This window comes from Arachis duranensis, chromosome 6, assembly GCF_000817695.3.
Source record: "Arachis duranensis cultivar V14167 chromosome 6, aradu.V14167.gnm2.J7QH, whole genome shotgun sequence".
Classification (NCBI taxonomy): domain Eukaryota; kingdom Viridiplantae; phylum Streptophyta; class Magnoliopsida; order Fabales; family Fabaceae; genus Arachis; species Arachis duranensis.
Genome location: NC_029777.3, coordinates 95,748,480 through 95,820,568, shown reverse-complemented (window position 1 = coordinate 95,820,568; position 72,089 = coordinate 95,748,480). Strand labels below are relative to the sequence as shown.

The 72,089-nt window shown below is 33.0% G+C and overlaps 4 protein-coding genes across 7 annotated transcripts; 1 reads left to right on the top strand and 3 right to left on the bottom strand.

Annotated features, from left to right (window-relative positions):
- Positions 1-11,272: 11,272 nt before the first annotated feature.
- Positions 11,273-11,846, bottom strand: LOC107494744 (uncharacterized). The gene is made up of 2 exons (XM_016115781.3): positions 11,740-11,846; positions 11,273-11,579 (listed from the first exon to the last, which is right to left on the bottom strand). The coding sequence occupies exon 2, from the start codon at positions 11,559-11,561 to the stop codon at positions 11,355-11,357; it is 207 nt and encodes a 68-aa protein (XP_015971267.1). The 5' UTR covers positions 11,562-11,579; positions 11,740-11,846; the 3' UTR covers positions 11,273-11,354.
- Positions 11,847-45,279: 33,433 nt separating this feature from the next.
- LOC107494746 (uncharacterized) lies at positions 45,280-45,727 on the bottom strand. The gene has a single exon (XM_016115783.3). It carries the CDS (start codon positions 45,525-45,527, stop codon positions 45,315-45,317), a length of 213 nt encoding a protein of 70 aa, XP_015971269.1. The 5' UTR covers positions 45,528-45,727; the 3' UTR covers positions 45,280-45,314.
- Positions 45,728-50,218: 4,491 nt separating this feature from the next.
- LOC107494764 (uncharacterized) lies at positions 50,219-50,459 on the top strand. The gene has a single exon (XM_016115798.3). The coding sequence runs from the start codon at positions 50,236-50,238 to the stop codon at positions 50,443-50,445; it is 210 nt and encodes a 69-aa protein (XP_015971284.1). The 5' UTR covers positions 50,219-50,235; the 3' UTR covers positions 50,446-50,459.
- Positions 50,460-51,275: 816 nt separating this feature from the next.
- LOC107494756 (uncharacterized) lies at positions 51,276-53,087 on the bottom strand. 4 transcript variants are annotated; one of them, XR_001593361.3, is made up of 3 exons: positions 52,580-53,087; positions 51,927-51,991; positions 51,276-51,423 (listed from the first exon to the last, which is right to left on the bottom strand). XR_001593361.3 is itself a non-coding variant. In XM_016115791.3 (3 exons), the coding sequence occupies exons 1-3, from the start codon at positions 52,989-52,991 to the stop codon at positions 51,411-51,413; spliced, it is 486 nt and encodes a 161-aa protein (XP_015971277.1). In that variant the 5' UTR covers positions 52,992-53,087; the 3' UTR covers positions 51,276-51,410. The 4 variants fall into 4 exon arrangements, 3 of the variants coding, with proteins under 3 accessions (XP_015971277.1, XP_015971276.2, XP_020980787.1); XM_016115791.3 differs by having other exon boundaries at positions 51,927-51,987; XM_016115790.3 differs by having other exon boundaries at positions 51,358-51,446; positions 51,927-51,987.
- Between the last annotated feature and the right edge of the window lie 19,002 nt (positions 53,088-72,089).

Sequence of the window (72,089 nt, the reverse complement as noted above, 5' to 3'; positions counted from 1 at the left end):
TGAGTTTAGAATTTTCTTTATTTTAACCTAATAAGAGATTATAAATATATCATAAACTATTGTAGTCATCATAGAGCAATTAGAGGTGTGAAAATTCCATTTTTGGTTTTGTGATAAAACCATAGTGTGGATTGTAACACCCTACCACATAGAGCTTTACGCTTAAGCCGTAAAACAGAGGTGGGATGGTATTACGGCCTCTAAAATAAAATATATACATATAGTAGCAGAAGGAGTATAATAACTAGGAGCCTTAAAAAAACAGGTGAAGCAAAATTCGCAAAATGAAAAGCTCAACGCTCAGAAAATAAGATTACTTGCGTGCTAAGAAACTTAAAGCTTATAAGTATAAATAATCAGAAAGTAAGATTAGAGAGTCAAGGATACAGAATAACTAGCCCCTAACTCATATATATATATATATATATATATAGAATCCCAAACCCAAAGTACATAGCCAACACCCTAACTCTCCATAAACCTCTAAGAGGATAAAAATAAACAAGTCATTCGGAGAGAAAGCTAAGTATATATACAAGGAACTATACAGCAAAAAGGAACCCATAAACCACTCCGCTTCAGAAGTCCAGACACCTAGCGAGGTGCCTCTCGACCTGCATCTAAAAAACAACAACACAGTATGGAGTGAGAACCAGAGGTTCTCAGCATGGTAAAGGTGTCACGCACATAATATATAAGGTTGCATTTGTTTATAGGGACATGACACTGAGACAATGATACAGAGATACAGAGACATGGACATAGGCAATGTGTTCAGAGGACACTAGATTAGTGTGTTTTGTGTCCATCATGATAGGAAGGACACATAGAGACTAACAAGGGACACAACTTATTTTTTATTTTTTCTTTCATTATTTTTGTTAATTTTTTATAATTATATTTTTTTAGTATTATATTTTTTGTCTCAATTTTTTTGAATAAAAAAAGAATAAATTAGATTTTTATAATTTGTTCTAGTTTATCACCAAACAGGATACAAGAACACAAAATTTTGTGTCTCTGCCTTTTATGTCTTATTCTCAATGTCTTGTCTTGTCCTGTTCTCAGAAACAAATGCAGCCTAAAGTCCTGGGAATGTCAGAGGCAATCTTAGAATGACGACACTCAGATTATAAAGCTTAAAAGTATTAAATGGAAGCCATAAAGGTGGTCTTCTAAGGATATCTAAGTCTAACTAAACTTGACCTTAACTCTAAGTCTTTCTGCATTTCCTCCATTCTTCCATCTCCAATAGCACATCACAGACAGTCAAGCAGATAAAGACAAACACAAGTAGAGTGCAAGTATTGCAGATAACAATTATACAATTAGCATAGCAAGTATATTTAGGCACACTAAGTTAATGCACAAACAAATAACTCAAGCAATATGTACATGATGAATGCATGTCCTATGGCTGATGAGGCTCATCTGTCGGTTATCAAGCCAACCTGATAAGTCCGGTTTACTAAATCCTTGGACTATCTCCCGACGCGTATCCCCAAGAGTTTATGCATAGCTTTTTCTCATATTTATATATGAAATTGCTCAATGGGGTTCAACATTCCCAAAAATTTATAAGTGCCCGATCACACTTACGTCGTAGGGTCAACAGAATATCGAGCCTCAACCTGGTACACGTGGTGACAAGTCACGATATTTTATCCAGGAAAACTCTTATCTTAGATAACATTGAATGCATAAGCCACATAAGTATTTATAATTATTCATATTCATTCCATAACCTTTCATCATAGCCATGTCATCATCAACTCCTTATACATTCACATCATTCTCATATGATTCATCATATTTACCTTTCATTCCCAAGTTACCTTAATTTCCTAACTCCATCTCATTACTAAGCTTTCTAACCAAGTTTAGAACTAACAATATGAAAATAGAGGTTTAGGAGGTCAAACTGGCTTTAAAAACACAAAATAATAATTTGTTGAAAACAGGGGTATGTGTACACATAGGCCTCTTTTTGGCCAAGACGCGTACGCATGCATCTGTCCGCGTACGCATGTACGCTAGACAGAATTGAACGCATGCGTATAGCTCCTGTATGCATACGCGAAACATCCTTTTTTAGGTGCTATGCGTACACATGCACATGTATGCGTATGTATAGGTACCAAACAGAATGTAATCAATGCGTATGAAAGGGTATGCGTATGCATGCATTGGTTTTTGGTTAAAATTTTAGTTAAGTAAAAAAGCTGCAGAATTTACATTTTGAACCCCGAACTTTCGACGTGCATAACTTCTTCGTTTTAAATTATTTTTCATCCGTTCTTCGAACGATGTAAACTTCACGGACCCAATTTTTATACAAAATAAGTTTGAAATCATTTGTGGGTCTGGAAGTCAAGTTATGGCTCACCGAAGTTTGGCCAAAAACCAATTTCACACCAAGTTCAAAAACCTCAATTTTCTTAAAGAATCCAATTCAAACCTAATATACCATACACCAAAATCAACACAACATAACCTTTCCATCTTCACAATAATCCTTCCATGACTATCATATCTTAGTTCAATAATATCATGCATCAATCTCTTAAATACATCAACAAATTTGTCATCCACCTATCCTAGACATTTATATATCCTTGACAACAAGTTCATAATCATAAATTCATCAATTCACATCCTATTATTATCATCCATAGCAATTACCCAATCCAATACATAACTCATAGCACAATTCAACAATAAGGATACTAAGCATTAAACATTCCTTTACTTCCAACCTATCCTAGGGTCGTCTAGCCTAAGTTTTCATAGAACATTATATATTAAGTACGAGAAACATAAACCATACCTTTGTCGATATCCACGTATCTACTAAGACACCCCTAAGGCACCAAAAACAATCCTCAAAGCTCAAAGTCTCCAAGGTAAAGTCTTCCAAACTCCGCCAAGATCCCAATGTTCACAACTCAAGCTCCAATTACATATGCACAAGCCTAATTCATATATATAACATATATACACCCAAATTCAATATCTAACATACTAAATCAAGAAATTGACTAGGGTTAGTGATCCTTACTGCACCCATGGACAAAACAACCCAAACTCGATAAGCTCCCCAAACTAAATCGAACCTAGAATACCAAATTCAACAAAAACTCAACATAGATGCTCACAATTTTGAAAATCAAAGAGGCTAGAGAAACTGGGGGTGATAGAGAAGCTTACCAATGAAATTATTCCGATAGGTTTGTAGAGCTCAACATGTTGGACGCATGGCTGCAAACGGTGCAGCGATCGAAGTTCGGAGTAGGAAGTTGTAGTAGTTTGAATATGGTGTAAGGGTTTGTGAGCTTTCTTCCCTCCTTCTCTAAGGTTTTCTGCGTGAATGAAGAGAATGGAGGAAGGAGAAGGCTGGGTTCATTAAGGTTAATGGGCTGAGTTGGGCCTTGGGCCCATTTTGGATCCGGTTCGTCCGGTTCGTTTCGATTTTGGCCAAATTCTTTGAAATTAGTGTCAAAATTCTTGTTTTAATTAGCTCTATTCTATTTTAATATAAAATTTACATGTTTAATTTATTCTATTAAAATTTAATTTATTAATTAATTATTTGCTAATTTTTTTAGATTTATATGGATAAATGAGATTAAGTAAGTCCCTCTCTTATTATATAGGGAATTAGGTTAAAAATTGAGTGATTTCTTTTAATTTAATTTTTAAACTATGATGTAGACAAATTATATTGAGTGAGTTTCTTTCTTATTACATTAACAAATTGAATAAAATGTACAATAATTCTCTATATTTAATTTTAACCTATTTTTTTATTTCTATTTTAATTTTAATATATCATTTTTATTCAATTCTAATCCTCTGTTCTTGTTATCCCTTTTTTCGTATCATTAATTTATGATTGTCTTTTCAAAGACCAATTTAAGATATTTAACCTTTCAAAAGTTAAATTGACACTCATATGATTTTTCAAAAATCATTTAACTTTGAACCTTTTGACTAACAACTATATATAACCGATCCCAACTAGCCAACAAACTACGTTGTGACTATCACTGACTAACCAACCAACCTATGATGTACGGATATTGATAAGAACACAGGACATGACACGACACAGGACACGCCGACACGCGAATTTTAAAATCTTACATGACATGAGGACACGCATACATATAAAATATAAAATATTTTTTAGATAAATTGTAATGATATTTTGATATTTTATTGATATTAAAATATAAATTAAAATTTTTAATTATTTTTAATATTTTATTTTAATTATATCAAGTATTTAAAATATTTTTTTGTTTTAATAAATAATAATATATACTATATCTAAATTTATTTTAAGAATATATGTTAAGAATAAAACTGGACACATGGTATTTAGGTGTGTTCAAGTGTGTCTGAAGAAGAATTTTTTATTTTTTAGTAAGACACGGTTGGACACAACAGATATGTGTGTCAGTAAGTGTTGTGTCCGAAATGTATCTGACACGCGGACACGGCAACTTAAAAAAATGTTCATGCTTCATAGCAACCAACAGATCGACTCCTTGTCCGCTAATTCACCTTATTGGTTGATCTCAACTGATTGACTGACTAACTTACCGTCTGTCAACTTATCTTGTCTGACCATCTACCAACCTACTCTAACGAACCGACTACTTAGGGTTATACATTTAAAATAAAAGATGTCATTAATTGGATAAAAAATCATAACTAGGCTTTTGAGTAACTAATTTAATAAAACAACTTTAAAAATTGTATTTATTTTATAAATTGGTTAACCAAAATCAAATTTTATAAAATCCTAATTTCAAATTGGTTTAGCACAATATTTAGCAGTCCTTCCTATTTTTATTCCTATTTTCATTTTTATATCTCGTTACTTGTTATATATTATAACTATTTGGTCTTTATTGAAAAATTAAAATCTTATTTTATGGAGTATATTTTCTGATGGTAATAAAAATTGTCTCGATAATAATTAATCTTTAAACTTTTGAGAAATAAATATTACCAAAGATAAAATTAAATTTTTAAAGTGATAAAAATTAATTTATAAGTTAAAATCGAATTTATATAGTTTTTTAAAAAATTAATTTTTAGATTAAAAGTTCAATTTTTTTAAAAATTAATTTTTGTATAAAAAATTAGCTTTTTTTTTCAAAAACCAGATTTTTCTATGCAAAAAATCGGTTTTTCTTTATAAAACGGATTTTTTTTTGCAAAAACCAATTTTTTATGTAAAAATCAATTATTATTTTAAAATCAATATTTATTTTTATAATTCATTAGAAACTAATTTTTTAACCTATTAATAATTAATTTTATCATGTAAAATCTATGATGCATGGACACAGACACGAGACACGCGGACACGCGAATTTAAAATTTTTGTAAGACACGGAGATATATATGTATATAAAATATAAAGTATTTTTTAGATAAATTGTAATGATATTTTAGTATTTTATTGATATTAAAATATAAATTAGTTTTTTAATTATTTTTAATATATTTTTTTAATTATATAAAATATTTAAAATACATTTTGTTTTAATAATTAATAATATATACTATTTAAACTCATTTCAAGAATATATGTTAAGAATAAAACTAGACACGCTGACACGTGATGGTATTTAGGTGTGTCCAAGCGTTTCCGGAGGAGAATTTTTTATTTTTTATTAAGACACAATTGGACACAGAAGACACGCATGTCGGACGAGTGTCGATGTGTGTCGTGTCCGAAATGTGTCCGACATAGGGACACAACAAATCAAGGAAGTGCTCATGCTCCATAGTGTAAAACGAATTTGACTAATTAACTTAAACTAAATTTTTGGTTAATCAAAACAATAAAACTCTACATCCAAACAAAACACTTAACCAAGTCTAACCAAGTTGTTGTAACAACTTTTTAAATCACGTGGTTCTCCAATGTTGCATCTTCTTCTCTTTTTCTTTTTCGTTATCGTTATCACCAATAACCAAGGTTACGAAAACCGGACCGGTCAATAAACCGGTGAAGTCACTGGTTTAGTGGTTCACTGGTTCGACCAAAATACAACCGGAATTCAACCGGTTTAATTAAATATTAAATAAAATTATTAAAAAATCTATTTATAATTTTGAATATATAAATTTAATAATTTCTAACTTAATAAAATTTAAAATTTCACAATTTTACATCATAAATTATTCATAATTTAATATTAAAGTTCACAAACAATTTCAATCAAGAAATTGCTTCCATTTACACAACAACATGCAACGATCACATCAATCAAAATCAAAATCAAAGTTTTATTACTCAACGAGAAGCATAGATCACTTGAGCCAGGGACGAATCCAAAAAATTTTAATAGTGGGGGCAAAACATATATAATATAATAATAATTTTTGTAATAAAAAATTATGTATACATAAAAATTAATTATCAAATTATTTATTAATTATTATATATTTATATATAAATATATGTATTGTTTAATTTATTTTTAATTTGTATTTTTTATTTTAATATGTATACAAGTGATTATTTTCTATTTACATATAATATGATTAATTTTTAAAATATCTAATTTACAAATTAAAATATTAAAATAATAATTTAAATAATAACATATAATTTAGAATTTTATTATTTAGGTTTCATATTTAAAAAAATTGAATAATCTTTTTCTTAACAATACAATCGAAATATCTATTTTTTTATATAGAATAATGCTACACATTCAAATATTTTTGTTAAATATAAGTAAATACTTATTTAAAAATTTACTTTTCATATAATTAGAAGCCAATTCTTATTGAGATTCATAGTTGAGAAAGTTCTTTCAATTAATACAGTTGTTACGGAAAAAAAATTAAAACTAATATAAAAAAATGATAAATAATACTCTTTCTAGTCAATTTTTAAGAAAAAACACAAATTTTATTTAAATTAAGAATTGATCATTCTACTGACATCTAATATGAAATTCTTAAATTGACTATGAAGTATCAAAAATTAAATAAAATATTTTTATAGGGTCAAATTTAATAATTTAGTGAAGGCAAATAAATATTATTATTATATACTACTCAAAAAAATTTCAAATTGTAGTGGGGGCGCTTGCCCCACAATGAAACACATACATCCGTCCCTGACTTGAGCTGCAACTATTCATAACTAAATATGCATTAACAAACATGTTGAATAATGTGAAGTGCATGTGAAGGATCATCAGGAACAATAATAATAATAAACATAAGGAAGTGAAGAGGATCAAGAAAGGGTTAGAGAGAACAAGGTCAACTACTATTAGAATTAGACCAATTATTAATGTTCCGGTTTGGACCCAGGTCAAAGGCAGTGCCTTGCCACCTCTTTTTCCACTCAAGAAAGGAAGATTAGAGAGGTAAAAAAAAAAGATTTTGAAGTATTCATAAGTTTGTTTAGTTTGATCCTCCTTATTAGTCCTCAGAGTACTTCTTAAATAAATTTTCTTATTTGTTTTTATGATCAAACTATGCTTTCATGCTTATTAGGCTAGTTGTTAATTTGGGTGGATCTGAGAGACTTAGAATGTAAATTCTGACTTTTGTATAATCATATGAAATGTGCATTTTCTTGTGATGTCACTAGAGGCCAGAAATATTTGATGTTCTGCATGTGGATAGCTAATTAAAAAAGAAGTGGGGGTCATCTCACATGATGGATACAGAATTTCTCAAATAAGTGAGTCCCACATGGCTGCTTGATCCATCAACCTCAAAGATCTTATCAATTGATACAATATTAATGAGTGAGTGGTGCAACAATTCAGTTTCAGAAAAAAAAAAAGCATAGTTGAATAAAATTTAGCTCAGACTTACAGCAACACCCAAGTTCCATCGAGAAGCGCAGGTTCCTCAACAAACAATAACCTCAGGAAAAAATCATGAACATAAAATCAGATTCCAATATAAACAATACCAAAATCATGAATCCAAAATAACCTCATAAAATCATGAACAGATACCAAAATTATGAAGTCCAGCAAATCAGAAAATCATGAACAGAAAATCAGAAGGCGGCGAGGAGGAATAACAGAGTATTACTTACCGGCGACGAGCAACGGTGTCGACAGAGGAGGCGAGGTCGGCGATGACAAAGACGCGGTGGAGACTGTGGTGGTCAAATCCGTCGCTGCTGTGGCTACGGGACACGATGGCAGTGGGCTGCTCGATTGGTGGTGGTGGTTGCAATGGTTCAAAGAAGAGAGGAGAGATGAGTGTGAATTGGTGATTAGGATTTAGTCGTTCAGATTTTAGCACTTCAGCGTTTAGCCTTTCTTCTTTCTTTTTTTTTATTTTTATAGGCTAAACAACAACATTTCAGAGGGTGTATTTCCGAACCGGAAACTCTCTAAAAAATCGAATGGTTCTACCGGTTTACCGTCGATTCGACCGATTTTTTTATCGATTTTTTTTCAAGCGGTTTATAGACTTATCCAGACCGGTTAGGTGACTGGTTTTCGGTTAATCCGATTGAATTGACCAGTTCGGTTCGATTTTTAGAATTATGCCAATAACATTAATATTTTCTAAACATCTTTATTAATTCTGATTTTCTCTACTGCCATCATTAAATAATTTTGATTTATTTCTTAATTTATTTTAGTTATAAGTATTGACCCAAATTTTTATTCTTTAAGTAACATTTTATTTCTTAGATTAATTGAGATTTATTTTTTAAAGAGGAGGAGAAGGAAGAGAAGACGAAGACAAAGAAAAATATATTTTACGTTATTAAAATATGCGTGTATACATATAAATATGATGAAAGTGGTTTTAATTGAATTTACACTAACTTAATTATCAAAAATACTTAGGTATGTAGTTAGACTATAATTAAAAACAGATTTAGTTGTTTGGTTAACCTTAATTATCCAGCACTTTAGACAAGTTATCGGTCTCTCATGACCAACTTACAATCAACGGTATGTCAGAGCATCCAGTCAAATACTGGCCTAGTTTTGTCAACTATCAATTGACCTCGTCATTCCCATTGGCCATGTATCAGATTATTACTCCCAAACCATGCAGGTGGACCTCTATCAGCCATCCCTATACATCCACCGACCAACCTTGGCCTACCCCTTTTGATCCCATTGCACATGCCAGCTTTGTCCATTTTTTTTTCCTAATTTAATTTAATAAACAAACTATCAAAATCATTTATATAATCATAAAATTGCTATCAACACGATGTGAAAGTAATTAACCATAAATAAGTAAATAATTTTGTAATATTATTGTGGATATAAATATTTAAGAGAATTTTTTTAATGAAGAATAAAATTTTTGTAAAGAATGAAATTTTTTGTCTAAATATATAAAAAAGATATGCATTACACAGGATAATCTTCACTCTTTGTCAATTTTTTTCTCCTTACCATGGCATTCCCTAATACATACTAATACTAATACTTACTAATGCTAATAGTAGTGTATGATAGTTTTATAGTTTTGTCTTTTAATCATCCAAGTTTATTTGATTATTTCATTAATGTTATTTTGGGCTAGAATTTTTAAAAAGTTTTCATCTATAATAATACAAGTATAATTATTGTTGATCTTTATTTGAGAATTGGCCTTATGAAAGTTGTATAAATAATTATATATTAATTAGTTTTGAATTTATCTATCTCGTATGTTGAGAATACATATTAAATTTATAAATTAATTTTTTTAAAATATAAAAATTTAAATTTTTAATGTATTTATTTTATATTTATTAAATAAAAATATTTAAAATTTTTAGTTAATGATAAACTTAAGAGTAAATATTGGTTAACCCATTAGTTTTTCATATAGTAACATTTGTAAAAAGGATTCCGTTAGAGAGACAATGGACTATTTGTACAATGTGTATAATGGCTATTAAGTTATGAAATGAACATCTCCTATACTATTTAGAATAACCATTCGAGTACAAGGGATAATAAACATCTTCTCGAAAAATTAGTTTAATTTTTGAGTTCACTAAGGATCGAGTTTACTAAGGATCAAACTCTTGACCTTTTAGATCTAGCGCTTTAATACCATGTCATGATACTACTCATCCCAAAAGATTCAGCTGATGAAAAAATATAACACTAATAATTATATCTTTAATTGTTATGCTTTATTGCTTTATGATTTGGATGGACCTTATCCCTTGTAATAAATAATAATGCGCAAAACCTTATCTGATCCTTGAAACCGTGTCAAGATTTTTGACACAGGGTGTAACTTGGTGGTCAACACTCAACAGTCACATGAATGATATTGGTAGGGAACATTATTTAAATACATCATTTATTAACGAGCTCTGTTTTCATTTGCAATACCAAAAAAACCCTTTCACCCGTGAATTCATTTTTGTGCTCTGAAGAGATCATTTGTTTTTTTATTCTGCAAATATTCAATTTTTGATCTAAAACATACATGTTGCTGAAAAATGTATTGACGCTTTCAAAAAATACATATTTTTAATAGTTATTTTTATAAAAATATTTTTATATAAAAATAATATTAAAAATCATTAAATATTTTCGTCAAATATCTTTAATCAAATATATTAAATTATTTAACGATTCACAATATTATTTTTTAATAAATAGTTTTAATTAAAATAAACCACCTATATTTTTTATTATAAAAAAGGTCACATATATTTTTTATACGCAATATATTTAGAATCTTTTAACTACATTAGATCGAATATATTTTCAGAAAAAAATGTAAGAATTCTCGGTATAAATTATAATTTTTGTATTGATTTATTAGTCCAATGACAGGTATAGAAATGTAGTACTTATGGTTAAGTTGCCGTGAGCTGGATTCATATTCTTACATTCTCATTTTGCCATGAATAATGGAACTTAAAAACAAAAAACAAAAAATCTTGTTGAAAACATAGGAAGAAACCTTATTAAATAACACATGGTGAGTCGTATTGTAAAGGTTCTGTTGTAAATCTTAACCCTATAACCACATGATGAGTCCTATTATAAAGGTCCTTATTACGAGATTAAAGTTCCTGGTTTGAAAGAAAAGAAAATTATTGACTTGATAGTTATGTATTATAGTAGTGTTTGCTTTTAACAATCAAAATTTGTACTTACATGATTATATTTTGTTTGAATATTTAGTTCATCATAAATTGTAACACTTTGCAAAAACTAACAACATAAATCATCATTAGGGAAAACAGAAATTAACATGAATTGAATATCACTAAATGAAATGAACCACAAGGAACTGGTAAAAAGAGAAATAATATATATGAAATTAATTAAAAATGTCCTTAACAGTAAATAAAGTAAAAAAGTTGTGGATGGCTGCTAGATATAAAGACGAACATTAAGAACAATGAAGAACAAAATGAGAAACAGACCATAAATTACAGTGTGCACAAAAATGGATGCCACAGTTGTCTTCATGTTCATGAATTCGAAAGGCGAGTTCTTTCCCGGCAACTGAAAGATCATTCCCGGCGACAACAACCAAAATAGAGCTGCAGCTATGAATGGAGGAGCCCAATTGTTCATTTTATTTCTTAGGTCCCTCTAAGAAAGAAACAAGAGTTAGAAAAGACTTGGAAGAGGCAGTGATAGAGAAGAAAATAAAAAACATAATAAATAACAAATTAATATAAGTTCAATTCCTAAAGTAAAGGGGGGGGCGAATATTGGAATCCGAAAAAGTTGAACATAAAATTAATCATACTTTAATTTCTCTTTAAATCTTTTGTCCTCCTTTTTATCCGGAGCCAGCTAGTGGAATTTTCTAGATAAGAAAGGCATGGTTTTTTATGGTCAATGGTAGAGAATATCGCAAGGCTGGTTGTGATGAAGGGATTGGACACTATTATTAATAAGTTGCAATAAACAATAGTGTAGAACTAACTTAGATTAATCAAATGATTAATTCACTCATTTATTTAAATAATTATTAAAAATTTAAATTTTATTTTATACGTATAATAACATATTTTGTAATAAGATTAAGATTAATTTAATTTATTTAGAGTGTATTTGGCAAGCATTTGTTACTGGTCATTATTAATTTTAATGATTTTTTTCATAAAATTTTTAGATTTATTTCAAATAATTTCAAATATTTTAATTTTTTTATCAATTTTAATATTTTGTTTTATATTTTGATTTTTTGTTTTTTTATTAAACTTTTTATTATAATTTTGTTATAATATGAATTATTGATCTTATTAAAAAGAATAAAATAAATAAAAAATTGATTATACATAACAATAGTCATAAATAATAAAATTTTATTGTCCAAAATAATACTAAATAAAAGAATACTAAAAGTAATAAAACAATTATAGAATATTTTGTTTGTTTGACATTGTAAAATTTATCATTGTAATTTTTGTGCAGAATTTATTATTCTAATTTTTTGTAATATGTATTATTCTTCCTATTAAAAATGATAAATTGGTAAGATTATAATTTAATATTATATCTTTTTAGTAATTAACTAATTATTCATCTAAAAGTAATTTTAACTAATATTATCTAAATTATATTTATTTTATCAAAATCAATTTTAGTATAAAATTATTAAACATAAATTATGTTGGTATAAACTCACTTCTATTTAAAATTAATTCTACAAAATTACTTTCATTTAAATTTTAATTTGATAAATTTCAATTTAAATACACACTTAAATATTTTACTTATAAAAGGACAAAGTTAAATAGAGGATACATGTGGTTGATGAAGTTCATCATTGTTCATTTAGTGGATGATCACAAATTAGATTTCTTTGTTGTTCTCTTTTTAGGTATGATTTCTTTATTGTCCTCGCTTTATGATTTATAATGCAGAGTAGGAGATAGACAAAACAAAAAGATAATAAATGAAAGAAAAAGATGGAAAAAGACGCTACAAAAAGCTTTATAAGAAAATCAATAATTCATAGGAGACACAAAGGCATATGCACGCTGAATGTCTTTTACATAGTCTAGTTAATCATGAGAAGATTATTAGAGTTATTTTTAGGTAAAGATATAAGTCTAAGACTGATACATGTCATATTGCGGTTTGACTAAAAAATCAATTTTTGTTAAAGACTAAACTTAGTTACAATATGAAAGAAAAATCAATTAGTCTGAACAGAGGTTACAAAATTTGGATATGGATATTTGTTTGGTATTATTTTCAAATATAGAGACGTATGGTATTGTATTTTAGAGCAGTGAATTATACCTTTTCTTAGTGGGTGAAATACATTTTTTTTAACCAAATGAAAAAGCTTCGGGCTATATGGAAGAAGTATTGTTAGAAGGTGACTCTCGTGATAACATCTTCACATGAAGATAACATTATGAACTATTAGATGAGTTAATAAAATTGATTAAATATTTTTTATTAATCATTTAAGGATTTACAATGTCATTTTCATATAAAAATGTTATCATCATGTAAATATTTTCCTTGTTAAAAAATTTAAAAAATAAAATTGAATCTTTTATCTCGCAATGTGGGAGTTTATTTTTTTTTTAAATAACAAAACTACTTATGTAGGTTTGTATATTTTATTTAACAATATATTTTGCATAAATATATTAGCGCAAATACATTTTATTAAGGTTTAATTACTCTTTTTGGTTTTTATAATTTTGCAAAATTTTTAATTAGGTCTCTATTTTTTTTAATTGAGTCTTTGCATTAATTTTTTTTAATTGGGTCTCTGTACCAATTTTTTTTAGTTAGGTTCCTATACAATTAAACTAATTACTGTCAAGAGAGACTTAATTGAAAAAAAATTTGGTACAGGGACTAAATTAAAAGAAAAAAAGTATGGAGACCTAATTGAAAATTTTGCGAAACTATAGGAACCAATAGAGTAATTAAACATTTTATTAACATGAATATATAAAAGAGGAATAATAGACGGTCATTAGAATTTATTATTTTTGGTTATCAGTTAGTCATCAACGTTTAAAAATATGAGATAAAGTATGTAATTAGATTATTAAACTAAAAAAACTAGTCTAAAGAAATTGAATTCATGATTAAATAATGATAAAAAATAATAAATTCTGATGGCTCCTTAACATTTTTTATATAAAATACTTTAATACTAATACATATAATAACTTTCATATTCGATAATAATTTACTATAATTTGAAACATAAATATTAATATATAATTTTCAAATTATTAAACATGAAAATGTCATACTTTTAAAGTTAATAATAATATATAATTTTAAGATTATTATGCATGGTAAGATAACAATTAACAAGGAAAAAAAATTAACAAACCCTAGTTAGATACGTGAAAAAAGAAAAGAAAATTTTTTTAATTATGTATTTTATCATTTAATATTAATATTTTTTACAGTAACATATAAATCTAATAAGTGTTAACAATTTTTGCTTAATAATTACCATATTGTTGAAAAACACACACATATATTCAATTATTAACACCACAAGAAAAACATTATAAAAAAAATATTAAATACTGTCAGATTTAAGGTGCTGAATACTATCAAATTTAGTGGCGATTTTATCGACATATTTTATATTGAATTCGTCGAGCAAAAGATTTATCGTAAAAAATTAGAATCCAGTGGTAATAGTTAGAGGAAAAAGCAAAATAATTGGTGCCACAATTACTGTTGGATTTATAACGGTAATCTTAATTATTAATGAAACATTGTGTTTTGATCAACCACGAAGCTTTACTGGCGGATTTATCCAATCTGATGATAAGTGTGCCCTAAATTCGAATTGCGAATCCTCTTTCCCCTAATTTCGAATTACTCCTTTCTCCAACCCTATTCCCCATTCCCTCAACGTTCCCTCCGGTAGCCTTTTTCAACGGTCCCATCTCATCGTTCGAACTGAACAGCCGCTTCTGATGCCGCTGTTGTTGCCGTCGCCTTTGCCGCTGCTGTTTGCCGCATCTGTCGTTGCTGTTGTCACCGTCTCTACTGTCGTTGCTCCTTTCAAGTAGCACCCCTTTCTCCCAATTCTTAATTTTGGTTTTAGCTTGGTATTGGATGACCATTGACGAGAATAGATTCTAATTGATTTTAAATTGAAAGTTGAGAATAAATTCTAAATTATGTTGTTTGTTGTGTTGTGGTCTATTGTATTGTTCTAAATTTTAACTAATTAAGTACTTAAATAATTTGTTAACAATATAAATCATATAATACCTAATATAACTTAAATTTAGAGACAAATACATATTTAAAATATTAGCTTGAATAAGGTCTTGAAATTTATAGGGTTAAGTACTATTTTGGTCTCTAAAATATAGAGAAAAAAATTTTTTGACCCAAACTTTTTTTGCACAAAAAACGTCCTTCGGACCAAAATAGCCTTTTCTTTCTTCACCAAAATACTCAGTTTCTATTCTTATTTTTCTTCTTCTCCATCACATCATCGTCTCTTCTTCTTCATCACTGCATCAGTAGTAACAACAATAAAATCAAAAGCAGAAATAATGTAATAAACATAAAAATAGAAACAAAAATAGAAGCAAAAAAGTAGAAGAATAAACAACAATAATGAAATCAGAAGTAGAAGAATGGAATCAGAATTAGAATCAAAAGCAGAAAAATAATAGAATCAGAATCAACAACAACAATGAAATCAGAATAAGAAATAATGTCATTAACAAAATCAATAAATCAACAAATCAACAATGTAATTAACAAAAAAAATATAAGCAGAAGAATCAACACTAAACAAAACAAAAGCAGAATTGGAACCCTAAGGAGGAACAGCGGTGAGAGACAAGGAGCAGTGGGGAATGGCGAGCGAGCAAAAAAGAGGAGCAGAAATGGCGACGCGGCGGACGTCCTTCCTCGCGAATCTACTGGCATCAATGTCGAACACTAGCGCAGGAGCAGAAACGGCGATCTCTCTCTCTCTCTCTCTCTCTCTCTCTCTCTCTATTCTCTTTCTCTTTTTTTTCTTTTTTTTTTATAATTTTTATGTTAGGGGTAATTTGGTCCAAAATTTTAGGATTTAAGTAAAAATGACGATTTTAAAACCAAGTCAAAACTTAGGGACGATTTTGTATTCAAAAAAGGTTAGGGACGAAAATTTTTTTTGGCCTATACTTTAGGAATCAAAATCGTACTTAACCCTAATTTATACAAACTAGAATTTAAAGTTTTGATTTGAATTTGTAAAAGTATGTGAGGTAATAGGTTTTATATAATATTTAATCTCATCAATCTAAGAATCAAGTTAGAAAGAGAACATCATTAATATTTAACAATGCTTGATGATATGCATGTTTAGTATGTAGTGTTAAAGTTTGAGAATAGATTCTCTAATGAATTAGTTAGGTTTAGATTCAAGGGTTCTAACTTTGTAAAGTTTCATATTTGAATATGTTTTGATTGTTGTGCGGTTTATCACCATGATAGTTAGCACATTTTTAGGGGAAGTTATGTCAAAATTTCTTTAAAATAATATAATTGTGGGAAGATTTGTCTTAATTGATATGCTCTTTGCAGATGTGATGACAGGTAGAGATGTCACGGATTGGTCTCATGGCCATGGTCGTGGTAGATGGAGGGTTTCTACTAGTACTCCTCGAACTTCTCAGTCGTCCCCCTCTATTCCAACTATCCCGGTGACGTTACAGGCAATGGGTGCATCGGACTAGGCGTTCATGGTCCCTAACCCCAACTACAGGGCTCCTTCTACCTCGATGACGGCGCCTCCATTTGCTTAGCAGCCCACTATCTCAATGACGCTGCCTCCATCCCCTCAGTAGCCCACTATCTCGACAATGCCACCTTCAGCGACAGACACCGTGGTCTTGGAATCCTCTCACGGATCCCATCTAGATGCCTCTCTACCACCTCCCATCATACAGATGACGATTTGGCTTGATGGGACGACGGCGTGAGTATTATTTTCAGTCTTTTATATGCAAACTATTTTAGTTGTTCAGTTTAATTTAATTACACTCAATTTTCTAGTTTTAGTGGATTTATGTTATTAAGATAGGTTCGATTTAGGTAACTAGGTTTGAGCTGCTGAAAGTGTTTGAGAATTCTTAACTGTTAATGGATGTTGCTGCTTAAGTCATATAATGTCATATAGATGAAACTACTAATCTTAATTAATTGAACTGCTTATTGTTGATTGATGGATGTTGATGCTTGATTCTTGATTCTTGTTTGTTGATTGTTGATAGATGTTGTTATTTAAGTGAATTGTTAATGGATAGAATATTTGGCTCATTCTAGTTATAGATGAGACTCTATCGAAATTTCTAATAAAATCTAAATATAATTGAAGTTTATAGATTACTTTAAATAACTTTTTAGTAAACTACTAATCTTAAGCATGGTTGATATTTATTTTAACATATTTGGTTTCTATTATTTAGAAATTGACTACTAATTATGCAAAAAATAAATTTGAATAAAAAAATTTAGAATTTGACCACTAATTGCTTCAAAAAAAATTTAACCAAAAAAAAATTTGGACTAACCGTCAGATATACCAAAAAAAATACGACGGTAAATTTGATGGAACAAAATAGTTTGGCGTAAAGGTACCATCGGAAAAAACCTGCCGGTAATTTACATAAGATATTCGTATCTTAAAAATAAAATTCCGCCACTAAATCTGCCGCTAGTTATCAGCGGACATCAAAATCTGACGTTAAACAATTACCGGCAACGTTTATACCATTGGATTTAATCCGACGGAAAATTCGACAGTAATCTTATTTCCGGCGTTTTATTTTCATTTTTCCGACGATATTCAATATTTTTCTTATAGTATAATATCATATTTTACATTATCCATCAATATAATATTTCTATAATATATTAACATAACAATACAATATAACTCTATTAATACGCAAAACTAATCATAAAATATAAACTTACCTAACACAAATAAATATTAAAATTTGTATATACATGCATTCTCATCAACGTCGCAGGACATAGGTGCAGTGTAACTAGGCATGACAATTTTCTCTAACGGGGCAGGTATCCGCGGGAATTTACCCGCCGGAGAATGAATTTGGGGAGGGATTTTACCCCGCGGGGACGGAGGGCGGGGACCCGTTAAATAAATGGGGCGGGGGCAGGGATCGAAGTCCCCGTCCCATGGGTACCCGTGTAATACCCGTTTGTACAAATGACAAAAATACCCTTATATATATATATTAGTTTCACATGAATGTGTGAAACCCTAAATCTCTATTTCATTCACTCAGTGCCGTCACTTTCTCTAAGCCTCTCTTCTCAAATTCGCAAATCCTCTCCAGTCTCCACCTCTCCTCTCACCGTGGTCCGCCACTCTCGTCCCCCTCACCGCCGTGTTCCCCTTTCTCACCGCTTCTCTCCTCTCACTCTCAAAGTCACCGCAGAACCATCGTGTCGCATCTGAGAAATCTGTCCATGGAGAACATCGCTGTCGCTCCCTGTTACGTGCCTAACCCAGCCCGAGGAGAATTGTCAAAAGCAGAAGCGTTGCCGCCTTCCTTGCGTGAGAAGCAGAATTGTCGCCGTTTTCATCGCGTTGGAAGAGGGTTATCTTTGTCACCATTCTGAAAGATCGTTGGAGGCAAAATCATGTTTGTTGTAGTCCAGTCTTCATCGCTGCCGTTGGTCACTGTGGCCGCCATTCCTTCCACTAACTCAGCCTCTTTGGTTTCTGTAATTTTTATTTACCTTAAACATTTGTTAATTACTATGGCATTGTTGAGATTTCCTGTGATTTGCTAAGTTAGCCTCTGTGATTTTACATTAGTTGCTACCTCTGTGTTAATGATGGAATTTTTTGCCTGTGATTTTGACTCATATGAGTTTGTTTAATTGAACGTATAGTATTTTTTAGTCAATCAATTTTGCAGTGGCTAAAGAAAATTCGATTAATTTGATTGAGGATATGCGACAATAGATAACTGAAGGTTTGAATTATTCATTGATGATTGTCTTTTTTCTTCAAGGTTTCCCTATTTTTTCCTTATTTTTTTGAATTTCTTTTAAATATCCATGGATATCCATGAGGACCTAAGTCCCCGGCGGATACGGGGTCTCCGTTACCCACTGCAGAGACGGGGCGGGGACGGGGACAGATTGTGGAGGCAGGGGGCGGGGGGCATATCCCCGCCCCATGGGGACCTGTTGCCATCCCTAAGTGTAACACCCTACCACACACAATCTTATGCTTAAGTTATAAGACAGAGGTGGTAAGGTATTACGACATCTAAAAATAAATTTATAAAATATAATATAGGTTAAAATTTTTTTATAGCTAAGAGCCTTTGTAGGAAAGTTAAAAACAAAAGCATTAAACTGAAAAGCGCACCCTCACGTCAACGTTAGCATAACCGAATCAAAATAAGAGTAAGCTAAACATGGATAATTACTAAAGAGTTCCAAGATACAAATAACAAAGCTTCTGACTCGGTTCGCGAAGGTAAACCGGCCAGAGCACATAAGCATATATACACATATACGTGAGAGTTCCTAAATATATATAAGTAGTGAAGAAAATAAGTATCTACATATATACATTATAACCAAAAGTAAAGTCCCAAAGGCAAGAAGGTCTTTGCTGTAAGAAGCTCCTAGAATGTCTCAACGAGGTGCCTGATGTCCTGCATTTGAAAACTATAGAATATGTATGGAGTGAGAATCAGAGATTCTCAGCATGGTAACAATGCCCACATCTTTAACATATAATATCCTGGGAAAGCCAAAGGCAATCCTAGAACATTGACACTCAAATTATAAAACTTAAAGGTAATAAATTGTAAACCATAAATAGGGTAGGTCATCTAAGGTCTTAAATCTTAGCTAAACTCTAACTAAAATCCTCCGTCGTCTACTTTTCTCCAAAACCTCCAACTCTGGTGGAACCACATAGACAAGTAAATAGACAATGGCAAACATAAGTAGAATATAATTACAGCAGGTAACAAATATAGCAAGTAAGCATATATTATCAATTAAGCAATCCCAAGAAATGCAAACTCAAGCAAAACAGACAAATGCATATGATGAATGCATGTCCTATGGCTGATGATATCATCTGTAAGTTATATAGCTAACCCGACACGTCCTGGTAGCTAACTATGGACTGAAACATCCATTGCAGAGCAAGTGGGTTTGAGCTACAACTCCCTTGCTACAACCCGCTAAACCCAGAGCTAGTGGAACCACTATTGCGGCTGCTATCCAAGCGGGTGTTTAAAAGCTCAAACTGGAGTAACTGGAATCACCACTACTGCTGCTACTACCCAAGCGTCACAATCACTGACTTGGAGCAAGCGGGACGAACCATCATCCTTGCTACTGCCCACGGTCTCGAACGTACATTCATTCAGTTTAAATCAAGCATCATCATTATCAAATCTCAAACATGAACTTGGAGCAAGCGCGACGAACTACCATCCTTGCTACTACCCAGGCATCACAAACCTACATTCATTTAAAACTCCATAAATAAATTCATTTTTCATAATTCTTCTTCCCTATCTCATACTCGGAGCAAGTGGACATCACCACATCCTACTACTCGAGGCCACAATCACATTTATTTACAAACCAGCATCCCTGTTAAACTTTTCAATTTACATCACCCCTTTACAATCTTTCTTCACTTGCAAGTTATTATCCTCTCAATGTTCAACTCCCTTTCCATAATTAAAGTTAAGTTTAGGACATCGGGGGGTAAAAATAAAGGTTTAAAAGTTTGAAATTAAGCTCTAAATCACAAAGTTCATGTTTGCTGAAACAAGGGTCACACGTATGCGTGGGAGTGTAATTTGCTCATCACGCGTACGCATTACCTCATCCGCGTACGCATGCATTGTAGATTAGTCAAAAATGGTTAAGTCTATAGAATTTAAACCTTACATACCGAACTTTTGACGCGACTAACTTTTTCGTTTTAAAACATTTTCCATCCGTTCTTCGAACGTTGTAAACATCACAAACAGAATTTTCATATGAAAAAAGTTTGAAACAATTTGGGGGTCTGAAAACCGAGTTGTGGCTCGTTGAAGTTCTGCCAAAAACCAAATTTTCTCAACAAACCTCAAACCTTTATTTTCACCAAAATCACAATTTTCAATCAACATTCCAAGGTTCTACACAACATTAAAAACAACCCAAACTGTCATCTTCACATCCTCATTCATTCCATAGCATACAACACCCTATTCAACAACTCCAACCCAACAATCCATATCCAAACAACATTATTCATCATTGAAACAACAATAATAATTCAGGTTCATGAATCTCACTACAACATCAATCATCAATGTATCATTATAGTTCATTAAAACCATCACCTCATTAACCATACCCCACATTCATACCTTCACTAACATACTAAATATCCACATCAATCTAACACATACTACATTAACTAAAATCACTAAATAGGCATCAAAACCAAAACTTACCAATTAACAAAGTCATCATTCTTATACTCAATAGCATCATCATCCTTCACACATTCTCATTAACATCATTATCCAACATAAATTATCATCAATCATTCATCATATATTTGAATCACTCACTCAACAATTCTAACCATAAGTTTTTAATCCTCGATCATACGTATCATACAACTTAACCTATGGTCATCTAGCCTAAGTTTTCACAAGATGTTATATTTTAGTTACGAGAAACCGAAATCATACATTGGCCGATTCCCCGATAAACTCGGAACGCCTCAAGCATTCCCGCACCAGAGGTTTCCAAGATTCCAAAGCCTCACCAACGAAACCCAACCTCTGAAACTTGACCTCAAGCTTCCAAATCCTCAAATTAGCTCCATCCAACACTCAATTTCAATCTATTATCATAATTACGACTATAATGAAAATAGAGCTCACTAATTTAACATATATACCAAGGGTTTGAGGGTGTTTACCTGACCCACAGCTCAAACGAGCTAAACCCGACAATACTTGCAAGCTAATTCGAACCTAAACACCGAAATTAAACAATTTTTAACATAATTGTTCATTAAATTCAAAACTTAGGGAAGAGAAAACTAGAACACATAAGTGGTTTCCACACCTTATAATGTACTGGGCTTTGTAGAGTTCGACGCTGCGGTCGCGTGGCTATAAACGGTGCGACGATCGGAGCTCCGGATCAAAGGTTATCTTGGTTTAAAGATCAAGTGAGGGTTTTGTGGTTGGAATGGTGTTCTTCCCCAATTTCACAAGTACAGCATGTGTTCCCCATCCAAGGGGGTAAGTGGCTGAAGCCATGCCCCTTATTAAGTGTTTGGGTTGGGCCTTGGGCCCAGTACGGGACCGGTTCGTCCTGTTCGGCCCGTATTTGGGCCAAATTTTTTAAAATGCGTGTCAAAATTCTTATTTTATTAGCTCTACCTCATTAAACTATAAAATTTTATTTTCTAATTTTGTGGATTAACAATTGATTTATTGGCTAATTATTCATTAATTTTGCGGGTTTTACATCCTACACACCTAATTTGGAATTTTGTCCATAAAATTCAATTACTTGCGAATAAGCGTGGTTAGTCGGTCCTCATTCCCAATTCAAGTTCTCCGGTGTGCTTTTCCATCTCGACTTGATTTCCAAGTCACTTTCTCTAATAAGCCTCTTTTTCCTCGGAGTTCCTTAATGTTCACATTATCAATCCTAATTGGGGTCACTTGAAACTTCATATCCTTCCTTAATTTAACTGGTTCAAGTTCTAGTACATGATTTGTATTAGGAATGTATTCTCGGAGCTGAGAGACATGGAATACATCATGCAAGTTTCTAGAGACACGGGTGTAAGAACACTTGATATACCACTGGTTCAATTTGTTCTAATACCTAAGACGGCCTAACATACCTCGAAATAAACTCCTTTAGGTCAATCGCTCATCTGTTACCAGTCGCCGAAGTAGTCTCCAAGAATACATAGTTTTCTCTTTTAAACTCTTTAGGCTCACTCCGTTGGTCTGCATAACTTTTATGTCGGCATGCGCTGTTAGAACCTTAACTCGATTTTTGCTTAATCTTTCCTCATTGTTTTCGGCTATCAATTCAGAACCTAAGACGCTTGACTCCCTTGTTCGACAGGCTTCATCATTATTAGTAGTTCTTTATCCTCTTATTGCACTTCCCGAACTCTCGGCCTTACAATTCCTTGAAACTCGCAATCAATTCAGTCGGATACCTCTAGCTACTACCTCAATGCCCAGCTTTAGGCTACAACCTTAACAGTTCCTTCTCCTTAATCGTCCTCCAACAACACTCAAGGTCTCCTTACTGAGGGCACTTGTCATCACTTTACGATGTTGCTTCCACGTGCATCCTAAACCCTTCGATAGTGCATCACAGTAATGTCATATGGTTTATTAGATTCAAGTATCACGAGTATTGGTACCGAGGTTAATCTTCCTCTCAAGATTCAAAAGTTTTCTTCGCATTCAAGCATTAACACACGGTTCATCCTAGCATACCAATGTAATTTCAGGAAATACGGTCGGCAAGAAATAAGGCCCCAACAATCTTCTTAGTGTCGCATACTTATACGGTTCATCTTCTGAATCCAGAGGTCCTGCTATAAGAAACTAACGTCCTAATGGTCATATCCAGGAATTGTATCAAATACTAAACTAAACTCAAGTTGATTTCCGAAAAGGTATTAGGCTCAAGAGGTGATTAAATGACATAAATGGTGCTCGTTAGAAATAGAAAGATGTCTTGCATGGTGTTCTAGCTAATTCTTAGAGAATAACAAAATGCACAAGAAAAGAACTAAGGTACATCTTAAGAAAGGAAGCCAGACCAAAAACATTTGATAGCAAAGATAAGACATATTGAATCAAGTAAGTTTCAGTTGGCCTTGAAAGATACAAAGTTGTGAAAAGAGCACCCAACCTTCATCAAATTTCCAAGGCTCAAGAATCATTGGTCTATACCAAAACAAGCTCAGGCTCACCCCTGGATGGACAGATTCAAATATAAGTATATGCACGTAAAGGAATCCGAAACAAACCATTCGTTGTTTGAGGACAAACCATTCGTTGTTTGAGGAAAAAGGAATCTGAAACAAAATTCCATTACAGGTACAAAAGGAAAGCTAAATCGAGTCGCGAAGATTCACCGGTACTCTCCCTCTCGCATACAGTCTACTACTTTGGTCTTCTCTTTCTACTGACAAAATGGTGTTCTCCACAAGGTAGCACTCGATCTAACAGATTTTTCTTTCATTATTCCCTTCAACTAAAACCGAAGCTCAACACTAAGCTTGACACTTTCAGTCTTACATCCTCATCCCTAACGCAGGCTATGAATGAATGCAGTGTTTCAAGATCACAGACTACAATTTAATTTTGGTTATCAATTTTGTAATTACCTCAACCCTGCTGATTCAATCGTCCCACATCTTGAGTCCTTTTCTGCGGACAATTTATGGATACATGCCCTGGTAACCCGCACTTGTAACATACTCTTAATTCGAAATGGCACAGCCTATCCGAATGGTAGCGCCCACACCTCTGACAAGTCAGATCCTCCGTAGTAGATCTTGTTTGTTTTCCTCTACTGTCTCCTTGGTAATCGCCATTCGTTCCAACCTGGTTCCGACCATGAGGAAATGGTTGAGCATATCCTCCTTGCTTGAATTCTCGGCCTCTTGGTGTCAAATTCTAATTGTGGTCTCTTCGGTGGAATACCCGGTTATCGTTCTTTGCCACAGTGGCATTTCTCACACATTCTTTAGCAATCCGACTCTTGTTCACAAGTTTGGAAAATACCCTAATCTCCATCGGCCCAACAGAGCTCAGAATGTCACTCCGAAGTCCTTCCTCGTACTTAATACACTTTCACTCAGCAAAATCTTCTGGAGCACCTTGACAGATTCAGGAAAATTGGCATAGTTCTTCAAATTTGTTCGTATACTCAGCAATCGACATTTGCCCTTGTTTTAACTGCAGTAGTTCAAGCTCCTTAGCATTCCTAACTAAATTAGGGAAGTATCCCTGATAGAACTCAGTCGAAACACCTCCCATAATATCGTAGTGCCGTCAGGTTGTAGAATATGTCGTGTTCCCTACCACCAGTATTGAGCATCACCTTGTAACTGGTAGGTCGCAAACTCCACCCACTGTTCCTCGAGAACTTGCTGAGCTTGCAGAGCCCGCTCCATTGCTTGGAGTCAGTTGTCAGTCTCTGTAGGGTTCGTTGTTCCCTCAAAGGTCAGAAGATACATCTTTAGAAAAGCAGCAAGTGTCATCGGCCCGTCATCCTCATTATTACCATTTTCATGGTTCGCCTGATTTTCTAGCGCTTCGAATGTCGCCTGCATAGCCGCAACCATGTTCTCCAAGGCAGCCATAAAGTCCATAGGGTTGTTCCCTGCCGTTTCAGGATTTTCATTGCCTAATCTACCCCTACCTCGCCGGCAACCATCTTCGCGAGTCGACATCTGGTTCCTTTTCACACCAAACAAGTGATATCAAGTTAATCAGTCTCAATATCACAAGTATAGTGGTTCAAAGTCCCAAATGCATGCCCATGGACAATCATGCCACATATATCATTTAGATATCCTAATTAGCATGTATAGACACCTAAAGTATACCCAAAAACATAGTCAGTCCATCCCTCAGGCTCTACATAAACAAACTGCTCTGATACCATAATGTAACACCCTACCACACACAATCTTATGCTTAAGTCATAAGACAGAGGGGTTAAGGTATTACGACCTCTAAAAATAAAATTATATAATATAATATAGGTGAAAAATTGTTTACAACTAGGAGCCTTTGTAGGAAAGTTAAAAACAAAAGCGTTAAACCGAAAAGCGCAACCCTCACGTCAACGTTAGCGTAACCAAAGCAAAATAAGAGTAAGCTAAACATGGATAATTACTAAAGAGTTCCAAGATACAAATAACAAAGCTTCTGATTCAACTCGCGAAGGTAAACCGGCCAAAGAACATAAGCATAAATACATATATACATGAGAGTTCCCAAAAGAGCCCAAAATACAGAGTTTATAGAACCTGTTTCTCCAAAATAACATCTAAGAGGAATAATACACCATATATATAAGTAGTAGAGAAAATAAGTATCTACATATAGACGTTATAACCAAAAGTAAAGTCCCAAAGGTAAGAAGGTCTTCGATGTAAGAAGCTCCTAGAATGCCTTAGCGAGGTGCCTCACGTCCTACATCTGAAAATTGAAGAATATGTATGGGGTGAGAAGCAGAGGTTCTCAGCATAGTAACAGTGCCCACATCTCTAACATATAATGTCCTGGGAAAGTTGAAGGCAATCCTAGAACTTCGACACTCAGATTATAAAACTTAAAGGTAATAAATTGTAAACCATAAGTAGGGTAGGTCATCTAAGGTTTTAAATCTTAACTAAACCCGAACTAAACCCTAACTAAAACTCTCCATCGTCTACTTTCCTCCAAAACCTCCAACTTCAATGGAACCACACAGACAAGCAAACAGACAATGGAAAACACAAGTAGAATACAATTAAAGCAGGTAACAAATATAGCAGGTAAGCATAGATTATCAATTAGGCAATCCCAAGCAATGCAAACTCAAGCAAAATAGACAAATGCATGCCCTATGGCTGATGATATCATCTATTGGTTATATAGCTAACCCGACACGTCCTGGTAGCTAACCATGGACTGAAACACCCATTGCGGAGCAAAAGGGTTTGAACTACAACCCCCTTGCTACTATCCGCTCAACCCAGAGCCAGTGGAATAATCACTATTGCGGCTACTACCCAGGTGGGTATTTAAAAGCTCAACATGGAACAAGTGGAATAACTAGTACTGCTCCTACTACACAGGCGTCACAATCATTGACCTGGAGCAAGCGGGACAAACCACCATCCTTGTTACTGCCCACGGTCTCGAACATACATTCATTTAGTTTAAATCAAACATCATGATTATCAAATCTCAAACATTAACCTGGAGTAAGCGGACGAACCACCATCCTTTATACTACCCAGGTATCATAAATATACATTCATTCAAAACTCCATAATTAAATTCATTTTCCATAATTCTTCTTCCCTATCTCATACCTGGAGCAAGTGGACATCGCCACTGCCTACTACCCAGGGCCACAATCACATTCATTTACAAAACAGCATCCCTGTTAAAATTTTCAACTTACATTACCTCTTTACAATCTTTATTCACTCGCAAGTTATTATCCTCTCAATGTTCAACTTCCTTTCTATAATTAAATTTAAGTTTAGGACACTGGGGAGTAAAAATAGAGGTTTAGGAGTTCGAAATTAAGCTTTAAATCACAAAATTCATGTTTGCTGAAACAGGGGCCACGCGTACGTGTGGGAGCACAATTTGCCATCACGCGTACGCATTACCTCGTCCGCGTACATATGCATGCCAAACAGAAATGCCCATCCACGTATAGTGGGGTTTGCGTACGCATGCATTGCAAATTAGTAAAAAATGAATAAGTCTACAGAATTTCAATCTTACATACCGAACTTCCGACATGCCTAACTTTTTCGTTTTAAAACTTTTTTCATCCATTTTTCGAACGGTGTAAACATCACGGACCTAATTTTCATATGAAATAAGTTTGAAACAATTTGGGAATCCGAAATCCGAGTTATGACTCACCAAAGTTCGGCCAAAAACCAGATTTTCTCAACAAACCTCAAACTTTTATTTTCACCAAAATCACAATTTTCAATCAACATTCCAAGGTTCTACACAACATTAAAAACAACCTAAATTGTCATCTTCACATCCTCAGTCATTCCATAGCATACAACACCCTATTTCAATAACTCCAACATAACAATCCATATCCAAACGACATTATTCATAATTGAAACAACAATAGTAATTTATATTCATTAATCTCACTACAACATCAATCATCAATGTATCATCATAGTTCATTAAAACCATCACCTCATCAACCATACCCCACATTCATACCTTCACCAACATACTAAATATCTACATGAATCCAATACATACTACATTAACTAAAATCACTAAATAGGCATCAAAACCAAAACTCACCAATTAACAAAGTCATTATTCTTATACTCAATATCATCATCATCCTTCACATATTCTCATAAACATAATTATTCAACATAAATTATCATCAATCATTCATCATATATTTCAATCACTCACTCAACAATTCTAACCACAAGTCTTTAATCCTCGATCATATATATCATACAACTTAACCTTTGGTCATCTAGCCTAAGTTTTCACAAGACATATTTTAGTTACAAAAAACCAAAATCATATCTTAGCCGATTCCCGGATAAACCCGGAACACCTCAAGCATTCCAGCACCACAAGTTTTCAAGATTCCAAAGCCTCACCAACGAAACCCGACCTCTGAAACTTGACCTCAAGCTTCCAAATCCTCAAATTGGCTCCATCCAATACTCAATTTCAATCTATTATCATAATTACCACTATAATCAAAATAGAGCTCACTAATTTAACATATATACCAAGGGTTTGAGGGTGCTTACCTGACCCACAGCTCAAACGAGCTAAACTCGACAATACCCGCAAGCTAATTCGAACCTAAACATTGAAAATAAACAATTTTCAATATAATTGTTCATTAAATTCAAAATTTAGGGAAGAGAAAACTGGTACACAGAAGTGATTTCCGTAGCTCATAATGTACTGGGCTTTGTAGAGCTTGATACTGCGTCGCGTGGCCGCAAATGGTGCGGCGATCGGAGCTCCAAATCAAAAGTTATCTCAGTTTCAAGATCAATTGAGGGTTTTGTGTTTGGAATGGTGTTCTTCCCCAATTTCACATGTGCAGCGTGTGTTCCTCATCCACGGGGGTAAGTGGCTGGCCCAGTTCAACACGTTTGGCCCAATCTTTGGGCCAAATTTTTTAAAATTAGTGTCAAAATTCTAATTTTAATTAGCTTTACCTTAATAAACTATAAAATTTTATTTTCTAATTTCTTGGATTAACAATTAATTTATTGGCTAATTATTCATTAATTTCATGGGATTTACATGCAGGGTCCCAATACGTGGCTGATGAACGGATTTTTGATGGTTTAGAATTTCACAAATAAAATCTTGTCGAAGTATAGTTTCTAAACCAAGCAATAATCCTTTTATACAAAAGATTGTTTGTCACTAAAACAAACCCCTAAAATTAATAACCAAAGTATTCAAACCACAGATCGTTCTCCCTAAGAATTGCAAACAAATGTTCTTATTATTGGTTATGAGTTATGTTTGGGTTTTTTAAGATTTTAGACAAGAAATATAAATGGCAGAGAAAATAAACTAACAACTAACAAAGCTCTTGGCAAGGTATAAGAACTAGAAATCCCATCCTAGTTATCCTCCTCGATTGTGATGAGAATTGTTCATTGCTCCCACCTAGTTAACCTCTAACCATGGAGGAAAGTCAAGTGGATGAATCAATTTGATTCCTCAAGTCCTAATCAACTCCTAAAGGAAAGACCAGCTTTAGAGGCATTCAAATCAATTAGCAACTTCTAATTATCAATCAACAAAGGAATTAGATAACTCAAGAGTCACTAATTACTCTACCTAGGACAAGAGGAACAAAATCTATACTAAAATCCAACCAAGCATTTTGTCAAATACTTAGAAGGCATGAAAGAAAAGCATAGTAAATTGACAACAACAATGAAATCTAACAACAATTATTGCAAGGAATTTATAACAACAATCAAAAGAAACACAATTATTATGAATTACCTCAAATTGAATTGAAAGAAAATAGAAGGAACAAGAGTAGATCTACAACAAAATATAAAAGCAACATAAAGGAGATTACAACAAAAGAATAGAAGAAGAATGAATGTAACAACAAGGAATTGAGAGGTAGAAGTAGATGAGAGCAAAGATTAACCTAGATCTAAGAACTAAATCTAATCCTAATCCTAATCCTAGAGAGAAGTGAGAGCTTCTCTCTCTAAAACTAACTCTAAACTAATCCTAATGAGTGTGAATGATGGAATTCCTCTTTACTCTTCAATACTTGGCTTTAAATAGCATTTTTGGCGCCAAAGTTGGTTGGGATTGGGCCCCACAACCCTTCTGAATTCGCTGGCCACATTTTAATTAAAAAATCATATACCAGCACCGACGCGTACGTGCACAGCACGTGTACGCGTCCATGGGGTAATTTGCAAGATGCGCGTAAGCGCCTGGTGCGCGCGCGCGTCCATGGGTGAGTTCAATTCTTTGGCTTTTCATCATCTTCTCCATTTTGTATGCTTTCCTTTCACTCTTTTTATTCATTCCTAGCCTTTTCAACCTGAAATCACTTTACAAACACATCAAGGCATCTAGTGGAATCAACGGCGAATTAAATTTAGCTAATTAAGGACCTAGAAAGCATGTTTTCACACTTAAGCACAAATTGAGAGACAATCATGAAACCATGCTATTTTATTGAATAAATGTGGGTAAAAGGTCATAAAATCCCTTAAAATCAATATAAGATAAACCCCTACAAATGGGGTTTATCAACCTCCTCACACTTAAACCAAGCATGTCCTCATGCTTAAACCAAGAATGAAGTAAAGGGCATGACATTTATTCAATGGAACTAGACTATATACAGCCTATCTAAATGCAACTATCTAAATGAATGCAATTGCTTGGTCAAAATAAATCAATTCCCAAGAAGCATATATGCACAAGGGCTAAGGACTAGCAAGTCTAATCTACAATTGGATTGAGTTATTAAATATTTTTACAAACTTGCATGAAAGGTGATGATTGTAGGTGAAAACATGTAATCGAGCAATCGAACCATCACCGGATGTGTTTGCACTCTATTCGCTCAAGTGTTTAGGGTTGATTCACTCATTTCTCCCCTAATCATGCTTTCTAAGATTTGTTCTTCTTCTAACAATCAACACATATTTCATGCATGCATACATCTATCATGAGGTCTTTTCTTTAGGTTGTAATGGGGTTAGGGTCAAGGTAGGATGCATATATGGTTAAGTGAGCTTGGAATTTGAATTCTTGATAAGCTTAAACTTCCCACCTAACCTATGATATCCTACACAATTTCAAAGCTAACCTAACTACCCATTTTTCACTTTTTCGCATACTCATGTGTCCCTTTTTATTTCACAACACTTATGCATCGATTTTATTGAGCTACACTTTGTTTTGGGACATTTTGTCCCCTTTTTATTTCTTTATTTTTCTTCTTTTTCTTTCTTTTTCTATTTTTTTCTTTTCTTTTCTTTTTCTTTTGTTTTTCTCATTTTTTTCTTTCTATATACAAGAACCTCAATGCATAAGGTTTTACATTTGATCAATACATGAGTATGTACCCAATTCCCAATATTTTCAATAACAATACAAGACTACCCTTTTATTCACCCAATGTTCCAAGATTTTCCACACTTGAATGTTACACACACATTTGCCTAAGCTAATCAAAGACCCAAATTAAGGACATTTATTATTTTTTGCTTTAAGGCTTGTAATGTGCTAAATTAAAGAACAAGTGTGTTAAGCGTAGGCTCAAAGTTGGCTAACAATGGAAGATAGAAGGTAGGCTATTAGGGTAAGTGCGCTAATGAAATGATGGCCTCAATCATATAAATATATGAATACACAAAATAATGGACATAAAGAATCAAACAAATCAAAGATCACAATCATAGAAAGAGAATAATGCACACAAGAAGGAAAAATAAGTGGTTATAAGATGTAACCACACCATTAGGCTCAAATCTCACTTGCTTGTGTTCTTAGCTCAAAAACATGATCCACAATATATATAATTCAAGCAAGTTCTATAAAAAAAATTTTCACTCAAATCAATTGAGATGCCCTATAGATAGAAATCTTGAAAAATTTCATTATTTTGACTAAGCTTATTGTGAATATATATGCAAATATAAGAAAATGAAACAAAAATCCTAAGGGACCTAAAAAAATGAAATGCAAAAGTGTTGGGATTAGAAATTTGTCACCCAAAATCGCCGATTGGTTGGACGACCTCCCCACACTTAAAAGTTTTCACCGTCCTCGGTGCATTATTCAAAGATGAGCAAGGTGGTACGGCGACTCTCCGGATTGCTACCTTCAGCTGGTAGGTCAACCGGTGCTGCGTGTTCTTAGACTTGCTTCTGTTATTGCTTGTGGTGCATCCATCATGAAAAACAAAAATAAAACACCATAAGATGAGAAGATGTAAAAGCAAGAAAGCATACATTGTTGGAATGAGGTAAATCACTAGAATGAGGTGAGTGAATAAGTTGTGACATTCATAAAAGTAAGTGTGTGAATTCTAAATTGTGCGGTTTAGAACACCCATTAACATAAAAAGTGATGTCACAACAGAAGTATACACTTCACTTATCCTAGTGTGCTTGAGATGCTTTAAGTGAACTTTTAAGGTAAAACAAGCATTGAAGAAGCATGAAAGCATTCAAGCTAAGGCCTATGGGTGCATATGATCGATAAGCATAATGCATTAAAGTAAATGCTCAACATCCAATATCAAGAACTTGCCTAATCGAGGAGAAGGATTCAAATCACATGGTTGCCAAATCATGTAATCCATAAAGAGTTACAAGCTCGAAAGCAATTCTCATCACTTGGTATTCTTAAAAGGTAAGCATGAAAAACTCAAAACCAAGTAGCAAAATATAACCTCAACAATAGAATCCAACAAAGATTATAAACAAAATGATGTTAAGATAACATCCCTATTTAATACTCAGCAGCAATTAATGGTAAACAAGAATAACAATCCAACACTTACAATGAAAAAGAAAAAATGAAACGAAAACTACCTAAAACTAACTAACTAACTAATTAGTTAACTAAAATAAATGGTTATCAATGGTGTTTGGGAGTGTTGGATGAGGGGTAGAAGAAGGGAAGAAGAAAGGAGAAGGAAGGAAATGGAATCAGGAGAAGAAAAGAGATGTGTTGAAGGAAGAGCATCCGCGCGTACGCACACATGCCGCGCGTGCGCGGATGGTAGTGGAATAGGCTCGACGCGTACGCGCAAGACACGCATACATGTGCATGGTAAATTGGAGATGAGGCGCGCACGCGTCCATCGCGCTTACGCGCGGGTTGATGTTTGTGCCTCAAGCACAAAGTTCGCACAGTGCAGGCGCAACTCTCAGGTCATTGGCTGGGGGTGGAACTTCTGCATCCACGCGGACGCGTCATGTGCGCGTGCGCGTGGAATGGCTGAAAAGCCTGGGCACGCGTATGTGCACCGTACACGTACGCGTGGATGGTGCTCTATTTTTCAAAAATTTTTCTATGTTTTTGCACCAATCCAAGCATTCCAAACCTCTAAATAGCTACCAAATCACCATAAAACCTTATTTAACATACTAAACTACCAAATAAACTCAACAAATCAACCAAAAACATGAATTTAAACCAATTTCTACCAATATTTACAAAAGAAAAAAATGAAAAGATTTTACCATGGTGGGGTGTCTCCCACCTAGCACTTTTGTTTATTGTCCTTAAGTTGGACTTATGGGGAGCTCCTCTCAAGGTGGCTTGTGCTTGAACTCATCTTGGAACATCCACCAATGCTTGAGTCTCCAATAAACACCATTCTTCAAAATTAATAACTCTAAGCTTGGGTGGATTTCCTCACAAGCTATGAGCTCCCAAAGGTGATCCTCATGTGTTCTTGGATCCCACACTTTATATTCACACCCGTCTTGAGGTTGATCATCATTAAGCCATCCGGGTGGTAAGCAAGAGGAATTCTCAAGGTGATATCAAACTCTCCTTTTAAACCCATTCAATTGAGCACTAGCCCAACCCTTGCATCTAAGCCTTGAAGTATCAACCAAAATGAGTCTTGATTTGCAACGCCAACCACTAAACATTCTTCTCTTACGCTTTATCCCACAAATCATCCTAAGTTGACCATCTGTTTCAAGCAAACCATACTCAAGTGGGACAATAAAGCTAATAGAAATGAGTTTCACCCACTCAAGTGAAGGAATATATGACAACTTAGGCAAAGAAGCTTCCAAAGATCTTGACAAAGCGTATTCAACTCCCGTCCTTCTTTTTCTAAGGACTTCCACCTCTTCACAAGGGTTTTCAAATTCAATCCTTTGTTCATCAATTTCATCTAACTCTTCTCCATCACTCAAATCATAAATGGGAGGTTGAGAGAAATCTACCTCCACATCGCTTTTTATCTCATTGGGAGAAGGCTCTTCAAGTTCAAAGGATTCACCACCACTAGGATTTGATGCTTGATCTTCATCTCCAAGGGAACTCGATTCTTGCTCTATTCCTTCCAAGTCTTCATATGGGATATGCCTTGGAGGTTGTGTATGTTCCTCCTCAACATTAACTTTAATCTTCTTAGAGGAGTTTTCTATAATTTTAGGTTCCCATGGAGGTTCCGCATCTCCTAAGTCTTCAACCACTTCTTCCTCTTCTTCAATAGTCATAGGTTCCTCCAATTGTTCTAACATAAAGTAGCATTCCTCCTTTTCCACCAGAGTTTCCAATCTCTCCTTCATGTTATACTCTTCTTTTGATTCTCCACATGTGGCCATGGAAGTTCCTTGAGTGTCCAAAAGTTGGAATGCTATCCGGTTTACCACCTCGCCTAAGGCGGTCATGAATTGTTGCACATCCCTTGTCATCTCCTCTTGTCCTTGCACAAGAACGTCAATGATGTCATCTATTGGAGGTTGGGGTGGATGGGAGGGTTCATTATTTTGGAGGAAGGGTTCATAATAGGAAAGTGGTTCATCATAATTGGGGTGTGGTGGTTTAACATTCTCCACCTTTTTTCACTTGTTGCACAACATGCTCCATGGTTGCTTGAAATTGACCTAATGCTTCCTTGAGACGATCCTTTGACTCTTGTTCCGCTTGGATATCATGATTAGGATCATATGGCTCTTGGATCGATGGACATGAATATTCTTCCATGTGAGGTTGTGGTGGAAGGTAGAATTCATCTTGTGGTTGAAAATTTCTGGTTATTGAAGGTGGTTCTTGGAAGTATTGAGGTTGGAATGGTGGCGGTTCTATGTGTGGCTCATATGGCTCAAAAGGTGGTTGGTATGGTGGATAAGGATTAGGGTCATATGGAGGTATTTGGTGAAAAGAGACTTGTGAGTATGGTTGAGGGCTATGTTAAGGATATGGCTCATAGGCATACGGTGGTGGTTCTTGAAAGTCACAAAGGAATTCACCATAGCCATTTGATTGGTATGCATCATAGAATGGCTCTTCTTCATAGTGCATTGGTGGAGGTTGTTGCCATGAAGATTGATCATATGCATATGGCTCCTCCCATCTTTGAGTGTCCCATCTTTGATACACATTCTCATTGAAGTTCTCATCACCTACAACATAGTTGTAATCACACTCATAGCCAAAATGAGAATTCATAATGGAAAGAGAAAACAAAAATCAAAAGATAATAGAAAACAAGAGAAATAAAATTCTACAACTAGCAAATAAAGCAAAAAGCAAGATATTCACACTATTCACATATGTACAATAACCAATAGCATAACACCATTGTAATTCCCCGGCAACGGCGCCATTTTGATGAACGGATTTTTGATGGTTTAGAATTTCACAAATAAAATCTCGTCGAAGTATAGTTTCTAAACCAAGCAATAATCCTTTCATACAAAAGATTTTTTGTCACTAAAACAAACCCCTAAAATTAATAACCGAAGTATTTAAACCTCGGGTCGTTCTTCCTAAGAATTGCAAACAAATGTTCTTGTTATTGGTTATGAGTTATGTTTGGGGTTTTTGAGATTTTAGACAAGAAATATAAATGGCAAAGAAAATAAACTAACAACTAACAAAGCTCTTGGCAAGGTATAAGAACTAGAAATCCCATCCTAATTATCCTCCTCGATTGTGATGAGAATTGTTCATTGCTCCCACCTAGTTAACCTCTAACCATGGAGGAAAGTCAAGTGGATGAATCAATTTGATTCCTCAAGTCCTAATCAACTCCTAAAGGAAAGACTAGCTTTAGAGGCATTCAAATCAATTAACAACTTCTAATTATCAATCAACAAAGGAATTATATAACTCAAGAGTCACTAATTACTCTACCTAGGCCAAGAGGAACAAAATCTATACTAAAATCCAACCAAGCATTTTGTCAAATACTTAGAAGGCATTAAAGAAAAGCATAGTAAATTGACAACAACAATGAAATCTAACAACAATTATTACAAGGAATTTATAACAACAATCAAAAGAAACACAATTATTATGAATTACCTCAAATTGAATTGAAAGAAAATAGAAGGAACAAGAGTAGATCTACAACAAAATATAGAAGCAACATAAAGGAGATTACAACAAAATAATAGAAGAAGAATGAATGTAACAATAAGGAATTGAGAGGTAGAAGTAGATGAGAGCAAAGATTAACCTAGATCTAAGAACTAAACCTAATCCTAATCCTAATCCTAGAGAGAAGTGAGAGCGTCTCTCTCTAAAACTAACTCTAAACTAATCCTAATGAGTGTGAATGATGGAATCCCTCTTTGCTCTTCAATCCTTGGCTTTAAATAGCATTTTGGCGCCAAAGTTGGTTGAGATTGGGCCCCACAACCCTTCTGAATTCGCTGGCCACATTTTCATTAAAAAATCATATACCAGCACCGACGCGTACATGCACAGCACGCGTACGCGTCCATGGGGTAATTCGCAAGCTGCGCGTAAGCGCCTGATGCGCGCGTCCATGGGCGAGTTCAATTCTTTGGCTTTTCATGATCTTCTCCACTTTGTATGCTTTCCTTTCACTCCTTTAATTCATTCCTAGCCTTTTCAACCTGAAATCACTTTACAAACACATCAAGGCATCTAGTGGAATCAAAAGCGAATTAAATTTAGCTAATTAAGGACCTAGAAAGCATGTTTTCACACTTAAGCACAAATTGAGAGACAATCATGAAACCATGCTATTTCATTGAATAAATGTGGGTAAAAGGTCATAAAATCTCTTAAAATCAATACAAGATAAACCCTACAAATGGGATTTATCAGTGGCGACTCACCAACATCTCGTTATAAATGACAGTGTGAGCAACTTGTGAAGTGTGAGAAGACAGTATCAGCAACCCATGAAGCGTGAGAAGCACAACTCACCATATCCATGTTCAACTTACCACTACTCCAATGTTGATCACCAACAATAAACCAATATAATAAATAATTTCTTCTAGTTTGATTCAAATATTTACATAAATAAATCAATTTCTTGAACATGCATTTTCAAGTAAAAATTCTCTACTCATCTTCGTATAAGATTCTTCATTTACTTTTAAAAGAAGAATAATAATTTAAAAGATAAAATATTATTTTATCCCCAATTTAACATTTAAATAAAATATTAATTAATTAATCTCTAAGATTTCAAACATCCTGTTTTTAGTTTTAAAATTTTTTTAAACGGGTTCAATGTTATTCCAAAGTTAAATTTGATACAAACCATTAGAATATTCAAAAATTAATATGACATTCGAATTTAATATATAAATAAAATCGACTCATCAATGATTACTAATATAATTTTTTTATTAATTATCTGAGTCAAATTTTATCAACATTAAATTTATTTAAATTTTTTTAGACTAAGATAAATATTTAAAATATTAAGTACTAAATTAAGATTTAGTCTAAATATTTAGGACCAGAACAGTTATTTTGTGGTTGACATATAATTCTTTTATATAGTTATGTAAGTTTTTTTTAAAAAACCCCAAATGCATAAAAAATTGCAATATGATTCTATGGGTTGCTAAATTAATTAGGATGCATGTGATTTGTATATTCATTTTCAGCTTTCATTCTTTATGTTACATCCTGACTCAAATAATTTCTAAATTATTTGAAAAATTACAAAAAGATATGTATGTCAAAATTCATGTAGTCGTTTTGTGGGGGAAAAAATGATATGTTATGACCGGAGAGAATTGTTGAGATTTTGTTGAATTACTGAAAATTCTAAAATGTAATACCAAAATTCTAGTTAGAAAAATAGGAAAATTTGAATCACGAAGTTTCCTTTACCAAACATCTTAATTTTCCAATTGGCATATCCATGTAAATAGGTAAGTGTGGCCAAGCTAAGGAACAAGATTCCAACAAGGTGTATGTTTGTGTGTAAATTGTGTGGAGCATGAATAAAACCAGAGTGAAAATGGGTTATAAACTCATAATTCATCAATCTTAATGTCAGTGAAAAGATAACTTGTTATAATTAGATATTCATGATCAAATAAAATAAATAAATAAATTAGACAAATATTTGTTTAATCAATTTATCATATAGGCCCAAATGCCTCTTCATCATTTGATTAAAGCGCAAACCAAATTGATCTTGATTTTTCCCTAATAAGGAAATTAGCGTGGACTTATTCATCACGAGACAAACATGGTTATAAATATTGCAGAATAAAATAGTATTTTGATTTTAAAATATTATTTTTTTATATAATAGTTGTTAAAAGTAAATAATTTGGTGATATTTAGGTAATTACTTTTAGTGGATAAATTTATTTAAAAGGATTATATTAATTTTTAATAAATTATTTTTCTATTAGGATAATATTTCATTCAAAATTAAAATTAAATATTATATTTTTTAATTTTTATATCAATGTAACATAGTATATTGTTATATAATCAAATGCGTTTTATAGATATTTAATATTTTAAATTGATCCTTAAAAAAATTTTTAGTCAAGAAAATTAATATTTAACAAATTTTAATCATAAAATCAGTTTTTGACTTTTTATTTTATTTGACAAATCAATTTACATGCCAAATTTTGATAAAAAAAATTAGACAAATCAATTTTAATATTTATTTAATAAAAAATTATTCTTAAAAATTTTTAAAATTTTAAGATAAGTTCTTCTAAAAAAATATAATATACTGATTTGTTTAATGAAATAACAACTTAAAAATTAATTTTATGATTAAAATTTTTTTAAGAATTGATTTAAAATATTACTCTTCTGGTATTTTCTTTCTAGTATAAAAATTTTTACAAAAAGAAAAAAACTAAATGAATTTTAATTAGTTAGTTATCTAAATTATTTTTTATTAATTTAATATTGATGGTAATTAATTATGATAAAAGTACATAGAGTAGAGTTAATCTTATGTACTTCTTATGTATTCCTATAATAATTTTCAAAAAAAAATTATTTAATAATTAATCTTATATACTATTTATATATTTCTACTATAATTAATTATAATCAATGTTAACTAATAAAAAAAATCTTAAGTAACAGTTATTATTATTAGTTTAGCAGGTGAGATAACTAGAAGCAGCCACGAGGCATGAGCGCATGACTGAAGGACTCGTGCTTCCAAATTGCTCCAAATTCCCAAGCGTATCTTTCACCGCCCCTTTAGTATTTGTTCCTCACTCATTGATTCATCTCCAATTAAAGCTTCTTTCCAGAGCCGCTGAAAAATTAAAGATCTAATGGCAGATTGGGCACCAGTGGTAATAGGAGTGGTTCTGTTCGTTCTTCTCCAACCTGGTTTGCTTTTCTCGTTCCCTGGAAATGGAAAGCAGCTTGAGTTCGGTCGCATGAAGACCAACGGCAAAGCCATTTTCATTCACACTCTCATCTTCTTCGCTCTCTATTCCGTCATCATCGTCGCCCTTAAGGTCCACATCTACACGGGTTAATACAGATCTCTCTTTACTTCTTTTTCTTCAGCTATATTTGCCTATCGTGGATTTTCAAATAAAAGCTTTCATTCTGCTCTTTTAGTTCATAGATCTGGCTATTGTAAGTTCCATATTGTTTAATTATTATATGTTGGAATGAACTTAATCAGTTTCAATTTTAACCTTGTGTTGTACTTCTATACTTGTTTAATCTAGATCTGGAAGCTAATTTCATGTTATAGTCGAGAATAGTCGAGAAGCGTCAGAGAGAATGTGAATTAAATTGACCTTGTGTGATTCGAGTACTTTCTCATTTTCACGCGCATCTATTATTGTTGTTAAGCTTATTGAAAAATTATTGTAATTAAGCAGAGAAATTGTCTAAATACATTAGGGTATATTTTCAGTTTTAAAAATTCAAAGAATTTTTTTTTTAAAAAATATATTAAAAATTAAAATACAAAGTAAAAACATAATACTCTCAACTTTTTCATTTGATATATATTGAAAAGAGGGATTTGTTTTTTTCCGAGTAAATGGAGCGATGTAGAAGGGGAACAAGTAGGGAAAAAAAGGATGCATTCCCGTAACCATGATCGACGGAATTTCAAATCGAATTTCAAAAGTTCAAATAATGGATTCAGGTCAAACGTCGAAAGATCAAATAATTGTTAGAAGCACTCTTGGTCCAAAAGTTGAAGAAACCATCTTAAAAGTCACACTATAAAAGTTCAAATAACAAATAATGATGCTTCAATGGGAACTTGTAATTAGGTGAGAGTCTTTACCCTCATACAATTTTATTTTTACTTTTATAATAATAATAATAATAATAATAAACTTATAGAGCGAAAGAAAATTTTGTATAGCCTAGTGGGTCGCTAATTATAATATTAGCAATTGAACAAAAATTTTATAGCTTATATTCTGTGTTAGGTATTTAGCTATCAATATATTTTCTAAGAGCAATGCTAGGGGCCAGCAATTTTTGTGATTGTTAGTCATCAACTAGCCATCAATGATGATTTGATGGTGTGAGATTGGTGTGAGATTTCATCCAATGGCTCACCTTCCTCTGCTGGTTACATGTTGGCCAAAATTCAACAAAACTGCTGGTCCCTAAACTTTTCCATTTTCTAATTTTCATATTGGTTGTCAATTAGCGATTAATTAATGACCAACAGTTTCATAATCAAATTTTCATGTCGGTTACTAAATCAGTAACTAATTTTATTATGAGAGGCTAATTTTCTTTATGTCAAAATTTTCTGAGAGGCCGAAATTTTTGTGGAGACAATGGGAATTTCTATTCCCATAATTTCCGAATATATTAAATGACTTAAACACCCTTTAATAGTTTATTTCTCATTTTAATTTTTTAGTCATTTCATCTTCTATGTATATAGAAAAAATGAGAATCCCCCCTACTAGCGTCGCGCTCTCTCCTGCCCTTGCGACACCCTCCTTCTCTGCACCCAACCAGCCATCTCTAAACACCTCCGTTGCCACTCTCCTTCTCATCTCGCCGTTCCACTCATTGCGCCATCATCGGACATCGCGGCATTCTCTCTCTCGGCGCTCTTCTCTGTTATGTATTTTTTTTGCTGATTTATTACAGTTTATAATTTATCCTTCTCTGTTTTTTGTCATTTTTGTTTATTTATTATGTATTCTTTTGTATTTGATTTAATCTTTTTTTTGTTTTTTGAATTTTCTCTTTGTATCTGAAGTTGAGTTAGAATCTAATTTAGTGTTTTTGTATTAAATCTTAATTTAGAAGTTTAGGTAATTATTTTTTTATTATGTCAAAATTTTATTTAATATATGATATTCTTGATTATGATATATGTTAACATTGTTAGAAAGGTAAGAAAGAGTAGTAGAGAAAAGGATTTGTATGTATTCAAGTTGTCTGCTCAAGTTGTGTAGAATGATACAATATAAAATAATATTTATAGGTATTAAGAGAATCGTAATAATAAGACGTAATCTCTTATAATAAATATTCAGATATATTAAATATACTAATTGATCCTAATTGATGCTAATTATATTCTAACATCCCCCTCAAACTCAAGTGATAACTTGAGTTTGAAACTTATTTAAAACAACGAAATAAAGAGAAAAAAACTAAAACGGGCGCAGACGAAACTGCCAGAAGGAAGCGCAGACACAAGCCCAACAAAACACACGCATTACACTCTCACATTCAAGAGTAAATAAACGCACGTTATTTAACCACTTCATGTTTCCAAAGCACGCTACTCACCATGCATTATGAACCACTCTTCTTCTTCTTCTTCCTCCATGAAAACGAGTTTCTTGCAAATTTGAAGATAATGGAACTTCAGAAATACACCCAAACGATTACAGAAATACACCCAAACGGTTACAGAAATTCACCCAAAAGATTATAGAAATATACCCAAACGATTATAGAAATACACCCAAAGGATTTAAGAAATACATCCAAAATTCGTTGAAGTACACCTTATGCATAATTCAGAACTCTTTCTCTTTCTCCTCCTCATTTTCTGCTGCTTCTTCTTCTTCAAAAACTATTTCAGAGTTTGATGTCAAAAAACAATGGAAATCGAGAATAACGAAGAAAGAAAACAGAGAGAAAAGCACGTAAATGAAGAAGGAGAAAGAGAAGGCAAGAAACGAAAGAAAAGAAAAAGAAGAAGAGGAAGAGGAAGAAGAAGGTGCAGTGAAAACGTGCAGTAACGATTCAAAGCGCGTTAATATAATGACTTGTAAAGACTTGCATAAAAAAACGCTTGTATGTGGAGAATTATTCATAAAAAATTAGGCTATAAAAATTAATGATCGTTAAATTGGTAAATATCAAATAATTTAATTAAAAAAATATACTATAAATATTTTGGGTCACTAAAGTAGGGATGTCAATGGGGTGGGACAGGGGCGAGGATGTCTGTCTGCTCTCCATCTCCGCCCCTAGATCTGCTCTTTGTTCCCGTCCTGATCTCCACCATGAGGGAATAATTGCCCCATCTCCGTATTTCGCATCCCCCATGTTTTTCACGGGCCCAATTCTTCATCTCTTTATATTGAGCCTTATATGAAAACTATAGTGAAAAATTTTTAAAATTAAAAAAAAAAACACAAAATATTATTACATCACATCCTTTGGGTGTATTTCTATAATCGTTTGGGTATATTTCTATAATCTTTTGGGTGAATTTCTGTAACCGTTTGGGTGTATTTCTGTAATCGTTTGGGTGTATTTCTGAAGTTCCATTATCTTCAAATTTGCAAGAAACTCGTTTTCATGGAGGAAGAAGAAGAAGAAGAGTGGTTCATAATGCATGGTGAGTAGCGTGCTTTGGAAACATGAAGTGGTTAAATAACGTGCGTTTATTTACTCTTGAATGTGAGAGTGTAATGCGTGTGTTTTGTTGGGCTTGTGCCAACTTGTAAAACTTGTAAGCCAAAAAGACTTGTATGTGTAGCAGGCCTCATTTTTTATTAGCCACTAAATCAGTCGCTATCTCTATAATTTTTTTACCAAAAGGTTAAACAAAGTGTAAGTTTATTTTGATAGTTAAACAGGTCCCTAATGTCATATTTAGCAATTGAAATATTGACCAAATATTTACACAAAGCAATATTTAACTACCAATTTAATTACCAAATAGTATATAGTTTTGGTATTGGTGAGCAAATTTGGTTGCTAAAAAAATTTACTAGTTTAGTGACCAACTTTTTTAGGTCATACAAAATTATAGAAGAGTGTTAGGGTTAGTAGATTTTATGATTTTTTGTCATCAATTAATCATTACTAGTATTTTTAATGGTGTAAAATTATATCTAATAATGTCTGGTTACTCACTTTTTTTTACTAATTAAGTATTGATCAAATTTTAATAAAAATACTGGTCTAAAATTTTCTCTTTATAGACGCTTACAAAATCGATCGTTGTCCTACCAGTTTCTTGTGGGGATCTAATAATTTCTAGAGGTTCAAATTTCAAATTGTGTTTTTGAGTTTTGACCTTGAGAGATTTAATGCCACCGTTTGTTTTTTGAGTCATTCACACACTCGGGGGGAAAAGGGATGTGTTAACAGGGCCATGTATTTATCTGGCATCATGTTAGAGTTAGTAAACTAGTTAGATGTTTATTAGAGGCACATGCATTCAGTTAAAGTTAATTAAAGTAACTTTGTACTTCAAGTAACTATATATTCTGATGTATCATGTCAATGTTTCATCAAGAATATCAAAATTATTTTCTCATAGAAGTACGATTCTCTTCCGCACTTTTTTTTTTTCTGATTTTTATCTCTTCTGTATTTATCTCATCTCCTTTTCTCGAGAAAAATTGAGTTATGGCAGAAATTCCAGAAACTTCACCTCAATGGCTTGTTCTTGAAGCCAGATCCAATCCTCGCCGAATCGTGGCTGTGCCCCAATGACATTGTCTAAACTTGTTGGATTTTGAATTCCATCTCCAACTTCAATGCGAAGCTCAATGGCTTTCATTCATACTAAATGACTGTGCACGTGACTTATGTTTGGCAATTAGTTCACCGTGTATAAATAGGAAACCTGCAATGTAAGAAGTTGAGGTTTTTCGTAGTAGTAATCAGAAATTCCACAACTCTATTGAATCCTCTCATTCCTCTCTTCTTCTATTCGCTTACTAAATGGTTCAGCTCCTGAAACTTTGACCCAGCTCTACAACAAGAGAAATCTATTCAATATTCACAAAAGTTGAACCAGTTTTCACGGGAATGGTTTAATAAATTGAATAGAAATTTCCTTGTTTAGAATTATTCATCCGATTTTGAGTTTAAGTAATAATAAGATTGTAGATGAGGCTTGGCACAAATGCTAGATTCGTTGGCCAGTTGGCCTTCATGAAGTTGCATTCGGGTTCCAAACATAAATTTAACCCATGCAGTGCATAAGAACCCGTATTGTATAATTGTGTGTGGGTGGATAGGTGTTTGAGTTTGTGATGAATATTTAGGATTAAAAATTGTCCAATCCATATGTCCAAAATAATAATAAGGTTAGAATTTGCTAACTTTAAAATTAAACTCTCCACGTTATAGGTAAAGTTTCTCTAAAGTTATAAAAGAATTTTATTGAACTATAAATACGAGTTTTTTTTATTTCATCTTACACTACACACACTCACCACACTTAAAAAAGTTCTATATCTTGGTACAGCTTTATGAGAGACCTACAAATCTTCCATCTGTGCGAAATCACGAGATTTTTTGGACAACCATTGCTACGAGTTTGATAAGTTGATATATGAAAGTGGATCAGACCTAGTTACCTTAGTTAGGTCCAATTGAAGACCAGCCTTTTATTAGGTTATATACAAAATAAGCATTGCTAAAACAAAAGAAATTAAACCACGCAATAACAAAAGGTATAATATATATATATAATTCCTAGAGTTATATCCCCTTTTTTAATTTGAACAATTTGATCATCATCAGCACTGGTACACAGTACAGAAGAAATAAAGAAGAAGAAAGTTCAAAAGGTGAAATAAAAAACATAATTATGGGAGAGATTGTCAAATTCTATGAAACTTGGGATTGATTTGTATCAATTAATGTGTATGTGAACGCCTACAGCAATAACCAAGATGGTAAGTATACAAAAGAAAATGATTGCATGAACTAAAATGGAAATTCCACTAGTGCTCATGTTTCCAAACTCAACAACCCTAAACCTTGATGGGAACTGGAAGAGCAGCCCTGGAGATAGGAGGATGAACAGCCCCACCGCGACGATCACCGGTCCCCAATCGGCACTCATCTTTGTCTAGTCTGCCTCCTCTGTTCCACTACTTCAGTGTATCACTCTCTCTTCTACTACTAATATGTTGAATATGCTTGAGAATGGGACTCTGTCAATTCTATGGACCATGTGGCTCAAGTTTCTTAATAAGGAGCATGAATTTCTTGGTGGTTAAGGAGAAGATATGATGCTAAACTTGAGTGATAAAAAGACAAAGGTTTGTTTAGCAAGAAAGGTATGTGAATGATAGTGCCCAGTGAGGTGTGTGCCAGCAAAAGGAACTGCTTTTTTTTTCTTTTTTTTTTTCCTTTTTTTATTATAATAAACATTTTTTTGGTGTGTTGGAATTGCATATATCTAAAACTTATTACTAAAAATTCGACTAATTCAACGTGGCCTAACTAAATTCTATAAGAATCGATTAAGAAAATATTACTATTGTTATTATTATTCTCAAATTTAAACTCAACATCTGTCTTAGATCAAAATATCTACTGCTTTAACTAATTTGAAGTTAATTATCATAAGCTTCTAATAATTGTTAACCTGGACGTTCCTTTTTTTTTTCTTTTTTTCCGGATTGCTTTATGGATTGATCAAAGTGCGTCTATCTTATTCATTAAACTATTGAAATTTGGAAAAAGGAAAAAAGAAACGCGTGTGTGAAAAGATGGAGCTTTGGCATGAGACACTCTGGTAGGTTCCTTAATTTAGTTGTTCAAAGCTTGAAAAGAGAAAGCATTTAAGAACTTAGAAAATAATGGGACATATAATATTTTTGTTCAATCGTTCTCTGATTGACATGATTAACTTTAAATTATATAGAATTGAAGCTTGTGTCCATATATGATGCTTAAAGAATTTTGCACTGAAAATGCAAAGGAGGACAAGGTCTATATCTATATATTATATATTATTATTAATTTAAGTGGGCATACAGCATACTTGCAAAGCCAGGTTTCATATAATTCTTTCTCTCCTTTTTCTTTTCCCGGTCCCATATGAAAGAAACCAAAATTATATATTCATGGGGCCGGATGGAAGATACATATGCAGGAATGGTGATTTGATTGAAGTTTCCAAAATTAATAGTCATTGTTGATCAAAAACAAAAGTTATAACAATACTTATTTTGAAATTTAATTTCTTTGAAGTGAAGAAATTTTTTAAGTAATGATGGTAATTTATTACTATTGAATTTATAACTTTAGTTACATGTGAGTTTAACTATCTTAATTAAAAAAATATTTAAAATTTTACTTTTTTTATTTATTATAAATTCACTCATCAATATGAATGGTTATATTTCTGATACTCTCTCTTAAATAAGAGTCTTTTTTAAATTTGTTTGATTTTTACGTAGGTAGGCCTTATTTTTTTATTTGTCTTATGATATTTTTTTTTTATTTTTTCCTTTCATTTGTCTTATGATGTTTTTTCTTTTATTTTTGACTCTTCATGGATTGATCTTAACCTTTTGAACATAGACCTTTAATACTATGTCATGAAACTACTCATCTCAAAAATTTAATCTAAATGACATGAATAATTATATTTCTAATATAATTTATTAACGTATTTATTTTAGAACATTTTGCAAGGGCATGATATCAATAGAAAAAGTCTAGGGGACCAGCAAATTTTGTGACTTTTAGTTATTAATTAGCGATCAATGATGTTTTTAATAGTGTGAGATTGCATCTAATGATATAAAATCATTCAATTTCTTTTTAATGGTTAAATACTGACCAGAATTTAACAAAAGTGCTGGTCCCTAACATTCCTCATAGCTTGGGTTGCAATGGTTTCAATATTGCTTCAAAAAGTTGTTAGATATGAGATTGGCCAAGGATCATTGTCATGTCATCGAATGTTTCTAAGGTTGTTCAGAGCACGCTAATTGGTATGTAGTGAATCTTGGCTAGTCCATGTAACAGCCATGGATGTCTTCTTTGATCCTTTAAGCAAACCATCTTCCGCAATGCTCATGCCATCTTTTATTGATATCATCTTTTTCGTTATTCAGAGTAGTGTAATTGAGCCACCTTTTTAGGCTTCTACATTCTTTGTTGGATGTGAATTGATTGGTTCGGTCTAATAGGTTAATGTTAGTTGGTTAGTAATGATCAACTTGCATTGTAAGTTAAATAGTTAGAGGTAGCTAACGGCAAAGTAGTTGGTTTTTAGATATTTTTCGCAAATTCATAAGTTAGTTAGGGATGACTTAGTTTAGTGATGTATATAATATAGTCGCTTTGTAACTGACTGAGAAGCAGAGATTCTGCTAGTGTTCTCACTCAATTCTCAATCAATTTCATTCTCTTTCACTTTCTCAGCTCTTCTTCGTTTTCGATTCTTCCATCTTCTCTTCTGATTCCATTTCTTTCTACTCTTCTTTAGAACTCTTTATAGAGTTTAACGAGAGCTACTGTGCTTCTTGCACGCTTTTACATTGGACTCTCAACATAATTGGACCTATAAATTTAAATGCCAAGAACGAGATGAGAAATAAAAAAACAAGAAGCAATGCTTGAGTACTTGTTAACTTAAGTATCGAGAGTTCAATAATCAATTATCACTTTAAATGTAAAAAATTTTAATTTCTAAGTTAGTCAAATTAATTTATCGAATAATTCTAAATCAATGAAAAATCAATTATTATGTTTTACATGAATTATCTCTTCTGTAGAAAAAAATAGTGAAGAAATTTTTATATTAGTGATCTAGATCATGTTAATTAGGAGAGGACAACATTTACTCATATTTGAGAATTATTTTTAAAGATTAAAAGAAATTTTAAAAATTTTGAAACTACCCATGTACGACGTACCCCAGATGTTTTTATATTTTATTTTTAATTTTGGCATGATGTACCCCAGATGGTTTTTTTTTTTGGACGGATTACCCCAGATGTTTAAAGAATGGGTTTCGGTATTTATAAAGCCTTACCCATAAAAAGTGAACCCAACACATAGGCATAGCCTTCATTTTTTTGGTTCTATGGGGTCATGTTCTTTGTTGAAATGAAGAGTCTGTTTTGGTCCAAAGTCAAGAAGCAACGTCACATTATTTTGGTCAGAAGCAACGTCACTTTAAAACAGGATGGGAAGGTCCAATATTGCTTCTGAAGCAGACAACTAACATGGACCCCCAATTTTCCTTCTGAAGCGGGTTGGGTTTCCTTTTTCTTATGGTCTTTCAAGATTTCAAGGGGGTTGGGCTTCTAGCTCCGTTTTCCACCAAAAATAAAAAGCTTGAAAGGCTTTTTAGTTTTTAGCACTTGAGCTTGCATTACTTTCAATTTTTCCGATCATAATTTTCTTAAAAATAGTCAATTTGGACTAATGTAATAGTTAGTTTACTAATTTGTTTAAATAAGTATGGTGTTTAAAATTTTGACTTGTTAAATTAAAAAATATCATAAAAAATTATAAGTAATTTTCTTAAAAATTATTTCGTGGATTATTATTAAAAATAGGTCAATGCATGATCATTCACGTATTCAACAAATATTATATTATGTTATATAAAGAGATTATCATAAAAATTTTAAAAATTAGTAAAAATTTTCATGTATGATAAAGATTCATTTGGTTAAATTTTTTAATATATTTTAATGAGATGAATTTGTCNGAATTAATTTAATAATGAATATTTATTTTAAAATTAAAGTATTTAACTAAAAATTTTTATATAAAAAATATGATAAAATTATACTACCAATAAAATAATTAAACTAAGATTAATTATTTTAATAATTAATTATAATACATATAAATATACAAAAATATACGTTGACTTTCTAGTGTTCATCTATCACTTCTATTAGAACTTTGCCGGCGAGTTTGATTGTGCAATTCTTTTTTGTTGCGTTTTAATCTCATTGCGCCACCAAAAATAGTTCTCAAGCACAATTTTCCATCTTGAAGTATTATCTTTTTAAAACTGTTACTTGTCCTTTTATCTTTGGTCAGTTTTTTTAAGAATTTATTATTATTTAATAATTTAAATATTCACTTTCACATTTTATTTATTCAAAAAATTTAAAAAAATTATTTTTTATTTTTTTCTCCTCTAAAAACTTAATAAATGATACTATTTAAAAAATATCTAATTATACTGTTTTTTTAGCAATATCGATCTAAGTCTAAGTTACTATATTTATTATTTAGTAGAAACTCATGTATAGTTATATTTATATAAAGTTACTAGTTAAAAATTATTAAATAATAATTTAGTTAAATATGTCAAATTATCTAATGATTTTTGACTAACAATTTCGTATGAAAATAAGTGAAAATAAACTCAGGTGCATTTGACTTCACATGAAGTTAATAGATGAGAGTCGTTAAATGATTTGACTAATTTGATTAAATTTTCATCTAATAACTCTCAACTATCAACTTTACGTGAAGTTGACTATACCTGATTTTCACCATGAAAATAACTGACGATTTTCACCTTCAGTAGTAGCCGTCCAAGGAATCATTGCATCCAATGACTACACTGATCATAAACCGTTCCATTTGTCCCATCTTCAATTTTTATTTTTAACGTCTTACTTACTAACTCTCCCTCCTTGAACTTTATGATGTCTTATCCCACATCTATTATCGCCACTCATTTTGCTATTAAATCCTCCTCCTTGATTGCTTAATGTAATTTCTATGTTCAACTCTTTCTTCTTCCTTTAGCAAAAGAGAGACGTTAAGAGCACACAAATTAAATGGCAGATTGGGCTCCTGTAATTATTGGTTTAGTCCTGTTCGTGGTGTTCTCGCCAGGTTTACTGTTCCAGCTTCCGGGCAAAGGACGTGTGGTGGAGTTTCTCAACTTTCAAACCAGTGGCATCTCCATATTTGTCCACTCTCTTCTCTTCTTTGGATTCATGGTTATTTTCCTCATTGCCATTAATGTTCACATTGGTAGCGGATGAAGCATTCAGCATAGTCACTTTACTTGGACATGAACTTTTTTCTATGTTTCTTAATTTGTCTTTGATTATATATATATACACACATGACAAAGGTTGCTAATATGGTCAATATCTTGCTTCTTAGAGCACTTTTCTTCTTTTTTGTGATTAATTACTTGATATATTCAACTCACATACAATCCTGTGATTTTGTTATTGTGTCATAGAGATTCTTATTTAATTATAACATCGTGTTATTTGTGCACCTAAAAAAATTACTACCAAATAAAACCAAAACAAGAAATTTACATGAGAGAAGCACAAAAAATCAATTACGTTGTACCATTTTCTCTAGTGTAACCATCAATTATGTTACATATATAAACACGAAAAAATCACATACTAATTAATCACTTAAATAAAAATCACATTTTCACATTTATAATCAAAAGTTAACTCTTGATAATCGGTCATAGGGTTGGAAGTGAGCCGAGCTGAGGCAAGCTAGACCAAGCTTAAGCTCGGCTCACAAAAATTGAACTTGGCTCATAACTCGACTCATTAACAATGAAGCCTATTTTTTAAATTCAAGCTCATCTCACCGAAAACTCACGAGCTAGCTCGAGCTCACGAGCTGACTTAAATAATAGAAACATAAATACATAATCTATAATTCTATATTAATAAATTATAACTTATATATTTTAAAAAATATTTAAAAAGATCATATATAAGAATGTATTATAAATTTTTTTATAAATTATAAAAATTATAATTTTGATGATTTATTATATATAATATAATATATGTATACAGCACATAAATTCGAATTAAAAATCCAGAAAATTCTACTATGTGCATCGTAAAAGATGCGCTGCCCATAGTTGCAACACCTAGCATCAAAATTGCAAGTGCATGTATTGTTGTAGCCAGCCACAATTCAAAACCAGTAATCCACACCCACACGCCCATCACTAGTTCGTGCATTATCTCTGTTCTCTGCTAACAGATAAAGACAGAAACTTCCACACCTCGCATCAGAATGTACAAACCCATTTATCAATATTTATCATCACACCTACTTCCCTTTTAATAATATATGGATAAAGATGAAACGGATTCTCTTAATTTCTTTATAATCTATGATTTTTTATTACATATTTTTTAAATGAGACAAAAAAAAATTGAAAAAATCTATTTTTCGGATAAAGAAGAATTTAACGGTTTCTTCAACTTATCATTATGGTAAATATATATTCAAACCAACTTGTCAATTATTATAATGAACTTACAAATAGATATAGATGTCATTTGTTTGTGATTTCTTTCAATGCGAAAGCCTTCACTCACAAAACATACCAATAATTCATGCCACGGGAACATATTTGATAGTTTATTATTCTATTTCATGCAAAGTCATCATCAAACTCAGCAATGTTACCAGCTTCATTAATTACTTTTCAAAATGGTACATAACCATGTATTGTAATCTCCAATCTAACCTCAAAAATTCTAGGTGAATTCTTCTTCCCTCCCAGAGCTTTAAAAATTTCCTGGCCTCATCTGTCTACAATAAATAATAATGTTAGAACTATATATATAAGATATACTACAATTAATTAAGCAAAATTAAAAATACCATCGTGTAAAAAATAAAATAAATTAAATAAGTGCAAAAGTGCATAACACCATTAGTTACTTATTTATTTTTAAAATTATAAATATAACTATTCTCTTCTATTAATTTAATTTTTTAAAAAAAGTAATTTTATAGTATAGCACCAAAATCTATCTGATTCAATGTTATTGACTATTTATGTAAAAATGTTCACGCTCCAAATGATCATTTATAAGTATAAAAGAGATATATTACAAGTCTCACATCTCTTAAAATAAAATTTTTAAAGAGTTTACAAGTGTAAAGTATTTTTTACCCTATAAACTAGTTTTTAGAGTTAAATTAAGCTCACCTTTATTAATCCTTTCTCAAAGAGTCAATAAAATTGGTAAATCAATTAAACTGGTCTTATTTTTATTGGTATATATTTTATATAAAAATATATTATTTGATTATATCCGATTTAATTTTGATTAAATCTCGACGAAAGCTTTAAATTTACTTAAAAAAAAATTAGTAAAGAAAAAAGTGACTTACATGTGAAGTCGTTATTGTGGAAAGTAGTGGATCCAAGAATGAGACGATTCAAGAGCTTGGATAAGTTGGAAACCAATGAGGCTACACAGAAAATCACAACCAAGAGAGTAACCCATGGTAACATGATGAACCCTACTAGGAATGTGGCCGACCCGAATAGCATCAGTGTAAGTGATATGCCCAGAAACATGGACGCGAAAGCCGCCGGAGAATTCTGCGAGGAACTCACGGCGGCCCACGACAACATTGTCCACCATGGCTGGCTCGAGGAGGAAGAGGAGGACGAGGAAGAAGAAGGAAATGGATATGGATGATAAGGGAACTTGAGAGTGCGATGGATCATGGAACATAGCTCGTATAGAACCCTTGATTGGTAATCTTCTTCAGCTTCCAGTTGTTGCTGGTGTCTCATTATTCTTATTTCTTAATTTCTTGTGAACTTGAATTCAGATTCAAGAAAAGGTCAATGGCTTTAGGAATTGCTTGATAGGAATTGAAAAATGGAGATTTCTTTGAGAAATATAATATTATTTGGTAGCTTTTACTCCACAATATGTTTTTAAATATGTTTGTTGAGCAAATAATCTATGCAAAAATGAATTATTGGAGGTGTAGATTAGATATTTTTTTATTTTATCTAGACGAGAGATTTTTTATTTTCAGTTTTTATTTTCTTTTAGTTTAGACTATTTACACTTTAATGATTAATAATTTGTTTTTTTTATTTTTCTTTGTTAGAGACATGAGTCATTCTATAAGAATTTTTGACAAAAAATGACAAAAATTATTTATGAACAAATTGGAATTAATTTGTATATGATCTAGCCTTCACTTATCTTATATGGATAATAACTATTTAATTGATATTATTTATTGTTTATATGATCATTGAAAAGAAATTATAATTGTTTACTTATTAGAATATATCGTTTTAATAATTATATTAAAATTAAACAGTCTCAATCAAATGATTATCATTTACATAAGACTCATACAAATTATATCACGTAATTTTTTGACAAAAGTTATTACAAAAAGATTTATGCCTCTAATAAAAAAAATATCCAAAAAGGATTTTACTTTTAAATAAAATGCAAAAAGTCCATGGCACTATTATTGTGATAATCAAACTTTATATTATTTCATGTGCCATGAACTCATGATGAAAATCAGCATTTCAATTATTATTATTATTATTATTATTATTATTATTATTATTATTATTATTATTATTATTATTATTATTTCCACTGTTTACGATTATTATGGGCAAGGAAAAGGGCGGGGCATGGCCATTGGCCCATGATGTGTTATGGGTGAAAATTGACTTTTTGTGTTTCAAAATCGGGATTCGAGTATAACAGATAAGTTATCCATTGAGTTGGTTGCTCCGTTCTTTTTGAAGGAACATGCAATTCCATCTCATTAAAATAAAGTTTTTGCTAACCTATATCCAAAGTCACATTTTAAAAGTCTCATAAAAAAGCATTTGACTAAAAATTATTGAAAATTTATTTTTTTATAAATTTAATATATTAAAAATTTTAAAATTTTTTTTATTATTATACTCTTAATATATATTTTCAGGATACAAATTAACTAAATTTTTAAAATAATAATTTTAAAATTACTTTGTACTAAAACAAACAATAAAAATGTCATAAATTTTTTGTAATCTGCCATAATATAAACGATAACACTTTAAAAATAGTTATCATGGCAAAATTGCTGTAAAAATAATCCTAAAATTTAAAATTTTGTTGTAATCATAAATCAAAAATTTAAATTATTGAGTTAAGTTTGATTTTAGATTTTATATAAATGATGACAAATATTTTTTGGGTTAAAATCTAAATTTGTTTAATATGTGTGCTAAGCGATGTAGGTCCATTTACTTACTTTCCAGCTCAATTTTATGTTATTTCAGCAACTTTACATATCACAACTCCAAAATTTCAACCTAATATTCCTATTAAGCACCGTTGAGGATATACAAGGCAAGAGAGAGGGCTCTTAAATATTTATTGTTGGAACAAAAAAGGAAAAAGAAAAAAGGGACATTTGGTGCTATTATGGGACAGCTGTGACTCTAGGAAAGCAACAAAGATTCAAGGACAAAATAAAATTAAAATGCAAAAGATCACTAGCAAAGTTTGTAAGAGCAAAACAAAAAACGTAGAGCTATGAACAGCAGTTGCTATAGCATGAAAATGAAAATGCAGTGCATGCTAAGAAAGGCAACAACTCTTCAGACAGTAGAGGTAATGGAACAGAATGGAAAAAGCATTACATGCAAATGGAGACAGCTTCAACGAGAAAAAAAGGTACAAGAAATTGAAAGATCAATATGCATCTATAAAGCTGGCCTCACTTCAACATTTGAAAGCAAGAAAAATAGAGTGATACAAGAGCATCATCTCAAAACACTTTAACTGGATTTTTTTCCTTCAATTTGTGCTTCATTTTAGATTTTCTTTGTTATGGCTATCCAATGTCATCTTTCTGTATTTGAGAAAAAGGCTTATGAGTGTGAGTTGAAAAAGTCATGAGAGAAGAGGCCAGAGAAATGCATGAAAAATTCAAAGAAATATTTCTATGTATTTGGTTTTGCTAAACTAAGGCTTAGTTCCTCTTGCCAAGTTGGGATAGCACTTGGTGGTAGATTGAATCTACAGGTTTTTCTTGCCAAGTTGGGATAGCACTTGGTATTTCTGAATCTAGTTAGGTTCCCCTTCTAAGTTGGGACAGCACTTGAGTAGCTAGGCTTTGGTGTAGAAAGCTTAGTGAAAGATACTAGATGAATTATGTTGTAATTTATTAGTATTGGTGTTTGTAATCTGGTTGATTATAGTAAAAATTCTACCATGATTATGGTGGAGACTAGATGTAGGTTTCATGGCACTTAAAAATCGAACCAGGATACATGCTGGCCTCATTCTCTTCTTTCCTTCTCTGTTTCTATCTGGTTTTAGAGACAAAACGAAAAAAATCTCCTACATAATCAGAATCTGCAAAAATAGAGCATAAGAACTTCATTTCTGAGTTAACTTGATTTAACCCCCTTCTCAAGTTCTAGCAGTTCCATCAATTGGTATCAGGAGTAAGGTCTCAAGGAGTCAAGCTTCATAGCTTGGAGCAAAGATTCATGACCTAACAATATGGGTGCTAACATCATAGCGTACACTCTCACCGAAGGGCAGTCGAACAATAGACATTCCTACTTCAAACGACAGCAACTACTCATACTGGAAAGAGAGAATGCGAATCTTCGTGTAGTCAATTGGCTACAACATCTGAAAGATTATTGTCAATGGACTGGACATTCCAATAAAGCAAAATGCTGATGGAGATGTAGTGCCAAAGGAAGACAATGAATAGATAGAGGAAGAAAAGAAGAAGGTTGAACTTAATGCCAAGACAATCAACCTAATACACTGTGCTATCAATTTTGAAGAATATAGAAAAATTTCAAGGTACAAAATGGCTAAAAAAATTTGGGACAAGCTCAAACTCACCCATGAAGAAACCAAACAAGTAATAGAGACCAGAATTGATATGCTGATGAAGGAGTATGAGATGTTAAACATGAAGGAGGATAAAAGCATTGATTAAATGTTCGAAAGATTCTCAATAATCATCAACAATCTGGATGCCATGGGAAAGAGCTATTCCGAAAAAATATTAATAAGGAAGATCTTGAAGAGTCTTACTAAGAAGTGGGAAGTAAAGAGCACAACCACCTCTGAAAGAAATGATTTGATAAAAATCACTTATGCTGAGCTAAGGGGGAAGCTGTTGGCCTATGAAACTACTCATATGTCTCAAGACAGAGATGACAAAAAGAAAAGTATAGCATTGAAATTAAGAATGACAGCCAAAGAAGAGGAATCTGATGACAGTATCTCAGATGAAAAATTGGTGCTCTTTGCAAGAAAAATGAGAAGATTACTGAGATTCAGAAATAAAGACAAAGGAAGTTTTTCATCCAAAGATTTCAAGAAGGATCAGCCCAAGTTTACCTGTCACCACTGTAAGGAACCGTGTCACTTCAAGTCCGACTATCCTCAGTTGAAGAAAAGCGAAAAATCAAAGAGGGACAAAAAAAGTGATGATGGCAACATGGAAAGACTTGGAAAATAACACTGATTCTGAAGATAAAGAAGATTTTGATCAAGAGGCTCAAATGTGTTTAATGACTGATCATATGGATATAGATGAGGTAGATCTTTCTAACTTACCTATTAATGAATTGCACTATATTATCAAAGATTTCACTATGAACTCAAAGAAACTTTTTGATAAATATGTTAAATACAAGAAAATAATGAGGCATTAAGAGCTAAAAATAAATATTTATTGGAAAAAGTAAAGGCAACCAAAGCTTGTGATAAAAAATCTTTAAAAGAAGAAAACGATGCTTTGAGAGCTGAATTAAACAAATTCAAACTCAATCATTCGATCACTGCCTCTATTGATTTAATTGCCAAAAATAAAAGGCTGAATGAGAAAATTAACAATCTTAATCAAGACTTAGCAAAATTTGTTCAAGGTTCACAAAATCTTGATAAATTACTTGCTTGTCAAAGAAGTAGTTTTGAAAAATCTGGACTTGGATTCAAAGAGAAAAGCAAATCTATTTTCAAACAAACAATTAAAAAATCTAAAGCTTCCTCTTCCAAGATTGTTAAGCCAAAAATTTCAAGCAAGCCTCAAATTTCAGCAAATGAGAAACATTGCTATAAATGCAATAAAAATGGTTTTGTTCTTAATAATGCTTCATCTTTCTAAGATCTTTTGGTAATGATAACAAATTGTATAAAATTATTCATGATTATAATGCTCTTGGACAACCAAGAATATTTCACATAAGAGGATCCAAATAGATTTGGATACCTAAGGTTAGTTGAAGAACATCCAGGTTTACCTTACATCTAAAAAGAAATCGAACATGTGGTATCTTGATAGTGGATGTTCAAAGCATATGACCGAAAATGCTACCTTCTTCATCAAACTCAACAAGTATGATGGAGGGTTTGTCACTTTCGGAGATGATGGTAAAGATAAAATAATTGCCATTGGTAAAGTTGGCAAGGACTTTTCTACTTGCATAGATAGTTTTTTTCTAGTAGATGGGTTAAAGCATAATCTGTTGAGCATAAGTCAATTGTGTGACATTGGATATGCAGTAACTTTTAGGAAATTAGATTGTAGAGTCATAAATGATAAAACATCGACTATTTTATTTATTGCAAAAAGATGTGACAATGTTTATGGTCTTACTCTAGATGATCTTAAGGTTCAAAATATAACTTGTTTCTCTTCAATGGAATCTGAAAAAATGGATGTGGCATAAGAGATTAGGATATGCTAGCATGTTCCAAATCTTTAAGCTTGTTAAAAGAGGCTTAATGAGAGGTCTTCTTGACATTAAATTTGATAAAGACATCACTTGTGATGTTTGTCAAATGGGTAAACAAAACAAAACCTCTTTTAAACCCAAGAAAGATGTCTCCACTAAGAAACCATTGGAGCTGTTACATCTTGATATGTTTGGACCAACTAGGACTCAAAGTCTTGGAGAAAAAAGTTATGGAATGGTTATTGTGGATGAATACACTAGGTTTGGTTGGGTGTTCTTTCTAGCTCATAAGCATGAAGCATTTTCTGTTTCCAAAAAATTCAGCAAGAAGATTTAAAATGAAAAGAGTTTAAAAGTTATTTCAATTAGGAGTGATCATAGAAAGAAATTTGAAAATTGACATTTTGAATCCTTTCGTGATGAACATGGCATATTCTACAACTTCTCTTGTCTAATAATACCACAACAAAATGGTGTTGTAGAAGGAAGAAATAGAAGTTTACAAGAAATGACAAGAGTTATGTTGTGTGAATATGAGGTTCCCAAATTCTATGGGTTGAGGCTATAATTACAACTTGTTATGTTTTAAATTGATCACTCATAAGAGTTTTTGAAGAAAATCCCTTATAAACTTTGGAAAGGACATCCTCCTAATCTTAATTATTTTTGTGTGTTTGATTACAAGTGTTTTATACTGAATATCAAAGAAAATCTAGAAAAATTTAGTCCTAAAACACATGAAGGTATTTTTCTTGGTTATTCTACAAATAACAAAGCTTATAGAGTCTATAACAAGAACTCTAAGATCGTTGAGGAGACAATGCATGTCACATTCTTTGAATCTAACATTATTCCAAGTGTTTATATTGATGATAGTTCAGGTTTTGAAGTTGATTTGAATAAGAATGTTGAGACAGATCAACTACCTTCAAGCTCTCAAGAAACTGCACCTGCAAGCAACAAAAATCTTAATTCTGCAGAAGACAACTTGAAATTATCCCCTATTGTAGCAGAAAATCCTTATGCAGAGGCAGTTGTGGATCAAGATGAACCTGAATCTTCAACCCAAACTAAAGGCCAAGAGAATGGAAGTTTCTGAAAAATTATCCAGATAAATTCATAATTGGTGATCCTTCCAAAGGAATGACAACTAGATCATCTTTGAAAAGAGTCGAATCGAACAATATAGCTCTTCTCTCAAAGATTGAACCTCATAATATCCAAGAAGTATTTGCTGATACATCTTGAGTGTTAGCTATGAAGGAAGAATTATAGCAGTTTGAAAAGAATCAAGTCTGGACCCTAGTGCCTCATCCAAATGAGAAGAAAGTCACGGACATAAAATAGATTTTCAGAAATAAATTGAGGAAAGATGGAACTATTGTCCGAAATAAGGAAATATTAGTTGCTCAAGGCTATGATCAAGAGAAGGGTATTAATTTTGATGAATCATTTGCATCCATAGCTCGAATAGAAGCCATCAGATTACTTTTAGCCTATGTGACTCATTGTGGTTTCAAGTTATTCCAAATGAACGTAAAGTGTACTTTTTTAAATGGAATAATAAATACAGAAGTTTATGTGACTCAACCACCTGGATTTGAAAACAAAAACTTTTCAAATCATGTTTTCAAACTAGCTAAAACCTTATATAGTTTGAGACAAGCTCCTAGAGCTTGGTATGAGAGGCTTAGCTCATTTTATTGAAAAATGATTTTCAAAGAGGAACTACTGACACCATTCTATTTATTAGAAATTCCAATGATAATTTCATTCTTGTGCAAGTTTATGTTGATGATATCATTTTTGGTTTTGCTAATGAGGCTTTGTGTGTAGATTTTGCCAAGCTTATGACAAGTGAATTTAATATGAACATGATGGGACAACTCACTTTCTTTCTAGGTTTGCAAATTAAGCAAACTGCAGAGGGTATTTTTGTTCATTAAGAAAAATATGCCAAAGAACTTATTAAGAAATTTGGAGTAGAATGTGCTAAGCCAATGGAAACTCCCATGCATCCCAACATCAAGCTAGACAAAGATGAATATACTAGAGATGTGGATGAGACAATATATAGGGAAATGATTGGTTCCTTAATGTATCTTACTTTCTCAAGGCCTTATATCATTCAAAGTGTTGGTATATGATCAAGATTTCAATCAAAGTCCAAGCAATCCCATTTATCTGCTATGAAAAGAATCATTCGTTATATCTTGGTACCCTTAATTATGGTTTATGGTATCCCAAAACTGATTCTTTTTAATTAGTGGGTTATTGTGATGTAGATTTCATTGGGGATAAAGTTGATAGTAGAAGCACTAGTGGCATGTGTTGCTTTCTTGGCAAATCACTCAATATATGGTCAAGCAAGAAACAAGCAACAGTAGCATTGTTCACTGCTGAAGCTAAGTATATTGCAGCATCTTTATGTTGCTCTCAATTATTATGGTTGAAAACTCGGTTAACTGATTACAAATTGAATGCATCTAATATTTCTCTATTTTGTGATAATTTGAGTACTATAAATATTTCAAAGAATCCTGTTTTGAACTTAATAACTAAGCACATTAAAGTTCGATTTCATTTCATAAGAGAAGATGTGCAAAATGAAAATTTAGGTATTTAATTTGTGAAATCAAAGATCAACTAGCCGATATTTTTACTAAACCTTTGATAAAAGAGAGGTTTTGCAAGTTGAGAACAGCACTGGGCATCATTGATTCATCTAATGTTCTTTAATCTTGCTAATGTTCTAGTTCAGTATTTTTGTCTCACAGATCGAGATGACAATATTCTAGGCAGATGATGAGTGGCTTCATTAATTTAATTTGTTGCTATATGGACTTGTTGGAGGCTTTTCAGATTTGGTGGGCCTAGGGTGTTTGTTTGTTTACCCTTTGATCAGGTCACTTTTGTCCAAAAGTGTTGGCCTACTTTGGACTTGGAATTTAAAATAATTGTTTTCCATTTGAACTTAAAATCATTTTTCTTTTCAACAATTAACTCTTTCATCTTCTGAAAACTTGGTTCATTTAGTTACATCGATAAAATTCAATGTTTTTCAAAATTTTTATTTTTCAACTCAATTTCAAGCTGAGACCTTTACACTACTTTAGGTCTATATCAATTCACCACTTCATGCACCGTTTCACACACACTTCTTTCCACTTCTTCACCCCACTCTTCATATTCTGAATATGATCAGTGTTCTATAAGTGTGACTCTTTTCAGTGCTTTTCAGTGCTTTTCTAAAATTTACATTTTATTTGTTTATACTTTGTTAAGACGTATGCATGAATGTGTTCATTCAAAAAAAGTTGCTTTACCTCATTAACATTGGTTACTAAATCTAATTCTACCAAGATAAAAAATTTAACTGGGATTGTGAAATATATGTTTCAAGAATTTGTGAATTTGTTTGATCTTCTTATTAACTTTGGAGCTGACTGTATGGCTGAATCTACTCTCAATAAGACCAAAGGCTGCATTTGTATCCTCCAGAACTTTGCTGAAGACATTGAAGCTGATTCTATTATCTCTAAAAATGAGGATGATGAAGTCTCGAACAACTCCATCTCTGATGCCTAAATTATTTCATCTCTAATCTAGACACTTTCACCTCTTTTTAATTTCCTTTAGAAACTTTCTTAAAGTTTTATTTTGCTTGTGTTGGATAGCTATAAATAATTTACTTACTTCATTTTGATTACTATTTATGGCTGCTACTGCTGTGAATCTAACACCCATATGCAAATTTTCTAATTTTTTTCTCCTTGATGACAAAAAGGGGAGAAAAGAAAAGAAAAGAAAAGAAAATAAAAGAAAACTTTAAAGCCTTTGATGTTTAATGCTTATACTATGTTGTTATCTCTTCAAATAATCTTTGCATGATAGGCATTGTTGCTATGTTATTCTACTGTTGCATCTTTTGTATGATGATGCTTGTGTTAAATGATCATATGTTTTGTACCATTGTTGCTGTGGTGTATTGCTTTGGTATTGGATTTATTGGTTGCTTTAAGATATCTTCATTTCAAAAGTAAGCCATGATTAAGGAAGGAGAAATGCTGGCATTGAGGGGGAGCACTACATATTTTGGATGATCATCAAAGAAAAGTGTTCTCAACTCATTTAAATAAATATTTTAAATGAAATTATCCTCTTTTATCATGTTTTTTTTATCAAGGAAGAGATTGTTGAGTTAAGTTTGATTTTGGGTTTTATATAAATAATGACAAACATTCTTTGGGTTAAAGCCCAAGTTTGTTTAATGTGTGTGCTAAGTGATGCGGACCCATTTACTCACTTCTCAGCCTAATTTCATGTTGCTTCAGCAACTTCATATCATAACCCCAAAGCTTCAGCCCAATATTCCTAATAAGCATCATTTAGGATATACAAACCAAGAGAGAGGATTCCTAAACATTCATGGTTGGAAGAAAAGAGACAAAAGAAAAAAGGGACATTTGGCGCAATTATGGGACATCTGTGGCTCTAGGAAAGCAACAAAGACATAAGGACAAAACAAAATCAAAATGCAAAAGATCACTAGCAAATTTTGGAAGAGCAAAACAAAAACTCAGAGCTCTGGACAGTAGTTGGTATAGCACAAAAATGGAGATGCAGTGCATGCTAAGGAAGGTAGCAGCTCCTCAGACTGTAGAGGTAATGGAGCGTAATGGAAAAAGCATTGCATGCAAGTGGAGACAGGTTCAACGAGAAGAAGGTACAAGGAATTGGAAGAGGCAACGAGGAAGAATTGGAAGATCAATATGCATCTATAAAGCTGGCCTCACTTCAACATTTGAAAGTAAGGAAAATTGAGTGATACAAGAGCATCATCTCAAAACACTTGAACTGAATTCTTTTTCCTTTAATTTGTGCTTCAAATCAGATTTTCTTTGTTATGACTATCTAATGTCATCTTTCTATATTTGATAAAAAGGCTTATGAGCGTGAGTTGAAAAAACCATGAGAGAAGAGGCAAGAGAGATGCATGAAAAAGTTAAAGAAATGTTTCTGTGTATTTAGTTTTGTTGAACTAAGGTTTAGTTCCCCTTGCCAATTTGGGATAGCACTTGGTGGAAGATTGAATCTACGGGTTTCCTTTGCCAAGTTGGGATAGCACTTGGTGTTTCTGAATCTGGTTAGGTTCTCCTTTCAAGTTGGGACAACACTTGGGTAGCTAAGTTTTGGGGTAGAAAGATTAGTGGAAGATACTAGATGAATTAGGTTGTAATTCATTAGTATTGGTGTTTATAATCTGGTTGATTATAGTAAAAATTTTACCATGATTGTGGTGGAGACTGGATGTAGGTTTCGTAGCACTTGAAAATCGAACAAGGATATATGTTGGCCTCATTCTCTTCTTCCCTTCTCTGTTTCCACTACAAAAAAGGCCTATGGCCACGGTAAAAAACCGTGACCATAGCTAGTAAAAAGGGTGACCATAGATCTATGGTCACGGTTTTGGATCTATGGTCATGGTTTTTACCGTGGTCTATTCTCTCGTTGCCATAGGTCTATGGTCACTGTTTTTTATCTATGGTCACAGTTTCAATTTTCAAATTCTGACACTTTAGGCCACATTTTTTCACCGTGACCATAGGTTAATCTATGGTCACGCGTAAAAACCGTGACCATAGCCCCTATGGTCACCCCTCCTTAAAACCGTGACTATAGACTCTATGGTCACCCCTCCTTAAAACCGTGACCATAGCCTTATCTATGATCACGGTTAGCTTCTATGGTCACCCCACTTAAAACCGTGACCATAGCCCTATTTATGGCCACAGTTTTCACCGTGACCATAGCCTCTATAGTCACCCCTCTTTAAAATCGTGACCATAGCGCTATCTATGGTCATGGTTTTTCGCCGTGACCATAGCCTCTATAGTCACCCCTCCTTAAAATCGTGACCATAGCCATATCTATGGTCACGGTTTTTCACCGTGACCATAGCCTCTATGGTCACTCCACCTTAAAACCATGACCATAGCCTTATCTATGGTCACAATTTTTCACCGTGACCATAACTTATCTATGGTCACCCCACAAAACCATGACCATAGCCTTATGTACCGTGACCATAGCCTATTTTGTTTTATGAGATTTAATTATTTTTTTAAAGCATAATCACATCTCAAAATGATGATAATCATAAAATAAAAATAAAAATAAAAAATGATAATCAATAATTAAGATAAGTTGTAAATAAAGTAACCAGCTAACATATCAATATAGTTGAGTGAATACACTTGTCTCCATCTTAGTTTTATACAATGATATATACACTAACACTAAGTAGACATTATTAACAGAATTGTTCCACAGGCGTGAAAGCAATATAACTTAGACTCTGCCAGTATAGATTGTTTCTGGTATTGCTATTCTTTCTTCTCAACGCTCGAGAACTTTTGTTTCAACCACTTTACCATTTGAAAGCTCAGCACTTGCTTCATTAACATGCAAAGTAAAGTCACATTAGACATAAACACCTACATTTATTCTTCTTCAACTTAGGAAAAAAACATATCATTAAAACATATATATCACACATATAATAGCTAGTACACACTATACAACACACATCTACATCATAGTATATGACACATCATAAAACAATATAAAGTACTTGAAGAGATACAGTATATATTACCAAAGAAACTCAACAACTATTTATCAACAAAACCAATTTGGCAAACACAGGAAATAGCATTGATATGAATTATTTATTGCAGAAGTATTTAACTCACTTGGGGTACGTCTCCATTCTACCTTTCAAAACTAAAGCTCAGTGATATGTTTAGCAACAATTCAACATACGACAACAAATTCATCTCAAATCATAATTTGCAACAACAAATTCAACTATGATAGTTTTTGAATCCCTAGTATTCAGCTAGGGGTGGAAAAAGGCCAGGCGGCCTGCTAGGGGCCTGTAGCCTGGCCTATGTTTGGCTTGGCCTGTTATAAAATAGGCACATGCTCAGGCTCTTATAAAAGCCTTATTATGTTAATAGGCCGGCCCAGACTCACTAATTAGCCTTATAGGCTTGTCAGGCCTGCGTGCCTAGGCCTATTACTACATAATAACATATATAAATAATTTTTTTATTATTAAAAAAATTATGAGATATTTTAAATTTATTATATTTAATTATAAATAGTTTTGTATATTTTACATACTTTAAAATTTAAATTTTTTTATAAATATTAAATATCACATATTACATATAAATATATTTATTAAAAAATATTTTTTTAAATAAAATTTTTATTTTTGTAAAAAAAATTATCAAACCTTTTAACAGGCTTCAGGCCAAGCCAGGCTGAATAACATGCCAGGCTTAGTATTTTAAAAAAATCCTATAGCAGGCTGCAGGCCAGGCTCAGGCCAATTGACTATATGACAGGCCAGGCCTGTTAAGAACAAAGCCTGGCCTGTTTCCACCCATATATTCAGCAAAACAAAATTAGCTAAATCATAATTTCAGCAATAAACTCAACTTTCAACAACAAATTCAAGATGTAATAATGATCATGGTTGCGAGAACCGGACCGGTCAATAAATCGGTGATGGGTGGGGACCACTTGTTTTGTCCATTCTGCAGCTTCTAATCTGTGTTTTCTGGGTTAGAAACTGGGTCAAAATAGCCCAGAAATTGCCCCAGCATTTTTCTGTATTTTCTACACGTGGCGCATGTCACGCGTACGCATCAGTTACACGTACGCGTCGATGGTCTTTTTCGGGAGTCACGCAGACGCGTCGGTCACGCGCACGCGTCACTGTGCAATTCTTCAAATCACGCATAAGTGTCAGTCACGCGTACGCATCGCCATGGAAAGCTCCAAATCACTTGCACGCATCAGGCACACGTGCGCGTCGCTCCTCGCTGCCATCTCCTTTGATTCTTGTGCTACAGAAACTCCATCAAATCCAGCCGAATGCTACCTAAAATAAACAGTATTGTACAAAACTCAAAATAGCATCTATAGTGGCTAAAATATAATTAGTTCTTGATAAAACTTAATAAATTAGATGCAAATTCACTAGGAAAAGATAGAAAAGATGCTCACGCATCACAACACCAAACTTGAATTGTTGCTTGTCCTCAAGCAACCAAAACTAATATAAGCTTAGGATGTGAATTTGCATGAGAATGAGAATTCGATTAAGCTTATGTCTCTTCTTATAGTGTGGTTTACAATTGCAATCTTGAATAGTTTTGGCATCTCACTCTCCTTTGAATCAGAAGAATGTTACTGTCATCTGGAATTAGAATCCAGAAAATATTATGAATTCTCTAATCTTTTGTAACTCAATTTAATCCTTGAACACAGCAATTTTTCTTTGGTGCTTTGCACCTTGAGCCTAGCCGTGACTTTAAATGTTTTGTCTCAAACTTTACTTGACACAGAAATACCACAAGCACTTAACTAGGGAACTCTCTTTAAGTTTTAAATATTTTTTATTTTATTTTATTTTATTTTATTATTATCCCCAGACAGTGGTGCTCAAAGCCTTTGGCGTACTTTGCAATTGATCTCAACTCTAAATGTTTTGTCTCAAGAATTACTTGACACAAGAATACCACAAATGTGACTAGGAAAACAACTCTTTGAGCTTTTAATCATGTCTGACCTCCCTAGTCATTGATGCTTAGAGCCTTGGACCTTGCTTTTATTTTTTCTTTTGCTGTTTCTTTTGCTTCAAGGATTAAACTTTCATTAATTTCAGAGAAATCATAATAATTCTCTAAATTCCTGTTCCTTGTACATCAACATTCTTTGATTCAAATTTAAATATGCATTGTTCATGTCATGCATTCAAAATCACAGAAAATACCACCACATTTAAGTAAATAGGACTACTCTTAAAATTAAACTCAATTTCTCATGCAATACATCACTTTTGTATTTTTTTATTTGAATTCAAGCTCAGTGAGTAATACATGAGACATCTTTTCAGAATTAAAGCAATTAAGAAAAAACTAAACTAGAACCTAGGAATCTAACTAATAAAGGGTCATGCCACAACCAGGAAAAATAGCAGGAAACCAGAACATAACATAGTAAAAGCGGGAAGGAATATAGAATGAAAGGAACTCAACCACCTTAGTTATCCTAGTGGTCACTTTATTCTTCAGGTTGTGCTCCTCCGTGAAGATGATTTGCCTCCTTTTTGTGCCAGAAAACCCATAAGCGAAGCGTCAACACCAAACTTAAAGGTTTGCTTGTCCTCAAGCAAAGAAGAACTGAAAATAAAAACAAATAGTGAGATGAAAGAAGAATATAAAGATAAAAGAACAAGAGAGAATTAGGATTGGGAGAGAGAGAAAGAAAAGTGAAAACTGTGCGGCGAACAAGTGTAGTTGTGCGGCGAAGGCGAGGCGTATGCGTGCAGCACGCGTACGCGTGGGTCGCGAATTTTCCTTAATGATGCGTGGGCGTCAGGCACGCATCTGCGTGCCCTTGGTTTTGTGCGATTCGCACGAATCCAACCGCGCGCACGCGTAACTCTCTGTTCGCATGGCTTGGGAACCAATAATTTCATACGATGCGTGCGCGTCATGCACGCACACGCGTGGAGGACCATTTTTGCAAATGACGCGCACGCGTCAGGGACGCGTACACGTGAGTAAATTTGTGCATCTAGCACGCTTCCAGCCCCAAGGCAGCACAACTCTCTGCCCAAACACTCCTTTACGTCGATTTTGCAGGTCACGCGTACGCGTCAATGACGCGCACGCATGGATGGCGATAATTGCAAATGATGCGCACGCGTGGGTTACGCGTACGCGTGGTCATGTTTGTGCGCCAAGCATGGGTCCAGCGCCACTCCCGCACAACTCTCTGTCAAATTTTGTTTTTCACGCTCACATGACTGACGCGTTCGCGTCGTATGTTTTTTTAGCTTGAGGTGTTCGGTTCCTGGAATAACATAGCTGCATGATCAGAGAAACAGTAAAAACTCAATAAAAATCAAATAAAAAAAGGAAAACTACTACGATGAAAAATAGCTAAGGATACGAATTTATTGGGTTTCCTCCCGACAAGCACTTCTTTAACGTCACTAGCTTGACGGTCAGCTCCTCTAAGGAAGAGGATCATATGGGCTCAGTTCTTCACCCCTTACTTTGAACTTCTTTCCTGTGTCTCCATAACGTAGCTCAATATGCTCTAGAGAGAGGATTCTGATTACTGTATAAACCCATGCTAGATTGCTGGTCAACACCACCTTCATTCCTGGGGAGAAACCTTCAGTGGGGATCTTTTTGTTTCTCAATCCTCTGGGTACTTTATTCTTTTTGGGAACCTCCTCCTTGGTAGATGATGCATTCCCAACACCAAACTTAGGTTTGATGTCAGGAGGAATTTTATTGATTGTTGTCAAGGGAGGTTTGAGCTGCAGATTCTGCTGTGTATCATCAGGGGATTTTTGAAGGGTTGGATCAATAAGCTCAGTCTGCATGCACCTCTCTTCTTCACCTGTTGAATGTATATATTTGAAGACATGAAAGACCAGTTGCTCATTATGCACTCTAAGAACTAATTCACCCACTTCTACATCAATCAGAGCTCTTCCCGTGGATAGGAATGGTTTTCCTAGAATTATAGAGACATTCTCATCTTTCCCTGTGTCAAGAATCACAAAATTTGCTAGGAGGAAGAACTTACCCACTTTGTCCAAAATATTCTCCACTAATCCGTATGCAGGCTTCATAGATTTGTCCGCCATCTGTAATACTATCTTTGTGGGTTGTGCCTCTTGGATTTACAACTTCTTCATCACAGACAAGGGCATTAAATTGATGCTTGCTCCCAGATCACATAACGCTTTCTCAAAGGTTGTGCTTCTAATGGTGCATAGAATTTGAAAGCTCCCTGGATCTGGCATCTTCTTTGGTAAGTTATTCTGAATGATGACACTGCATTCTTTAGTTAGGACCACTGTCTCATCTCCCTTTAAAGGCTTCTTCTTTGACAACAGTTCCTTCATAAACTTGGCATAGAGAGGCATTTATTCCAAAACCTCAGCAAAAGGAATATTGATTTGCAACTTTCTGAAGACTTCCAAGAACTTTGAAAACTATTTGTCCTTGGTCTCCTTTTGAAGTCTCTGAGGATATGGCATTTTAGGCTTGTACTCAGGAGCCTTTGATAAAGTAGGATAACTGTCAAGAGAATCTGGGAATGGGTTGTCTGCACGCTTTGGAGGGGCGTGCTATACTTCTCCCTTCTTCTCTTCTGGAGCTTCCTTTTCAACTAACTCTTCATTGGCCTTGGTCTCAGAGCCAGCTACTTTACCACTTCTCAATTGAATAACCTTGCAATTTTCTCCTGGGTTCACCACTGTATCACCTTTAAATGTTCTTGCAAACCTCTCAAGTAATTGCTTGCTCAGTTGGCCCATTAGCACCTCTAAGTTTCTAATGGAGGCTTTGGTTTCCTGCATAACTTGTGCTTCTGTACTTGCCACTTGTCCACTTATCACGGTGATAGCCTTGCATTCCTCTCTTAGATTTGGAATTGTGTTACTCGGAAGGCTATTAGTGGTCTTCTGATCAATCTCATTAACTTTTGTGGCTAATTGACCCATTTAAATCTCCAGGTTCTTGATGGATGCTCTGGTTTCCTGTCTAAAACCTGTCAATATTGCTTCCAAATCATTGCTTAGTTGAAACCGCCCTGAGAACTATTGTTGAAGTTTTGAGGTCTCTGAGGTTGATCCCTCCATCCAAATTTTGGGTAATTCCTCCACCCCTGATTGTATGTCTTAGAATATGGATCATTGTTGGGATTCCTAGGAGCACTCCCCATGTAATTCACCTGTTCAGATGAGGGTTGAGCATAATCATAATTATCATTTTGCATAAAGTTACCTGCCATGTCATAAGAGACTTCCTGTGGTGGATTTTGGGTGTTGATAGCTGAGACTTGCATGCCACCCATCTGTTGAGTAAGTAGATTTATTTGCTGAGACATCAACTTGTTCTGAGCAAGAAGAGCATTAACAGCTTCTACTTCCAACACACCTCTCTTTTAAGGGGTTTCAAAATTCACAGGATTCCTGTTAGATGAGTATAAATATTGGTTGCTTGCAACCAATTCAATCAACTCAATAGTCTCCTCTGGTGTCTTCTTCTTGTGCAGTGAACCTCCTGCAGAATTATATAAGCACATCTTGGACATTTCACCCAAACCTTCATAAAAGATGTCTAATTGTGTCCATTTGGAGAACATGTCTGGAGGGTATTACCTAGTCAGTAGCTTGTATCTCTCCTAAGCTTCACACAGAGTTTCACCATCCTTCTGTCTGAAGGTCTAAACCTCCACCCTAAGCTTAGTCAGCTTCTTTGGTTGGAAAAATTTAGTAAGAAACTCAGTAACAACCTTGTCCCAAGTATCCAAACTCTCCTTGGGTCGGGAATCTAGCCATAGCTTTGCTCCATCCCTTAGGGCAAACGGGAAGAGCATGAGTTTGTACACCTCTGGGTTCACTCTATTTGTCTTCACAGTATCACAAATCTGCAGAAAATTGGAAATAAATTGATTTGGGTCTTCGTGAGAAAGACCATGATACTGGCAGTTTTGTTGCACCAAGGTGACTAGTTGTGGCTTCAACTCAAAGTTGTTCGCAGCTATAGGAGGCACCACAATGCTTTCTCCATAAACATCTGCAATAGGAGCAGAATAAGAGCCAAGCACTCTCCTTTGTTGCTCATCCCCATTCGGGTTTGCCACATTGGCATTAGCAGTATTGTTAGGATCCATAGTGGATTCTGCAGCCTTGTAAAGTCTTGTCTATTGTAAACGTCACCTGAAAGTCCTTTTAGGTTCAGGATCAAAGTTTAAGAGATGTTCTTTGTCTCTGTTCCTGCGTATAAACAAACAGAAAATAAGAAAAGATGAGAATCTCTACGTCAGAGTGCAGAGAATTCCTAGTGAGGTACCCTGTGTAAAGAAATAAAATAAAAAAAAGTACTAAATAAAATAAATAAATAAATTTCGAAAATAACAAGAAAAAAATAAATAGAAAAAAATAAAAAAATAACTAGATAACACCAAACTTAATTTCAGAAATTAAAAATTATCTAATCTAAGAAATCAAACAACAAGTAGTTGTCAATCACAATCAATCCCCGACAACGGCGCTAAAAATTTGGTGCAGTGTTAACAACTACAGACTAACCAGTAAGTGCACTGGGTCGTACCAAGTAATATCTTACGTGAGTAAGGGTCGATCCCACGAGAATTGATGGATCAAGCAACAATAATTGATGATGATCTTAGTTAGGCAAGAAGAAAAGGGTTTTGAGATATTCAAAAGGTTTAAATTTGAAAATATCAGAAGGCAGGCACGCAAGTAAATAAGTTGAAAATAAAATATTGGAGAAATAGTTAAGGTTTCAGAGATATCTATTTCTGGATTGACTTTTCTTATTAACTATTTTAATCATGCAAGATTTAATTCATGGCTAACTATTTGTGACTAGACCCTAATTCCTTAGACCTTCCTAGACTCCTCTAAAATTCATTAACTACCAATTCCTTGGTCAATTAATTCCAATTAGAAGGTGATGATCAAATTCCAGTTTATATGCCACAAGAATCATAATTATCCAAAAATAAGGGGATTATATGTCACGTATCCCTTTAAATACAAACAGTTAGAAATTCAGGATAATATGTTTTCAAGCTGTTGTTCAAGTAAAGAGCTTTTCCAAGTTATACAAGAACTCAATTAGAACATGGGTCATACTTCCGTTTCACCCAAATTTATAAAATAAAGAACGAAAACAATTATTGAAATATAAATCAAAACATGAATTAAAATAGAAAAAGTAATAAAATCAATCCATATAATTAGACAGAGCTCCTAACCTTAACAATGAAGGAATAGTTGCTCATGGTTCAGAGAAGAAAACTAGGATTGTAAATTGAAATGGAATGTAAATTTGTATAGAATTTCCTAATTGAATCCCCCTAATGGAACCTCCTTCAATAGAAGAGAAGTATCCCCTTTTTATAACTAATCCTAATTAATTTAAAATTTAATATATAAAATTAAGATAATATCTTTTCCTATTTTATAATCAAATTTGAATTTAAATCAAAATTAACTAACTACTCCGCGTCTTGTAATGT

Bases quoted from the DNA above. Each gene is read 5' to 3' on its own strand.
- LOC107494744 (XM_016115781.3), bottom strand. From the start codon at position 11,561: ATGAACAATTGGGCTCCTCCATTCATAGCTGCAGCTCTATTTTGGTTG.
- LOC107494764 (XM_016115798.3), top strand. From the start codon at position 50,236: ATGGCAGATTGGGCTCCTGTAATTATTGGTTTAGTCCTGTTCGTGGTG.
- LOC107494746 (XM_016115783.3), bottom strand. From the start codon at position 45,527: ATGAGTGCCGATTGGGGACCGGTGATCGTCGCGGTGGGGCTGTTCATC.
- LOC107494756 (XM_016115790.3), bottom strand. From the start codon at position 52,991: ATGAGACACCAGCAACAACTGGAAGCTGAAGAAGATTACCAATCAAGG. The intron at 51,988-52,579 runs GTAAGTCACTTT...TATTGTAGACAG, and splicing joins CCACAATAACGACTTCACAT to ATGAGGCCAGGAAATTTTTA. The intron at 51,447-51,926 runs GTTAGATTGGAG...GAGGTGTGGAAG, and splicing joins ATTCACCTAGAATTTTTGAG to TTTCTGTCTTTATCTGTTAG.